Source organism: Triticum aestivum, chromosome 1A (genome assembly GCF_018294505.1).
Source record: "Triticum aestivum cultivar Chinese Spring chromosome 1A, IWGSC CS RefSeq v2.1, whole genome shotgun sequence".
Classification (NCBI taxonomy): Eukaryota; Viridiplantae; Streptophyta; class Magnoliopsida; order Poales; family Poaceae; genus Triticum; species Triticum aestivum.
In genome coordinates, this window is record NC_057794.1 from 376,803,534 (window position 1) to 376,875,622 (window position 72,089).

At 46.4% G+C, this 72,089-nt stretch overlaps 2 protein-coding genes across 3 annotated transcripts; one reads left to right on the forward strand and one right to left on the reverse strand.

Annotated features, from left to right (window-relative positions):
• Nucleotides 1–50,223: 50,223 nt before the first annotated feature.
• Nucleotides 50,224–52,381, forward strand: LOC543143 (expansin-B4). The gene is made up of 4 exons (XM_044474854.1): nt 50,224–50,528; nt 50,640–50,749; nt 51,005–51,189; nt 51,690–52,381. The coding sequence occupies exons 1-4, from the start codon at nt 50,321–50,323 to the stop codon at nt 52,021–52,023; spliced, it is 837 nt and encodes a 278-aa protein (XP_044330789.1). The 5' UTR covers nt 50,224–50,320; the 3' UTR covers nt 52,024–52,381.
• Nucleotides 52,382–53,954: 1,573 nt separating this feature from the next.
• Nucleotides 53,955–60,119, reverse strand: LOC123051871 (transcription factor UNE10). 2 transcript variants are annotated; one of them, XM_044474872.1, is made up of 5 exons: nt 59,134–60,119; nt 58,822–58,938; nt 54,930–54,995; nt 54,452–54,835; nt 53,955–54,347 (listed from the first exon to the last, which is right to left on the reverse strand). In XM_044474872.1, exons 1-5 carry the CDS (start codon nt 59,830–59,832, stop codon nt 54,249–54,251), a joined length of 1,365 nt encoding a protein of 454 aa, XP_044330807.1. In that variant the 5' UTR covers nt 59,833–60,119; the 3' UTR covers nt 53,955–54,248. The 2 variants fall into 2 exon arrangements, with proteins under 2 accessions (XP_044330807.1, XP_044330801.1); XM_044474866.1 differs by having other exon boundaries at nt 53,955–54,350.
• Between the last annotated feature and the right edge of the window lie 11,970 nt (nt 60,120–72,089).

Here is a 72,089-nt window from a genome sequence, read left to right on the forward strand (position 1 = left end):
CTAATCAAATTATTCAATGAACTCCCACTCAGATAGACATCCCTCTAGTCATCTAAGTGAAACATGATCCGAGTCAACTAGGCCGTGTCCGATCATCACGTGAGACGGACTAGTCAACATCGGTGAACATCTTCATGTTGATCGTATCTTCTATACGACTCATGCTCGACCTTTCGGTCTTCTGTGTTTCGAGGCCATGTCTGTAGATGCTAGGCTCGTCAAGTCAACCTAAGTGTATTGCGTGTGTAAATCTGGCTTACACCCGTTGTATTCGAACGTTAGAATCTATCACACCCGATCATCACGTGGTGCTTCGAAACAACGAACCTTCGCAATGGTGCACAGTTAGGGGGAACACTTTCTTGAAATTATTACGAGGGATCATCTTATTTAAGCTACCGTTGTTCTAAGCAAATAAGATGTAAAACATGATAAACATCACACGCAATCAAATAGTGACATGATATGGCCAATATCATTTGCTCCTTTTGATCTCCATCTTCGGGGCTCCATGATCATCGTTGTCACCGGCATGACACCATGATCTCCATCATCGTGTCTTCTTGAAGTTGTCTCGTCATCTATTACTTCTACTACTACGGCTAATGCTTTAGCAATAAAGTAAAGTAATTACATGACGTTTATGTTGACGCGCAGGTCATAAATAAATTAAGACAACTCCTATGGCTCCTGCCGGTTGTCATACTCATCGACATGCAAGTCGTGATTCCTATTACAAGAACATGATCAATCTCATACATCACATATATCATTCATCACATCCTTTTGGCCATATCACATCACACGGCACATGCTGCAAAAACAAGTTAGACGTCCTCTAATTGTTGTTGCAAGTTTTTACGTGGCTGCTATAGGTTTCTAGCAAGAACGTTTCTTACCTATGCCAAAACCACAACATGATATGCCAATTTCTATTTACCCTTCATAAGGACCCTTTTCATCGAATCCGATCTGACTAAAGTGGGAGAGACAGACACCCGCCAGCCACCTTATGCAACTAGTGTTGGAAATATGCCCTAGAGGCAATAATAAAAGGATTATTATTGTATTTCCTTGTTCATGATAATTGTCTTTTATTCATGCTATAATTGTGTTATCCGGAAATCGTAATACATGTGTGAATACATAGACACCAACATGTCCCTAGTAATCCTCTAGTTGACTAGCTCGTTGATCAATAGATAGTCATGGTTTCCTGACTATGGACATTGGATGTCATTGATAACGAGATCACATCATTAGGAGAATGATGTGATGGACAAGACACAATCCTAAACTTAGCACAAGATCGTATAGTTCGTTTGCAAGAGTTTTTCCAATGTCAAGTATCTTTTCCTTAGACCATGAGATCGTGTAACTCCCGGATACCGTAGGAGTGTTTGGGTGTACCAAACGTCACAACGTAACTGGGTGACTATAAAGGTATACTACGGGTATCTCCGAAAGTGTCTGTTGGGTTGACACGGATCAAGATTGGGATTTGTCACTCCGTATGACGGAGAGGTATCTCTGGGCCCACTCGGTAATGCATCATCATAATGAGCTCAAAGTGACCAAGTGTCTGGTCATGGGATCATGCATTATGGTACGAGGAAAGTGACTTGCCGGTAACGAGATTGAATGAGGTATTGGGATACCGACGATCGAATCTCGGGCAAGTAACGTACCGATTGACAAAGGGAATTGTATACGGGTTGCTTGAATCCTCGACATCGTGGTTCATCCGATGAGATCATCGAGGAGCATGTGGGAGCCAACATGGGTATCCAGATCCCGCTGTTAGTTATTGACCGGAGAGCCATCTCGGTCATGTCTACATGTCTCCCGAACCCATAGGGTCTACACACTTAAGGTTCGGTGACGCTAGGGTTGTAGAGATATAATATGCAGTAACCCGAAAGTTGTTCGGAGTCCCGGATGAGATCCCGGACGTCATGAGGAGTTCTGGAATGGTCCGGAGGTGAAGAATTATATATAGGAAGTGCAGTTTCGGCCATCGGGAGAGTTTCGGGGGTCACCGGTATTGTACCGGGACCACCGGAAGGGTCCCGGGGGTCCACCGGGTGGGGTCACCCATCCCGGAGGGCCCCATGGGTCAAAGTGGGGAGGGGAACCAGCCCATAGTGGGATGGTGCGCCCCCCTTGGCCCACCCCATGCGCCTAGGCTTGGGAACCCTAGGGTGGGGGGGCCCACCTAGCTTGGGGGGCACTCCACCCCTTGGCCCCCCCCAGGAGATCCCATCTCCTAGGGCCGTCGCACCCCCTAGGGGGGCTATATAAAGGGGGGAGGGGGCAGCTGCACCCTTGAGTCTTGGCGCCTCCCTCTCCCCTGCTACACCTCTCCCTCTCGTAGTAGAACGGCGAAGCCCTGCTGTGGTGACCCCTGCATCCACCACCACGCCGTCGTGCTGCTGGATCTTCATCAACCTCTCCTCCCCCCTTGCTGGATCAAGAAGGAGGAGACGTCACACTGACCGTACGTGTGTTGAACACGAAGGTGCCGTCCGTTCGGTGCTAGGATCTCCGGTGATTAAATCACGTCGAGTACGACTTCCTCATCCCCGTTCTTTGAACGCTTCCGCGCGTGATCTACAAAGGTATGTAGATGCAATCCGATCACTCATTGCTAGATGAACTCATAGATGGATCTTGGTGAAACCGTAGGAAAATTTTTGTTTTCTGCCACGTTCCCCAACAGTGGCATCATGAGCTAGGTCTATGCGTAGTTCTTTTTGCACGAGTAGAACACAATTTGTTGTGGGCGTAGATGTTGTCAACTTTCTTGCCGCTACTAATCTTATTTTGCTTCAGCAGTATTGTGGGATGAAGCGGCCCGGACCAACCTTACACGTACGCTTACGTGAGACGGTTCCACCGACTGACATGCACTAGTTGCATAAGGTGGCTGGCGGGTGTCTGTCTCTCCCACTTTAGTTGGAGCGGATTCGATGAAAAGGGTCCTTATGAAGGGTAAATAGAAGTTGACAAATCACATTGTGGCTTTCACGTAGGTAAGAAAATGTTCTTGCTAGAACCCTATTGTAGCCACGTAAAACTTGCAGCAACAATTAGAGGACGTCTAACTTGTTTTTGCAGCAAGTGTTTTGTGATGTGATATGGCCAAAGTTGTGATGAATGATGAATGATATATATGTGATGTATGAGATGTTCATGCTATTGTAATAGGAATCACGACTTGCATGTCGATGAGTATGACAATCGGCAGGAGCCATAGGAGTTGTCTTTATTTTTTGTATGACCTGCGTGTCATTGATAAACGCCATGTAAATTACTTTACTTTATTGCTAAACGTGTTAGCCATAGTAGTAGAAGTAAGAGATCATGGTGTCATGCCGGTGACAAGATGATCATGGAGCCCCAAGATGGAGATCAAAGGAGCTATGTGATATTGGCCATATCATGTCACTATTATTATTTGATTGCATGTGATGTTTATCATGTTTTTGCATCTTGTTTACTTAGAACAACGGTAGTAAATAAGATGATCCCTCATAATAATTTCAAGAAAGTGTTCCCCCTAACTGTGCACCGTTGCGACAGTTCGTTGTTTCGAAGCACCACGTGATGATCGGGTGTGATAGATTCCAACGTTCACATACAACGGGTGTAAGACAGATTTACACATGCAAACACTTAGGTTGACTTGACGAGCCTAGCATGTACAGACATGGCCTCGGAACACAAAAGACCGAAAGGTCGAGCATGAGTCGTATAGAAGATACGATCAACATGAAGATGTTCACCGATGTTGACTAGTCCGTCTCACATGATGATCGGACACGGCCTAGTTAACTCGGATCATGTTATACTTAGATGACTGGAGGGATGTCTATGTAAGTGGGAGTTCATTGAATAGTTTGACTTAGATGAACTTAATTATCATGAACTTAGTCTAAAATCTTTACAACATGTATTGTAAATCAAATGGCCAACGTTGTCCTCAACTTCAACGCGTTCCTAGAGAAAACCAAGCTGAAAGACGATGGCAGCAACTATACGGACTTGGTCCGGAACCTAAGGATCATCCTCATAGCTGCCAAGAAAGATTATGTCCTACAAGCACCGCTAGGTGAAGCACCTGTTCTCCCTATAGAACAAGACGTTATGAACGCTTGGCAGACACGTACCAATGATTACTCCCTCGTTTAGTGTGGCATGCTTTACAGCTTAGAACCGGGGCTCCAAAAGCGTTTTGAGAGACACGGAGCATATGAGATGTTCGAAGAGCTGAAAATGGTTTTTCAAGATCATGCCCGGGTCGAGAGATATGAAGTCTCCAACAAGTTCTTCAGCTGTAAGATGGAGGAAAATAGTTCTGTAAGTGAGCACATACTCACTATGTCAGGGTTACATAACCGCTTGACTCAGCTGGGAGTTAATCTCCCGGATGATGCGGTCATTGACAGAATCCTTCAGTCGCTTCCACCGAGCTACAAGAGTTTTGTGATGAACTTCAATATGCAGAGGATGGAAAAGACCATTCCCGAAGTATTTGCAATGTTGAAATCAGCGGAGGTAGAAGTCAAAAAGGAACATCAAGTGTTGATGGTGAATAAAACCACTAAGTTCAAGAAAGGCAAGGGTAAGAAAAACTTCAAGAAGGACGGCAAGGGAGTTGCCGCGCCCGGCAAGCAAGCTGCCGGGAAGAAGCCAAAGAATGGACCCAAGCCCAAGACTGAGTGCTTTTATTGCAAGGAAAGTGGTCACTGGAAGCGGAACTGCCCCAAATACTTAGCGGACAAGAAGGCCGGCAAAACGAAAGGTATATGTGATATACATGTAATTGATGTGTACCTTACCAGTACTCGTAGTAGGTCCTGGGTATTTGATACTGGTGCAGTTGCTCACATTTGTAACTCAAAGCAGGAGCTGCAGAATAAGCGGAGACTGGCGAAGGACAAGGTGACGATGCGCGTCGGGAATGGTTCCAAGGTCGATGTGATCGCCGTCGGCACGCTACCTCTACATTTACCTACGGGATTAGTTTTCAACCTCAATAATTGTTATTTAGTGCCAAGTTTGAGCATGAACATTGTATCAGGATCTCGTTTAATACGAGATGGCTACTCATTTAAATCCGAGAATAATGGTTGTTCTATTTATATCAGAGATATGTTTTATGGTCATGCTCCGATGGTGAATGGTTTATTCTTAATGAATCTCGAGCGTAATTCTACACATATTCATAGTGTGAGTACCAAAAGATGTAAGGTTGATAATGATAGTCCCACATACTTGTGGCACTGCCACCTTGGTCACATAGGTGTCAAACGCATGAAGAAGCTCCATGCAGATTGACTTTTAAAGTCTCTTGATTATGAATCATTTGACACATGCGAACCATGCCTCATGGGTAAAATGACCAAGACTCCGTTCTCAGGAACAATGGAGCGAGCAACCAACTTATTGGAAATCATACATACTGATGTGTGCGGTCCAATGAGTGTTGAGGCTCGCGTTGGTTATCGTTATGTTCTCACCCTCACTGATGACTTGAGTAGATATGGGTATGTCTACTTAATGAAACACAAGTCTGAGACCTTTGAAAGGTTCAAGGAATTTCAGAGTGAGGTTGAGAATCAACATGACAGGAAAATCAAGTTCCTGCGATCAGATCGTGGAGGAGAATACTTGAGTTACGAATTTGGCACACACTTAAGAAAATGTGGAATAGTTTCACAACTCACGCCGCCTGGAACACCTCAGTGTAATGGTGTGTCCGAACATCGTAATCGCACTCTATTAGATATGGTGCGATCTATGATGTCTCTTACCGATTTACCGCTATCTTTTTGGGGCTATGCTTTAGAGACTGCCGCATTCACTTTAAATAGGGCTCCGTCAAAATCTGTTGAGACGACACCGTATGAGTTATGGTTTGGGAAGAAACCTAAGGTGTCGTTTCTAAAAGTTTGGGGATGCGATGCTTATGTCAAGAAACTTCAACCTGAAAAGCTCGAACCCAAGTCAGAAAAATGTGTCTTCATAGGATACCCTAAAGAAACTATTGGGTATACCTTCTACCTCAGATCCGAAGGCAAGATCTTTGTTGCCAAGAATGGATCCTTTCTAGAGAAGGAGTTTCTCTCGAAAGAAGTAAGTGGGAGGAAAGTAGAACTTGATGAAGTATTACCTCTTGAACCGGAAAATGACGCAACTCAAGAAAATGTTCCTGAGGTGCCTGCACCGACTAGACAGGAAGTTAATGATGGTGATCATGAAACTTCACATCAAGTTGCTATTGAACTTCGTAGGTCCACAAGGACACGTTCCGCACCAGAGTGGTACGGCAACCCTGTCTTGAAAATCATGTTGTTAGACAACGGTGAACCTTCGAACTATGAAGAAGCTATGGCGGGCCCGGATTCCGGCAAATGGCTGGAAGCCATGAAATTCGAGATAGGATCCATGTATGAAAACGAAGTATGGTCTTTGACTGACTTGCCCGTTGAGCGGCGAGCCATAGAAAATAAATGGATCTTTAAGAAGAAGACAGACGCGGATGGTAATGTGACCATCTATAAAGCTCGGCTTGTCGCTAAGGGTTATCGACAAGTTCAAGGGGTTGACTACGATGAGACTTTCTCACCGGTAGCGAAGCTGAAGTCCGTCCGAATCATGTTAGCAATTGTCGTATTCTATGATTATGAGATATGGCAAATGGACGTCAAAACGGCATTTCTTAATGGTTTCCTTAAGGAAGAATTGTATATGATGCAGCCGGAAGGTTTTGTCGATCCTAAGAATGCTGACAAGGTGTGCAAGCTCCAACGCTCGATTTATGGGCTGATGCAAGCATCTCGGAGTTGGAACATTCGCTTTGATAAGATGATCAAAGCGTTTGGGTTTATGCAGGCTTATGGAGAAGGCTGCGTTTACAAAAAAGTGAGTGGGAGCTCTGTAGCATTTCTTATATTATATGTAGATGACATACTTTTGATGGGAAATGATATAGAGCTTTTGGACAGCATTAAGGCCTACTTGAATAAGAGTTTTTCAATGGAGGACCTTGGAGAAGCTGCTTATATATTAGGCATCAAGATCTATAGAGATAGATCAAGACGCCTCATAGGTCTTTCACAAAGCACATACCTAGATAAGATATTGAAGAAGTTCAATATGGATCAGTCTAAGAAGAGGTTCTTGCCTGTGTTGCAAAGTGTGAAATTGAGCTCAGCTCAATGTTCAACCACGGCAGAAGATATAAAAGAGATGAGTGTCATCCTCTTTCACAAAGAAGAAGAAATGAGAAAAGGGGGTGATGAAAGAGAGGGAACAAATATAAAAGAACCAGAAACAGTGAAACAATTTTAAAAAGAAGAAGCTGACGGGCCTTCCAGAAATCAGATGTAAGGTTTGATATCGTAGTGGAACTTGGTTCGATAACCCGTCCGCATCTTAATGGGCCAGCTCTGCTCGTTCCTTCTCGCAATAACGACGCGTGTCATTTCAGGGCTGTTCAAAAGAAAAAAAAATCAGGTCTGTGCAGGCTTAGCTGAGTCCCTAGCCCACAACTTTTCATATCAAGAGATCAACGATCCTTCGGTAGACAAAAATTGTTCGTTACACGTCCATGTATCTCACGAGCGCCTACTATACATCACGAAGAAAAAAAGGAGCCTGGTGTCTAAAATTTCCAACTAGAGCAGTTGCATTTTGCCATAAAACCATGTGACATGACATGGACCCAGGCTTATCCGAGCAGCAGCCGTGGCAAGGCATTGCATCATTTTTGGTGGAAGCTAGGCACGCAGGAGGAAAGAAGTCAAGACGCACTGGGCCCGCAGGCACCATGATCTCACATGCGCGGCGCGGCTGACACACCACTCCAAGCAACAACCACGTTCGCGTTGGCGTCGCAGCGAGAAACACATCCACATGCCGCGCCGGCGCCGCGCATGTGACCGTGCACGCGACGCGAGCGAGGCTCCGGCGATCGGCTTGGCGATCCTGCTTTTGTGCAGCTGTTCTCGCCAAATACTCATTTCGGATAAAAAGGGAGGTCGGGCTGTGGGCCTGCGATGCACACTCCCTTCTCGAGATGCTGAAGCACAAAGATACGTACGCACTAACCAAAATCCTCTCCCGAGAGGCGGGGAAATGGTGAAGTTTCGGAGGGAACGGTGCTCACACCACAGGCGTGGTTCAAAGTTAAGATCCCACTAACCACTCATCACGTGCCACGCATGCACGGCACACCTGCAGAGCATCCACGGTAGTATATACATGATCCCATTCACACAGAATACATGTAAAGAGTCCGTACTAGGGTACCAACCACGATACGCTTCACCCCTGCAAGAGCAGGAGGATTATATAGTAATGCCACTACAATTTACTTAGCGGATAACGAAGTCGGCTAACCGATGCTGCTAGATGCCAATGAACAGCTTAGAAGAAATGCCGGGCCTGCTACAATCCTACTGGACCGGCCAAGGAGACGCTGGCACGTACGCACAGCAGCCTGAAGGCCACTGTAGAGAGGAGATCACCGGCATCGGCGGGGCACGGCGCACCGGCCACCGACGGGCGAATTTATTCCTCGTCGGATGCCGCGACCACCGGGATAAATGCTGCACGGCATGGGCGCGTGCGTGGCAGTGGCAGAGGTCGGGTCGCGTCGCGTCGCATGGCGGCACCATGTGTGCGCTGATCTACTCCGGCCGGCCGGTCACTTTTCAGTTTCACGTATATACATACATACATGCAGGCGGTCCCGAGTCGGTAATTTAAAGGGGTAGCGGGCGTGGGCGTGGGGTCAGGTCAGGGGCAGGGCAACGGCGTGCGCCGAGACAGTTTTTCTCGTTAGAGAGTGTGGGAACAGAATAAAGGGCCCGAGCCCAGGAAAAGGGCCGTTGATGGTGGGCCGCCCGGCGACGCACCCCGTCCGTCCCGTCTCGTCCGAACTCACGACCTGGGTTTGCCTCTCGAGACTCACTTACATGTGGGCCGTCGCGACTCTACAGAGTCTAGTCTAGCTCGTAGACATTGCCGGTCAAAGAAGTGTTTTTGGCTGATCTATCTACTCTTTCTGGTTGCTTGCTGCAAGCAGAAGCAGCTTGAATCACGGCCGTTTGCGGCGTGTCCCCGGGGCCCAAGGAGGAAGTTCCTTTGCTACAGCAGGAGCGGAGCCCCCAATAGACGGCACGGATCACTCGCTGATCACTGCCCTTGGGAACTTGGCCGTTCATTAACTAATCCTTGGACTGGTTTATATCCGGCCGGGACGACTATGATAGATTATGGTGTCGCCCATTCGCCAGGCCGCATAATTGGGGATGTTTCTTTGGGGTAAAGCTCAAGGAAAGGATAGGATAAGAAGATTGTAAGAGCATCTCCAACAGCCGCGCTAAACTAGCGCCGCGCCGCAAATTAGGCCGTTTTAGCGCGCGCGCAATGCGGCGGGTCGCTCCAGCGCGCGCGCTATAACGGGTTGGGCGCGCGGCCGAAAATACCTAGCCGCGCGGTGTATTTCGGGCGACCGCTGCAGCGCGCGACACACTCCAGCGCTCGCGCCCGCACTTCCTCTCCCACTTCCACCCCCCATCCGGCCGCGCCGCCGCCGCCGCCCGCGCCCCCCGGCGACCGTTCAGCCTTCCCCAGCCTATGTAACACCCCGGATATGACTTTCCCAATTTGTACTCCAACTCTTGCCGTTTCCGGCGTTAAGTTATTTTATTTTTCTCGGGTTCGGGTCTTTGTCTTCGTGTGTTGTTATCATTGTCATTGCATCTCATATCATGTCATCATGTGCATTGCATTTGCATACGTGTTCATCTTATGCATTTGAGCATTTTCCCCGTTGTCCGTTTTGCATTCCGGCGCTTCGTTCTCCTCCAGTGGTCATTTCTAGCTTTCTTTCGTGTGTGGGGTTTAAACATTTCCGGATTTGACCGAGACTTGCCAAGCGGCCTTGGTTTACTACCGGTAGACCGCCTGTCAAGTTTCGTATCATTTGGACTTCGTTTGATACTCCAACGGTTAACCGAGGGACCGAAAAGGCCTCTTGTGTGTTGCAGCCCAACACCCCTTCAAGTTGGCCCAAAACCCACCTAAACCTTCTTCATTATCTAGAGCGTTCGATCACGATCGCGTGGCCGAAAGCCGCACCTCATTTGAACTCTCCTAGCTCCCTCTATGCCTATAAATAGGTCCTCCTCGAAAATCTCGGATCCCCCTCTCCCGAAACCCTAGATCTCGTCCTCCGCGCGCCGGACATTGTCGGACCGCGCCGGACATCGTCATCGCCGCCAACCGCCGCCTGCCACGTCACCGCCGCCAACCCGCCGCCGCCCGAGGCCCTCGAAGCCCACGTCGGGCCCCCGCAAGCCCTAGGCCGCCGCCGCCCGCGCCCTTCGTCCCGCCGCCGCCTTCAACCGCTCCGGCCGCCGCACTCCCCGCGCCGCCGCCTTCCACCGGAGCCGGCCGCACCCGGCGCCACCGGAGCTCGCCGGCGCCCGCTGCCCGCGCCCACCGCGAGGCCGCCGCCGCACCTCCGCCGTCCCCGACCTCGTCTACGGCTGGATTCGGCCGCGGGAGAGCCGGATCCGCCGCCGCCGGCCCCAGCCGCCGCCGTCCTCGTCTTCCCCGGCGAGCAGCGCCGCCGCCTCGGTTCGCGTGCCGTGAACAGTAAACTCTAGATCAGGAGGTGTTTTTTTTCTACCAAGTCCCCAAAATTCCAGATCCAAGTGCTACTGTTTATGGTCTCATAATTTTGCATTCGTAGCTCCGATTCATGTATATAGGATATCAAAATGTTCATCTCAAAGAGTACATCATTTCATTTCATTGCATCATTTTTATTTGGGTTCATCTTGATGCTCCAAATGCTGTTAGAAAAGGGCTACTTGAGTTAATCGTCAGATCTGCTGCTCCATTTAGCTTTTTGTCATTTTTGCCATGATTATTATGTGCATGATATGCCCTGATGCTCTACATATGTTTTGTTAAGGGGTTTGTCATCTTTCTAGATGTGTAACCCATGTATTTTTATGATGTGTGTGGTGACTAGTGCAAGCTTGCAAAGTGGTGCACTTGGTAATTCTGTTTTCAGGGACTTAGCAATTCCACTAAGTCCTTGAGCTGTTTATCCCATGTTGTCATATGTTCATGTTATTTTCGAGAGATTCGTGCCTCTTTTGAGGATGATCAGTAAGGATGTTTTATTAATCTTGTAGTGCTCTATCCATCCATGTCTTTGTTTGCAATTATGGAGCACCCTAACTTGAGTCAATCAAACTGTACTTTTGCTACTTTGTGAATCTGGGCAGATTGTCAACTTGTTTGCAATTTTGCCGATGTTATTGTAGTTGATCCGTGCATGCTATGCCATTATTCTTGCCATGTCTAGCTTGCATTTTGTGTGTTCTTGATAGATGTATGCTTATATTGTCATGACTTGCACCGTAGTGAGTGCATCGAGCTCGTTTACATGCCTACTTGAAATCTGTTTTCAGCATGTGCCAGTTTTCACTAAGTCTAAAAACTGATTATGCTTTTGCTATGTTCACGTGCTTGTTAGTATATTTTCTGATCCCTTTTGGCTCAAGTTCACTAAGGGACTTTTGTTAAGCTATTTGAGTAGCTCCATGTCATGTTTTACTTTGCCATGTTCAGGTCCTGCAGCATGCAGTTTTGTTGCTCCGAAGAGGGCTATCTGATCTGAAATTTCAGACAAGTGTTAATTTCACTAAGTCTGAGATCTGTTTACCATATGCAGTTTTTCCATGCTTGTTTGAACCTGTTAATGGATGAATTGGCCGTAGCTCAGTGCTAGACTTTTGTTAAGCATCTTGAATGCATCCCTGCCATGTTTTTTGTTGTCATGTTTGGGTGCTGTAGCATGTTCATCTCATTGCATTTAGATGGCTATTTGTTGTAAATCGCAGACCGGTGTCATATTTGAATCGCTTGCCATTTCTAAACCGTAACTCCGATTCCGGCGTTCTTTATATCGTTTTCAAGCGATTTCATCTCATCTTTCCAGTGGCACACTTGGATTTCCAAGTTGAGGCCAGATTCATGCATTCCCTGTCACATCTTGCATAAGCATCCCGCATTGCATCCCGCATAGCATACCATGTTTGCATCTTATTGTTTGAGCTTGCACGTGGTTGATTGTGCCCTTGTTGCTTGTTTGTCTTGTTTGGGTAGAGCCGGGAGACGAGTTAGCTAACGAGGAGCCCGTTGAGTTTGCTTTCGAGGTTCCAGTCAACTCTGACAGCTTTGCAGGTAAGATGATCATACCCTCGAAATCACTACTATCTTTGCTATGCTAGATTGCTCGCTCTTTTGCTATGCCATTGCTACGATGCCTACCATTTTGCTCTCAAGCCTCCTAATTGCCATGTCAAACCTCTAACCCATCATGTCCTAGCAAACCGTTGATTGGCTATGTTACCGCTTTGCTCAGCCCCTCTTATAGCGTTGCTAGTTGCAGGTGAAGATTGGAGGTCGTTCCTTGTTGAAACATTTATTTACTTGTTGGGATATTATCATATTATCTTGTTATCTTAATGCATCTATATACTTGGTAAAGGGTGGAAGGCTCGGCCTCTCGCCTAGTGTTTTGTTCCACTCTTGCCGCCCTAGTTTCCGTCATATCGGTGTTATGTTCCCGGATTTTACGTTCCTTACACGGTTGGGTTATAATGGGAACCCCTTGATAGTTCGCCTTGATTAAATCTTTTCCAGCAATGCCCAATATTGGTTTTACCATTCGCCACCTAGCCTTTTCTTTCCCTTGGGTTCTGCAGACTCAAGGGTCATCTTATTTTAGCCCCCCTGGGCCAGTGCTCCTCTGAGTGTTGGTCCAACTGAGCGATGTCCGGGGCTACCAGGGGCAACTCTGGGATGGCCTACCCGACGTCTTACTCATCTGAGTGTGCCCTGAGAACGAGATATGTGCAGCTCCTATCGGGATTTGTCGGCACATTCGGGTGGTGTTGCTGATCTTGTTTTAACCTGCCGAAATGTCTTGAAGAACCGAGGTACCGAGTCTGATCGGAACGTCTCGGGAGGAGGTCTATTCCTTCGTTGACCGTGAGAGCTTGTCATGGGCTAAGTTGGGACTCCCCTGCAGGGATTTGAACTTTCGAAAGTCGTGCCCGCGGTTATGGGCAGATGGGAATTTGTTAATGTCCGGTTGTAGATAACTTGAACCTTAACTTAATTAAAATGAATCAACTGAGTGTGTTACCGTGATGGCCTCTTCTCGGCGGAGTCCGGGAAGTGGACACGGTGTTGGAGTAATGTTTGCGCAGGTTGTCCTCTAGTTTCTCGCTCGCGCTTTGCCTCCTCTTCTCGCTCTCTTTTGCGAATAAGTTAGCCACCATATATGCTAGTCGCTTGCTGCAGCTCCACTTCTATTTACCTTACCCTACCTATAAGCTTAAATAGTCTTGATTGCGAGGGTGCGAGATTGCTGAGTCCCTGTGGCTCACAGATTACTATTACACCAGATGCAGGGCCTGATGATTCCGCTCCAGGAGACGCGCTCGAACTCAAGTGGGAGTTTGACGAGGACTCTCAACGTTATTATGTTTCCTTTCCTGATGATCAGTAGTGGTGCCCAGTTAGGGGTGATTGGGACCGTGTCGCATGTTGGGTTATCTTCTATTTTGGCGCCGTAGTCGGGCCATGAGTGTTTGGATGATATAATGTTATTTATGTATCTTGATTGACGTGGCGAGTGTAAGCCAACTATATTATCCCTTTTATTATCTATATTACATGGGATGTTTGTGATGATTACCTGACTTGCGACATATGCCTTCCATGCGATTATGCCTCTAAGTCGTGCCTCGACACGTGGGAGATATAGTCGCATCGAGGGTGTTACAGCCTATCCCCGCGCGCCCGTGCTTCCGCTCCATCCCCTCCTAGTCCCGTCGGCGCTCGCGCGCCTCTGTCGTCCGAGGAACAGCGCCTGAGCGCTCGCTGCCGCACCACGCCCGCAAGGTGTTTGACAAAACGCCTACAAGGTATGTATTGCTCAAACTTCATGAATTTGATGCATATTTTGAATTGTAGTTTTTATAGTATAGTATTGAACATTGTAGATGAGTTCCTCGTATGATTCTTCCGAAGAAGAATTTGATATAGAAGAGGAGGAGGATCTTGCAATGATCCTAGCTATGCATATAAAAAAACCGAAGCACGGTGGTTCGGTTGTGGGTCGGCAGAAAATTTGGAGGGATAGGATCGATGCCCACAACAGATTGATCAGGCATTATTTTGCGGAGAATCCCATATATCCCGAGTCGTATTTTCCTCGCCGGTTTAGGATGAGCACCGAATTGTTCAGGCGCATTGCAGAGAAACTAGCGAGTCATGACTGTTTTTTTCAGCAAAGGAGGAATGCCGCCGGAGAGCTCGGGCATAGCACCTTTCAGAAGGTGACAGCCGCTTTGCGTATGTTGGCATACGGTATACCGGCTGATCTTGTTGATGATCACTTGGCTATGGGTGAGAGCCAAGCCATCATGTGTGTCAAGCGCTTTGCAGTGGAAATTGTGCAAGTGTTTGGCGAGGAGTATTTGAGATCTCCCAATGCTGAAGACGTCGTAAGGCTATTGGCGATGAACAAAGCTCGCGGTTTTCCTGGCATGCTTGGCTCAATAGATTGCATGCATTGGAGTTGGAAGAATTGTCCAAAGGCATGGCATGGGCAATTCCACGGCTAAAAAAAGGGTTCCACTATAATCCTTGAAGCGGTGGCCGATCAGGAGACTTGGATTTGGCATGCATTCTTTGAAATGCCTGGATCTTTGAATGACATCAATGTTGTCGACCGGTCACCACTGATGAATAGATTGCAAACGGTGAGTTGCCACCGGTGCAGTTTGTACAAATGGCTGTACATACAACTATGGTTATTATCTAGCGGATGGCATTTATCCAAAGTGGCAAACCTTCGTGAAGCCGTTGAAAAAACCGGAAGGTAAGAAAAATCTTGACTTCCACAATGCTCATGCGGTGGCTAGAAAAGATGTGGAGAGAGCATTTGGGATTTTGCAAGCTCAATTTGCTATTGTGAGAGGACCGGCTAGATTTTGGGATCAAGAAATGCTTTAGTACATCATGCACGCTTGTGTGATCATGCACAACATGATCATCGAGAATGAGCGTGGCCAAGATTTAGACTACTCACAGTATGAGCTCTTGGGATATCCCGTGCGAGTGCGACGGAGGGCTGAAAGGGTAGCCCGTTTTATTGCCTTCTATCATGCCATTCGGCGTCCCGCAACGCACAATGAACTTCAGAATGATTTGATTGAAGAGTGATGGGCATGGCATGAACGACAAAGAGCATGATGATATCTGCATTCGACATTGTATTGTTCATAAACTATTTGTTGTGTTTATTGTATTTGTTGTACTGAACGATAAACTATTTGTTTGAGTTGTAATGATAACGAAATTGAACTATTTATTGTTGATTTATTTTGTTTGTTTGATCATTTTTGCTCATAATACATGTATATGTGGTTTGTGCGGCGTGCGCGCGCGCTGTATTTTTGCGCTCTGCTGGAACGGCGCGCTAAACCAGCCGAAGCACGTGCGGCAAACAGGTTTTTTGCGTGCGGCACTTAGCGCGGCTGTTGGAGATGCTCTAAGCTCTGTTCCTTGTCCCGGCCCAGCCATAGCCAACGAACTCGGTTGCGTCCGTTGCCGTTAATCATCTCGGTCGCAGTCGCGGCATTGCGCGTCCGTTACCATTATTCTCGCTCCATGCTCCGGGTTCCGGGGAGAAAACAAAACGAAACGAAACGAAACCACGCAGCATTATCCTCTCCTCTGCACTGAAACTCAAGTCCGGCTGCCGGCAAAACCTTCATTTGCACTCATTCTTGGTTACCACTTGCCATCGTACTACTACATGCCAAGGCCAGGCCATGGATGGAGTCATCGGTCATGTCTCCTTGCTCCCGAGAACTCGCCGCGGCAGCGTTGTCATCTTGCTCTCGCGAAACCGGGGACAAAAGGCTGGACAGTGTGCTGGTGTTACTCCAGCTTTTGTTCCGTATCTGGCCATTATTAAAAGCTTCCGTTAACCGCCCTGCGGTGCTCGAGCTAGCCCCCTTCATCAATGCGGCTCGCAGCGGCAACCACCTCCCGGAAAGCTGGTGTTCTCAGGCGACCCCTCGCGTGCTCGTGCTCGACTCGAGATCACCAGCGGATGCAGATAAACCGCAGAAAAAGAGTGAAGAAGCGAATAAGAAGAAAAAACAGTGGTCGGCGCAGGGCACCGGAGGGAGCGGTGGTTGCTCGCTCGCCGGGAGTGCAGATGTAAAGTGGCCACTTGCAGTTGCAGGCACACAACACATGCATGCATATCTACCACGTACCTGCCTGCCTGCGTGCTGCTTTGCTTTGCTGAAAGGGACGTCTGAGGCGGAGAGAGCGCGCAGACGAGACGACCGGCCGATCGGCACCCACAGCCAGAGGAGACTTGCAGGGACGTCGCACCGGCGGGCGAATCGATTCCGTCACATGCATGCAGCAGGCTACGTTGCGTCGATCGACCATGTTAGACGCCGCTTTCGTATACGGATGAGCCTGACTACTGAGGCCTATCAGCCCCAGCTCAGCCGGTGCGTGCGCGGCCTCGACCCGTCGCTAGCTCCGTCTGTTCACCTCTCAGTCGATCACCATGTGGGATGCGGCGTGTGCTGGTGCGCACCGATTTCTTCCCTCGGCGTTGTAATCATGTCCACGTAGAAACTTTCGTGCTGCATACGTATAGACTGGCTCCAAGTGTGAAACGCAGTGTTACTGGTGGGTGGGTGATCAGAGGTCGCTGTTGGTCGATAATCCAGAATGGGGATGCTCCATGCTACCACCAGAAGTCCAGAACAGCTGTGCTGTGCTGGTAGTCGTGTGCGTCCAAGATTGCTGTTGGCCATGCGTACTTGCGGTAATGATGCCACGACGAGGCAGCTAATTAAGTGGAGTGCCATGCATGGTGAGTACCCTTCCTGGTAACTTTTGTTTTCTCTGAAACGGAGGCAGGGGTAGCTGAACCTGAGCTGACAGTGTACTGAACATCGCTGCCGGGTGCAGAGGTAGAATTACTAGTTTACCACGCTACTCGATGCCCCTGGCCGGGTGCACCGCATGGCATGCAGGCGCGGCAACACGGCATCATGCGATTCGCGCGACGGCCGGCCGCGACGCATGATGGCTGTTAATTACCCCGCCCGGCAGGAGTGCTCTACTCTATCTCTACTCCTCAACCAAACCGACCCAAATACTCCTGACAAAGTCCCTGTATCAATCCATCCATGGATCAGGTGCTCCCATCCAACTTACTTCACCAGGAAACCTACTCCCACCGTCCTACGTGAGCGAGAGCACCGCATGCTCGACACTTTGGACTCAACCGCCGGAGCTGAGTGGAGTCGAACCACCACGTACTCCTACGGTACGCAGAAGAGCGGCGCCAACTGGCTGGTGAGCGCCCCGCATTAACTCGGCTCGTGCTCCGCGCCTCCTCGAAACCGCGACCAAGTTAGGTGCGCATCGCCCTAGCAACCGATCACTGCACGCGCCACATTGATCGCCCACAGCCTAGCCGGTTCAAGCCAGCGAGCGAGCAAGAAAGTCGCCGGAAAGCGACCCGGGGATCCCGATCACGAGCTGGCGATCGAGTCAGGAGATTGCCTAGCTGCGATCGATCGATGGATGCATGCAAGCGGTTGGTTTCCGCGTGTCGTCGAAGCATCCCGGGCGAGGCGACGCATGCCGGCGTGCCGGGCCAGATGCGGCGCGGTGAAGCTAGCTAGCCATAGCGATCGCCCGTACGATTTATGTGCTTGCCCAACTTAATTGAATTTCGCGGCGTCGATCTGTCGACCAGAGATACTGCGGGCATGTGGGAAGATATGGAAATTAAAGGGTAAATAGGGTCGGAAAGCAGCGTTATCATGGCCTTCTTTATGCCCATCCGTCACGTCGTTTTTGGGCATAATCAGTGCCCGTGGCAGGTCATTGCGCGCGCTAAGGATCGACCCGAATGGGAATGGCATTGTACGTACAGCTAGCTATGCCGTCGCGAAAAGGATCCAAGAGCGAAGCTGGCAGTGTCTCGATGGATTCGGAGGTCTGAACACGGGTCCAGGTTAGGAACCGGATGCAGTTGAGGCTAGCTTTGCTTTTTTGGCCGGACCGAACGCAGTTCAAGCATCCCGGTGCAGCGGAAAAACGAAACATTTTTTGAGGGTAACAGCAAGTAAACCTCCAGTTAAACCCCCACTCACGAAAGGAACCTCAGTGAATTTGTTCTTATAGAAAGGAAGTGCTCGGTTCAAAATATGTGGCACTGTGCTTGACCGGTTTAAAATTTATGCTTCCACGAGTGGAAGCAAGTAAAATTCTATCTGTTGCCCTGTAGAGTACTTCTCTGAATATAGACTACTTATTCTGTTTATGCCTTCGATTTGGCCCTTGTGCATGTATTGCTCCCGGGAAAAAAATTAGTTGTTGAAATACTTTATTTACGGATATGTTTGGCATTTGTTTTTGCAAACACTATTTTGGAATATAGCATGCTATTAGCGCGGTATAACTTGTGTTGCATTTGGAGAAGGGTCTCATCATATTTTGTAGCGCACTACTTTTTCATTGGTTCAAATAGAGGCCTGAAAAAGATCCAAAGTTTTTCCTTGATGGGCACCCCGCCTGAAGGGTTTGGTCGGGGCATGGATCCTGCGGGAAAGTATCGGAACAGACATTCCATTAAAACACTTTAAAAAAATTAAAACATTCATATAATGTAAAAAATTTGTAAAAAAACCTTCTTCTATTGAGAAAATGTTCGTAAATTTAAGAATTCTTAATGAATAGGCAAAAAAAGTATTCATCAATTCCGCAAAAATGTACACCAGTTTTATAATTATTCATGATTTTTAAAAATGGTTACAAATTTGAAAAAATATTGAATGGTTATTTTGGTAAATTAAATTAATGTAAGCGAATATGGGAAAAATCTTAACGGCCTTTGAAAAATGTTCAGAGTTTTCAAAAAACATTTTCTAATTTTAAAAATAATCAAGAATATAATTATGTTCCAAAATTTCAAAAAAAACATAAATTTAAAAATATCCATGAAGTAAAATAATGAATATAAAATAGACAAAAAACCTAAAATTAGAGAAAAGAAAAGAAAAAAATGAACGAAACATTCCAGAAAATATTAGGAACGTCCTACATGGCCAACCCAATACCTCCTGCGGGGTTCGGCGTTTGGTTGGACCACCTTGAATTATCATTATAAGCTTTTGGGAAAAAAATAGAGTTAATTTCAAAACCGAAGAATGGTACGGCAAAACGCACGTTATCGTCTAGTCTCCGGTCTATGCGCAATGAGAGATGCACTTCACATTGTAGGTTCGCATGAGAGCACAAAATTTAAATCCATGCATTATGTGTTTACTAGGCACTTCAGATCAAGTACGTTGTGCTTGCTCATGTGCTTTATCGCCTCCATCATCTCTCTACTCCATTCGTATGTGTTTATTAGGCCTCACAGTATCAGAAGCATGCCTGTTTTTTATAAGGGCTCGCTTTGAAAAGGTGCATACATGCAACCACTTCATTGATTGCATCGAGAGTTCTTGTTGCTGGTGCCATGGTTGCTTATTGATACGCTGCATGCACATGAGAGGGTGTATTGAAAGTGAAATGGAATAATTAATGTGAGCAAGTTACTATGTGACTTAGTCTAAGAGAAGCGATCTTAAGACCTAATAAACCGGGACAGAGGGAGTAGTTACTAAGCTCCCTTGAATTCTTTGCCTCTGGTGGCTCGGGGATGAGGGGGCATTGTGGGGCCCATTTGTCAATGTCTGCCACTTGCTTAAGTATGTATATCAATATGTTATTGTGTCTCTCGACTATAAAGCATATGTATGTTATACTCCTTGTGTTTTCTTTCTTTTGCATATAATTTTTGTATTACGTCAAACTCATTATAAGTTTGACAAAGTTTTCAGAAAAATATATATTAACACTCATGATACAAAATCAATATCATTAGATCTATCATGGAACATGGTTTCATCTATAATTATTTGATATTGTCGGTGTTGATATTTTCAAATATAAACTTGATCAAACTTTACAAAGTTTGACTTCAAAAAAAAACTTAATACATGGAGTAAAATATAACGGAGAGGGTATGTAAGAACAATATTATAAAACTCGTTTTCATGCTAGCAGCCTACAACATCACATGGTTTAAAGTTTGGCTGTGGGAAGCATTTGTTCCTGTGATGAATAAAATAATTTAGAAAAATTCAATTTTTTCATGTCCATGTAAGTGTCCAAAAGATCTACCATGGAACATATTTTCATACTATAATTATTTGGTATTGTAGATGATGATATTTTTAAATATAAATTTGATCAAACTTTACGAAGTTCTAAACCTAATTCGCGGAGTAAAAAGAAACGAAGGGAATGTATAAGATACCTACTCTCATTTTTCTGCTAGCAGCCAACAACACATGCCTTAAAGGAAGGACAACCTAGTATATAGCTGAATTGACAATGGACATAGCGTTTTGGCCTTGGGGAGCATTTCTTCCTATGATGAATAATAATTTTCTTTTCACGCCCATGTTAACTCCCAAAAACATGAATGTCAATTTCACGAAAAACGAAACAATAGTCTTCCGTCAATGAAAAAACGAAGTTAAGTAGTCGAGAAATGCCAAAAAAATTGTTGTCCAACTTGTTTTTCTTTTTTACACATATCCAAAATGTTTGGGCATTCCACCTAAACATAGAGCTGAATTGAATATCCGAATATATACTCCCTCCGATACAAAATTTTGAAGGCTCCCACTTTTAAATTGCCTGCAAGAGGCCAATTACAGATAGCTCAGCCAACTTGATTCGTCGATGCATTTCATTCTGCGGTAATATGCATGAATCGCCCAAAATTTGACCTATGATCAACACAACTATGTAAGATAATTACCTCACAATTACGCACAACGAGTCAGCCGGCCGTAAAAAATCCGGTACAAGAATAAATACTCCCTCTCTAACTTAATATAATACGTTTTTACCCTTAGGCTTCGCCGGATTTTACTACGCTCGCGCACCTATTTTTGCTAGGAAACCATTTTCGGATGTGTCTTGGAGTTTAAGAAAGAATGCAAAGATATGGTGATAAAATTGTTGGGTTTCGTAGTAATTTTAAAAAATTTCCTACGCGCACACAGGATCATGTGATGCATAGCAACGAGAGGAGAGTGTTGTCTACGTACCCAACGCAGACCGACTGCGGAAGCGATGACACGACGTAGAGGAAGTAGTCGTACGTCTTCACGATCCAACCGATCAAGCACCGAAACTACGGCACCTCCGAGTTCGAGCACACGTTCAGCTCGATGACGATCCCCGGACTCCGATCCAGCAAAGTGTCGGGGAAGAGTTTCGTCAGCACGACGGCGTGGTGACGATCTTGATGAACTACAGCAGCAGGGCTTCACCTAAACTCCGCTACAGTATTATCGAGGAATATGGTGGCAGGGGGCACCGCACACGGCTAAGGAATCGATCACGTGGATCAACTTGTGTCAACTTGTGTGTTTAGAGGTGCCCCTGCCTCCGTATATAAAGGAGGAGAGGAGGGGAGGCTGGCCGGCCAAGGGGGGGAGGCGCAGGAGAGTCCTACTCCCACTGGGAGTAGGATTCCCCCTCCAATCCTAGTCCAACTAGGATTCCTCGGAGGGGAAAAGAGGAGGAGGGGGCCGGCCACCTCTCCTAGTCCTAATAGGACTAGGGGAAGGGGGGGGGGCGCAGCCCATCTAGGGCAGCCCCTTCTCTTTTCCACTAAGGCCCACTATGGCCCAAATAGCTCCCGGGGGGTTCCGGTAACCCTCCCGGTATTCCGGTAAAATCCCGATTTCACCCGGAACACTTCCGATATCCAAATATAGGCTTCCAATATATCAATCTTTACGTCTCGACCATTTCGAGACTCCTCGTCATGTCCGTGATCACATACGGGACTCCGAACAACCTTCGGTACATCAAAATGCATAAACTCATAATATAACTGTCATCGTAACCTTAAGCGTGCGGACCCTACGGGTTCGAGAACAATGTAGACATGACCGAGACACGTCTCTGGTCAATAACCAATAGCGGGACCTGGATGCCCATATTGGCTCCTACATATTCTACGAAGATCTTTATCGGTCAGACCGCATAACAACATACGTTGTTCCCTTTGTCATCGGTATGTTACTTGCCCGAGATTCGATCGTCGGTATCCAATACCTAGTTCAATCTCGTTACTGGCAAGTCTCTTTACTCGTTCCGTAATACATCATCTCACAACTAACATATTAGTTGTAATGCTTGCAAGGCTTATGTGATGTGTATTACCGAGAGGGCCCAGAGATACCTCTCCGACAATCAGAGTGACAAATCCTAATCTCGAAATACGCCAACCCAACATCGACCATTGGAGACACCTGTAGTACTCCTTTATAATCACCCAGTTACGTTGTGACGTTTGGTAGTACCCAAAGTGTTCCTCCGGTAAACGGGAGTTGCATAATCTCATAGTCATAGGAACATGTATAAGTCATGAAGAAAGCAATAGCAACATACTAAACGATCGGGTGCTAAGCTAATGGAATGGGTCATGTCAATCAGATCATTCTACTAATGATGTGACCTCGTTAATCAAATAACAACTCATTGTTCATGGTTAGGAAACATAACCATCTTTGATTAACGAGCTAGTCAAGTAGAGGCATACTAGTGACACTCTGTTTGTCTATGTATTCACACATGTATTATGTTTCCGGTAAATACAATTCTAGCATGAATAATAAACATTTATCATGATTATAAGGAAATAAATAATAACTTTATTATTGCCTCTAGGGCATATTTCCTTCAGTCTCCCACTTGCACTAGAGTCAATAATCTAGATTACACTGTAATGAATCTAACACCCATGGAGCTTTGGTGCTGATCATGTTTTGCTCGTGGAAGAGGCTTAGTCAACGGGTCTGCAACATTCAGATCCGTATGTATCTTGCAAATCTCTATGTCTCCCACCTGGACTAGATCCCGGATGGAGTTGAAGCGTCTCTTGATGTGTTTGGTCCTTTTGTGAAATCTGGATTCCTTTGCCAAGGCAATTGCACCAGTATTGTCACAAAAGATTTTCATTGGACCCGATGCACTAGGTATGACACCTAGATCGGATATGAACTCCTTCATCCAGACTCCTTCATTTGCTGCTTCCGAAGCAGCTATGTATTCCGCTTCACATGTAGATCCCGCTATGACGCTTTGTTTAGAACTGCACCAACTGACAGCTCCACCGTTTAATGTAAACACGTATCCGGTTTGCGATTTAGAATCGTCCGGATCAGTGTCAAAGCTTGCATCAACGTAACCTTTTACGATGAGCTCTTTGTCACTTCCATATACGAGAAACATATCCTTAGTCCTTTTCAGGTATTTCAGGATGTTCTTGACCGCTGTCCAGTGATCCATTCCTGGATTACTTTGGTACCTCCCTGCTAAACTTATAGCAAGGCACACATCAGGTCTGGTACACAGCATTGCATACATGATAGAGCCTATGGCTGATGCATAGGGAACATCTTTCATATTCTCTCTATCTTCTGCAGTGGTCGGGCATTGAGTCTTACTCAATTTCACACCTTGTAACACAGGCAAGAACCCTTCTTGCTTGATCCATTTTGAACTTCTTCAAAATTTTGTCAAGGTATGTGCTTTGTGAAAGTCCAATTAAGCGTCTTGATCTATCTCTATAGATCTTAATGCCTAATATGTAAGCAGCTTCACCGAGGTCTTTCATTGAAAAACTTTTATTCAAGTATCCCTTTATGCTATCCAGAAATTCTATATCATTTCCAATCAGTAATATGTCATCCACATATAATATCAGAAATGCTACAGAGCTCCCACTCACTTTCTTGTAAATACAGGCTTCTCCGAAAGTCTGTAAAAAACCAAATGCTTTGATCACACTATCAAAACGTTTATTCCAACTCCGAGAGGCTTGCACCAGTCCATAAATGGATCGCTGGAGCTTGCACACTTTGTTAGCTCCCTTTGGATCGACAAAACCTTCTGGTTGCATCATATACAACTCTTCTTCCAGAAATCCATTCAGGAATGCAGTTTTGACATCCATTTGCCAAATTTCATAATCATAAAATGCGGCAATTGCTAACATGATTCGGACGGACTTAAGCATCGCTACGGGTGAGAAGGTCTCATCGTAGTCAATTCCTTGAACTTGCCGAAAACCTTTTGCGATAAGTCGAGCTTTGTAGACAGTAACATTACCATCAGCGTCAGTCTTCTTCTTAAAGATCCATTTATTCTCAATCGCTTGCCGATCATCGGGCAAGTCAACCAAAGTCCATACTTTGTTCTCATACATGGATCCCATCTCAGATTTCATGGCTTCTAGCCACTTTGCGGAATCTGGGCTCACCATCGCTTCTTCATAGTTCATAGGTTCATCATGATCTAGTAGCATGACCTCCAGAACAGGATTACCGTACCACTCTGGTGCGGATCTTACTCTGGTTGATCTACGAGGTTCAGTAGTATCTTGATCTGAAGTTTCATGATCATTATCATTGGCTTCCTCACTAACTGGTGTAGGTGTCACTGAAACAGTTTTCTGTGATGAACTACTTTCCAGTAAGGGAGCAGGTACAGTTACCTTGTCAAGTTCTACTTTCCTCCCACTCACTTCTTTCGAGAGAAACTCCTTCTCTAGAAATGATCCATTCTTAGCAACGAATGTTTTGCCTTCGGATCTGTGATAGAAGGTGTACCCAACAGTTTCCTTTGGGTATCCTATGAAGACACATTTCTCCGATTTGGGTTTGAGCTTATCAGGTTGAAGCTTTTTCACATAAGCATCGCAGCCCCAAACTTTAAGAAACGACAACTTTGGTTTCTTGCCAAACCACAGTTCATAAGGCGTCGTCTCAACGGATTTTGATGGTGCCCTATTTAACGTGAATGCGGCCGTCTCTAAAGCATATCCCCAAAATGATAGCGGTAAATCAGTAAGAGACATCATAGATCGCACCATATCTAGTAAAGTACGATTACGACGTTCGGACACACCATTACGCTGTGGTGTTCCGGGTGGCGTGAGTTGCGAAACTATTCCACAGTTTTTCAAATGTACACCAAACTCGTAACTCAAATATTCTCCTCCACGATCAGATCGTAGAAACTTTATTTTCTTGTTACGATGATTTTCAACTTCACTCTGAAATTCTTTGAACTTTTCAAATGTTTCAGACTTATGTTTCATTAAGTAAATATACCCATATCTGCTTAAATCATCTGTGAAGGTGAGAAAATAACGATATCCGCCACGAGCCTCAATATTCATCGGGCCACATACATCGGTATGTATGATTTCCAACAAATCTGTTGCTCTCTCCATAGTACCGGAGAACGGTGTTTTAGTCATCTTGCCCATGAGGCACGGTTCGCAAGTACCAAGTGATTCATAATCAAGTGGTTCCAAAATTCCATCGGTATGGAGTTTCTTCATGCGCTTTATACCGATATGACCTAAACGACAGTGCCACAAATAAGTTGCACTTTCATTATCAACTCTGCATCTTTTGGCTTCAACATTATGAATATGTGTATTACTACTATCGAGATTCAATAAAAATAGACCACTCTTCAAGGGTGCATGACCATAAAAGATATTACTCATATAAATAGAACAACCATTATTCTCTGATTTAAATGAATAACCGTCTCGCATTAAACAAGATCCAGATATAATGTTCATGCTCAACGCTGGCACCAAATAACAATTACTTAGGTCTAATATTAATCCCGAAGGTAGATGTAGAGGTAGCGTGCCGACTGCGATCACATCGACTTTGGAACCGTTTCCCACGCGCATCGTCACCTCGTCCTTTGCTAGTGCCCGCTTATTCTGTAGTCCCTGTTTCGAGTTGCAAATATTAGCAACAGAACCAGTATCAAATACCCAGGTGCTACTGCGAGCTCTAGTAAGGTACACATCAATAACATGTATATCACATATACCTTTGTTCACCTTGCCATCCTTCTTATCCGCCAAATACTTGGGGCAGTTCCGCTTCCAATGACCAGTCTGCTTGCAGTAGAAGCACTCAGTTTCAGGCTTAGGTCCAGACTTGGGTTTCTTCTCTTGAGCAGCAACTTGCTTGCCGTTCTTTTTGAAGTTCCCCTTTTTCTTCCCTTTGCCCTTTTTCTTGAAACTAGTGGTCTTGTTAACCATCAACACTTGATGCTCCTTCTTGATTTCTACCTCCGCAGCTTTCAGCATTGCGAAGAGCTCGGGAATAGTCTTGTTCATCCCTTGCATATTATAGTTCATTACGAAGCTCTTGTAGCTTGGTGGCAGTGATTGGAGAATTCTGTCGATGACGCAATCATCCGGAAGATTAACTCCCAATTGAATCAAGTGATTATTATACCCAGACATTTTGAGTATATGCTCACTGACAGAACTGTTCTCCTCCATCTTGCAGCTATAAAACTTATTGGAGACTTCATATCTCTCAATCCGGGCATTTGCTTGAAATATTAACTTCAACTCCTGGAACATCTCATATGCTCCATGACGTTCAAAACGTCGTTGAAGTCCCGATTCTAAGCCATAAAGCATGGCACACTGAACTATCGAGTAGTCATCAGCTTTGCTCTGCCAGACGTTCATAACATCTGGCGTAGCTCCAGCAGCAGGCCTGGCACCCAGCGGTGCTTCTAGGACGTAATTCTTCTGTGCAGCAATGAGGATAATCCTCAAGTTACGGACCCAGTCCGTGTAATTGCTACCATCATCTTTCAACTTTGCTTTCTCAAGGAACGCATTAAAAATCAACGGAACAACAGCACGAGCCATCTATCTACAATCAACATAAACAAGCAAGATACTATCAGGTATTAAGTTCATGATAATATTTAAGTTCAATTAATCATATTATTTAAGAACTCCCACTTAGATAGACATCCCTCTAATCCTCTAAGTGATTATGTGATCCAAATCAACTAAACCATAACCGATCATCACGTGAGATGGAGTAGTTTTCAATGGTGAACATCGTTATGTTGATCATATCTACTATATGATTCACGCTCGACCTTTCGGTCTCCGTGTTCCGAGGCCATATCTGCATATGCTAGGCTCGTCAAGTTTAACCTGAGTATTCTGCGTGTGCAAAAACTGGCTTGCACCCGTTGTAGATGGACGTAGAGCTTATCACACCCGATCATCACGTGGTGTCTGGGCACGACGAACTTTGGCAACGGTGCATACTCAGGGAGAACACTTCTTGATAATTTAATGAGAGATCATCTTATAATGCTACCGTCAATCAAAGCAAGATAAGATGCATAAAAAGATAAACATCACATGCAATCAATATAAGTGATATGATATGGCCATCATCATCTCGTGCTTGTGATCTCCATCTCCAAAGCACCGTCATGATCACCATCGTCACTGGCGCGACACCTTGATCTTCATCGTAGCATCGTTGTCGTCTCGCCAATCTTATGCTTCCACGACTATCACTACCGTTTAGTAATAAAGTAAAGCATTACATCGCGATTGCATTGCATACAATAAAGCGACAACCATATGGCTCCTGCCAGTTGCCGATAACTCGGTTACAAAACATGATCATCTCATACAATAAAATTCAGCATCATGCCTTGACCATATCACATCACAACATGCCCTGCAAAAACAAGTTAGACGTCCTCTACTTTGTTGTTGCATGTTTTACGTGGCTGCTACGGGCTTAAGTAAGAACCAATCTCACCTACGCATCAAAACCACAACGATAGTTTGTCAAATAGACTCCGTTTTAACCTTCGCAAGGACCGGGCGTAGCCATACTTGGTTCAACTAAAGTTGGAGAGACAGTCGCCCGCAAGCCATCTCTGTGCAAAGCACGTCGAGGGAACCGGTCTCGCATAAGCGTACGCGTAAGGTTGGTCTGGGTCGTCTCGTCCAACAATACCGCCGAACCAAAATATGACATGCTGGTAGGCAGTATGACTTGTATCGTCCACAACTCACTTGTGTTCTACTCGTGCATATAACATCAACATCAATAACCTGGCTCTGATGCCACTGTTGGGTTTCGTAGTAATTTCAAAAAATTTCCTACGCGCACACAGGATCATGTGATGCATAGCAACGAGAGGAGAGTGTTGTCTACGTACCCAACGCAGACCGACTGCGGAAGCGATGACACGACGTAGGGGAAGTAGTCGTACGTCTTCACGATCCAACCGATCAAGCACCGAAACTACGGCACCTCCGAGTTCGAGCACACGTTCAGCTCGATGACGATCCCCGGACTCCGATCCAGCAAAGTGTCGGGGAAGAGTTTCGTCAGCACGACGGCGTGGTGACGATCTTGATGAACTACAGCAGCAGGGCTTCACCTAAACTCCGCTACAGTATTATCGAGGAATATGGTGGCAGGGGGCACCGCACACGGCTAAGGAATCGATCACGTGGATCAACTTGTGTCAACTTGTGTGTTTAGAGGTGCCCCTGCCTCCGTATATAAAGGAGGAGAGGAGGGGAGGCTGGCCGGCCAAGGGGGGAGGCGCAGGAGAGTCCTACTCCCACTGGGAGTAGGATTCCCCCTCCAATCCTAGTCCAACTAGGATTCCTCGGAGGGGAAAAGAGGAGGAGGGGGCCGGCCACCTCTCCTAGTCCTAATAGGACTAGGGGAAGGGGGGGCGCGCAGCCCATCTAGGGCAGCCCCTTCTCTTTTCCACTAAGGCCCACTATGGCCCAAATAGCTCCCGGGGGGTTCCGGTAACCCTCCCGGTATTCCGGTAAAATCCCGATTTCACCCGGAACACTTCCGATATCCAAATATAGGCTTCCAATATATCAATCTTTACGTCTCGACCATTTCGAGACTCCTCGTCATGTCCGTGATCACATACGGGACTCCGAACAACCTTCGGTACATCAAAATGCATAAACTCATAATATAACTGTCATCGTAACCTTAAGCGTGCGGACCCTACGGGTTCGAGAACAATGTAGACATGACCGAGACACGTCTCTGGTCAATAACCAATAGCGGGACCTGGATGCCCATATTGGCTCCTACATATTCTACGAAGATCTTTATCGGTCAGACCGCATAACAACATACGTTGTTCCCTTTGTCATCGGTATGTTACTTGCCCGAGATTCGATCGTCGGTATCCAATACCTAGTTCAATCTCGTTACTGGCAAGTCTCTTTACTCGTTCCGTAATACATCATCTCACAACTAACATATTAGTTGTAATGCTTGCAAGGCTTATGTGATGTGTATTACCGAGAGGGCCCAGAGATACCTCTCCGACAATCGGAGTGACAAATCCTAATCTCGAAATACGCCAACCCAACATCGACCATTGGAGACACCTGTAGTACTCCTTTATAATCACCCAGTTACGTTGTGACGTTTGGTAGTACCCAAAGTGTTCCTCCGGTAAACGGGAGTTGCATAATCTCATAGTCATAGGAACATGTATAAGTCATGAAGAAAGCAATAGCAACATACTAAACGATCGGGTGCTAAGCTAATGGAATGGGTCATGTCAATCAGATCATTCTACTAATGATGTGACCTCGTTAATCAAATAACAACTCATTGTTCATGGTTAGGAAACATAACCATCTTTGATTAACGAGCTAGTCAAGTAGAGGCATACTAGTGACACTCTGTTTGTCTATGTATTCACACATGTATTATGTTTCCGGTAAATACAATTCTAGCATGAATAATAAACATTTATCATGATTATAAGGAAATAAATAATAACTTTATTATTGCCTCTAGGGCATATTTCCTTCAAAAATCACATCAATAAACATGACACATGGTTACCATAAAAGAACAAATATATCGGGAGGAGGAAGGAGGAACTATTAGGATGAAGGATGAAGGAGGAAGGAGGAACTATCGGGAGGAGGAAGGAGGAACAAATACATCGGGAGGATGAAGGCATCCAGAGGGGCATCAGAAAGGAGGAACTATCATCACCACCATCTTATGTAAGGAGACGCCGACATCAACCATCTTCACCATCATCTGCATCCGTCTTATTGTAATACTAAACTCTAATGGATTCCTATGTGTATTACTCGAACTTATCATGCATGTTTACCACCACTATTCGTATGATGTTTTATCATCTTCATGTGTGAGTAATGCCCTTTGTTCTTGGGGATATGGATGAGCCTTGATATGTATAGGATTTGAACTGCTTATAAGGATATGAGATTCTCTGTCGAACGTTTGGTTTAATAGCCTTCGTGAATATTGTGAAGGCGCCCCACTCAGCATTTTCGCCTTGTATGACCACGAAACATATTAACTACCGTTGTAAAGGTTAGGATGTTGAGATAATTTGAGGTGACAGTAAAGCCTCTCTACATCGCCTTTGCAATTGATAGGGGGGTAACGGAGAACCCTTGGTGAGCCGGGTCCACGGGGAATCCCTTAACTATCGTAGTTAGATCTGGAGCAGGGAAATACAGTAGTGGCGTGCATGGTACAAAGTCTACCTCGAGTAGAACGTATTATGTACCCAGATCCACCCAATCGCAAATATCAAGAGTGGCTCTAGTATCCAGCTTAGAACTGTGCAATCTACTCAAAATCATTACGCTCTTTTAATTCTCTTGCAATCGCAAATATGGTGTGTTCGACACACCAATGGGGATCCGAACTCCTTGAGAATGCTTTAATCTTCTATCCGTTTCAACACTTTATTTACCGCAATATGCTCTTTTAATTCTCTTGCATTATTTACTATTATTCGCAATCTACTCAAAATCATTACAAGCTTCCGCCTTCATTTTGCTTTGCGCCTACAACTAACTTGCATGCACATTTGAATAAGTATCTATACGGGACAAATTCCAATTCTTGTGCTCCCTATGGGATCAATACTCTTACTTCAAAAATGCTACAACTAAGCCTTGTGCACTTGTAGGTCATCAAGTTTTTTTGTGGCGTCGTTGTTGGGAAGTTGAGTGCTTTTGGGCTTTGTTTTGTGTTTTCCATCCTTATATTGTGGATAACTCCATTTAGACTCGAACTAGATGAAATATATTGGTGGAGAACTCCATTCAAACTCTAACATGGTTTTGCAGGTCATAAAACATTTTTTGAGTTTATACAGGTCATTGAGGAGAATTGGCAACATTACACCAAGAAGGCCAAGGAAACTGATAAGTAAATAGGCAGTTTTTCGATTAAGTTAATCCATGAATAAATTATGAACATGACATGGACAACATTGATGACACACTGATTACGATCTAACAGAGCATGTACTACGCATATAGTAGAAACATCTACGCATATCGCTAGTACTGCTACAACAGAAAGAAACACGAAAAGGATAAACGATGTATACCCTCCAATCGGCCACGCAGCGGTGGTGGCGGCAGCAGCAGCCGCGGCATCCTCGGCGGCCTTCTTGTCGGTCTCGGCCTTCTCAGCGGCGGCACAGTCGGCGTCGGTCGACATGGTGATGACGAAGGTGATGCGGACGTAGATGAACAGAAGCGAGCAGTCGCATAATCGCTATCCAAAAACCTAATCGCCCCTCTCCCGTACAGGATCCGGAGAGGCGGGGTTTCGGAGGCCTGCTCTCCTGCCAATCGTGTACGCGGTGAACGGGACGGAGTCGCCGGCGGCAGCAGCAGTAGAGGAACGACGTGGGCGTGGAGGCGGAGATGCGTTCTATTTCGTGGCGGCTAGGGTTGGCAGCGCCCCACGTATATATGTGCGGCTGCGCGTGGAGAGACATGGGCTGAACCCACGTCCAAGTCGGTAGCCCACGATCCGACGTCTCAGATCGTGGCCCCACCTGTCAAAGACTCTTCGTTCCTGACCGGCAAAAAGAAGCGCATAGGAGTGAGCTCGGCTCGGCTCAATCCCGCAACCCGCGGCGCGTCGTGACGAGGCGTGGCGTTGCGAGGCGAGCAGAGGAGGAGGAGTGCGCGAGGGCCTCATCTCTTCTCAAGCTCCAATAGCATGAGGAAGAGAATCCCTTATAAACCACTCCAACTCTCCTTCCACTTCCGGGATGGGACTAAACTTCCCACCACCTTGTCATGCCACCTACATGGGCCCTTAGAGATCAAATCTGAAATTGTCATATGGGCTCTAGGCCCATCTCATATTTCAACAATCCCCTACCAGATCTCAGGGGCCCACTTTGTCCTTTGTTCCAAACGCTGTTTTGATATACCAGCATCTCAGTGAAGACCGATTAAGGTTGAGCTCCACCTAGACCAAGTAGTTGCACTCCTTCACAACTGAACAATGGACTATGCCTTGAATTGTTAGTTTGGCGTCAAGAAGTTTCACCACAAGTCTCACTGATACGAGGCTGCCGAAGGCCGACCCCTCGGGTGGAGCATATTAGTCACACTCCTGGCCTGTTCATGAGCTTGCTAGAGATCACCCCAATCTCATAGAATGTGACTAGCAGTCGGGCTCATATAGATGTGTTCCTCCAAAGATCGCTCTGTAGGATAGCATCTTGCTTATGCATATAAGCCTTGGAACACATTAAGACAGTAGTCATCCTTCCATACAGTTTCTGAGAGTATTGCATCTCCAACGGAGTGGGTAATTAAAGTTACTCTCCTCAGTTCACCACTGGCTTGTTTTCCCAGGTCCTACTTCACGGGATCTCCGATCACATAGGTTGGGTTACTACCAGGGCAACTCATGTGGGTCTCATACCCATCTCCCTTGATGCGCTATCTATCACAACACGTGATAGCCCTTTAGTAAAGGGATCTGCCAGATTCTTAGCCTTTGAATATAATCCAATGCTATCACTCCGGAGTTCCTCAATTTTCTGACAGCTTTCAATCTCATTCTTATGTGTTTGTTGGACTTCATGTTGTCCTTTGAACTCTTCACCTTGACAATAACTGTTTGATTGTCACAGTTCATAAGGACGGCCGGAACCGGCTTCTCAACCACTGGCAAGTCCATCAACAGATCTCGAAGCCATTCTGCTTCGCTACCCGATGTGTCTAATGCTGTTAATTCTGCTTCCATTGTCGATCTTGTTAAGATCGTTTGCTTGCAAGACTTCCAGGAAACAGCACCACCTCCAAGAATAAACATATACCCAGTTGTGGCCTTCATCTCATCAGCATCAAAGATCCAATTCGCATCACTATACCCTTCAAGTACCAACGGGTATCCGGTATAATGAAGTCCATAGTTCATAGTACCTTTCAGATAGCGCATAACTCTCTCAAGAGCACGCCAATGTACATCACCCGGTTTGGAAACAAACCGGCTCAGTTTGCTAATAGCAAATGCAATGTCAGGCCTCGTTGCGCTCGCTAGATACTGGAGTGAACCAACAATCTGAGAGTATCTCAATTGATCTATAACTGTGCCTTTAGACTTTCGAATCAGCACACTAGGATCATATGGTGTTTGAGATGGTTTGCAGTCCGAATATCCAAAACGACTCAACACCTTCTCAACATAATGGGATTGCAGAAGTGTAATTCCACCTTCATCATCTCTCAATAGCCTGATGTTCAAGATAACATCAGCCACTCCAAGGTCCTTCATCCCAAAGTTCTGAGAAAGGAAAGACTTAACTTCCTCGATCAACTTGAGATTAGTCCCAAATATCAGTATGTCATCAACATACAAACACATTATAACTCCTTCGCCCCCACCATAGCGATAGTATACACATTTGTCGGCCTCATTAACAACAAAGCCAACAGATGTCAATGTTTCATTAAACTTGTCATGCCATTGCTTAGGCGCTTGTCTCAGGCCATACAAAGATTTCACCAACTTACACACCTTTCCTTCCTGACCATCCATCACAAAGCCATCAGGCTGTTGCATATAGATTTCCTCCTTTAGCTCTCCGTTCAGGAAAGCCATCTTAACATCCATCTGATGAATGAGAAGACCATGTGAGGCCGCCAACGAGAGTAATACTCGAATGGTGGTCAGTCTGGCCACAGGTGAATAGGTGTCGAAGAAATCTTCTTCTTCTTTCTGGGCGTAGCCCTTGGCCACAAGCCTAGCCTTGTACTTTTCTATCGTACCGTCGGGCCTAAGCTTCTTCTTGAACACCCACTTGCATCCCAATGGTTTGCAACCATAAGGACGTTCAGTAAGCTCCCAAGTCCCGTTAGCCATGATGGACTCCATCTCGCTACGGACCGCATCCTTCCAGTAGTCAGCTTCTGGAGATGCATACGCTTCTGAAATAGAAGTGGGATTATCCTCCATGAGGTATATGAAGAAATCATCACCAAAGGTCTTTACAGTCCTTTGTCTCTTGCCCCTACCAAGGGATTCCTCATTATCCTCCTCAGGATTTTCATCATGTGTTTGATTATAATATTCCATCGGAATGGCAGGTTCAGGAGTCTCCTCAGATTCCTGTCTAGAAGTGCTTTGTACATCTCTCATGGGAAAAATGTCCTCAAAGAATGTAGCATCTTTAGACTCCATAATTGTACCAATCTTCATGTCAGGTACCTCAGATTTCACTACTAGAAATCTATAGCCAACACTATTCATAGCGTAGCCCAAATTAACACAGTCCACAGTCTTTGGTTCAAGCTTACGCTTTTTGGGGATCGGCACATTAACTTTCGCCAAGCATCCCCAGGTACGTAAGTACGAGAGTGTTGTCCTTCTCTTGGTCCACTTCTCGTAAGGAGTGATCTCGTTATCCTTTGTCGGAACTTTATTTAGGACATGACATGATGTCATTATAGCCTCCCCCACCATGCATTGGATAAACCCGACGTATCTAACATGGCGTTAACCAAATCAGTTAGAGTACGGTTTTTCCGCTCAGCGATCCCGTTTGACTGGGGTGAGTAGGGAGGCGTCCTCTCATGAATAATGTCGTGTTCCGTACAAAAGGCATCAAACTCTTTCGAGAAGTACTCTCCACCACGATCTGACCGGACTCGTTTAATTTTCTTTTCAAGTTGATTCTCAACTTCTGCTTTATAGATTTTGAAGTAGTGTAGAGCCTCATCTTTAGTATTTAACAGATACACATAGCAATATCTAGTGGAATCATCTATCAAAGTCATGAAATATTTCTTTCCACCTTTAGTCAACACACCATTCATCTCACAAAGATCAGAATGTATGAGTTCCAGTGGCGCCAAGTGTCTCTCCTCTGCTGCCTTGTGAGGCTTGCGAGGTTGCTTAGATTGCACACATGAATGGCACTTAGAACCTTTGGCTAAAGTGAAACTCGGGATTAAATTCGATTTTGCTAGCCGCGTCATAACACCAAAACTAATGTGACAAAGATGTGAATGTCACACTTCAGATTCATTAACACTCAAATGAATATTGTTCACGACTTTATTACATAGATCTGCAAGAGAAAGGTGGAACATGCCTCCGCATTCATAACCCTTTCCAACAAATAGTCCATATTTTGTAACAACTAATTTATTAGACTCGAATACCAACTTAAACCCTTCTCTACATAGAAGGGAGCAACTAACGAGGTTCTTCTTGATGGTGGGGACATGCTGCACGTTCTTCAGCTGCACGATCCTTCCCGAAGTAAACTTCAGATCGACCGTGCCAACACCAAGAACAGAAGCACTCGCGCCATTCCCCATCAGTACGAACCCGTGACCTGTGGCCTGGTAAGAAGAAAACAATGAAATGTCAGCACACACATGAACACCTGCACCTGTGTCGACCCACCAATCAGTGGACGGTCAAACTGAAAATACAGCAAATAAATTACCGTACCCAGATGCACCACTCTCATTGTTGCTCACAATCATATTGACAGACTTGGAGTGTTGGGGAACGTAGCAGAAATTCGAAAATTTTCCTACGTGTCACCAAGATCTATCTATGGAGAGACCAGCAACGAGTAGAAGGAGAGTGCATCTACATACCCTTGTAGATCGCTAAGCGGAAGCGTTCAAGTGAACGGGGTTGATGGAGTCGTAATCGTCGTGATTCAGATCACCGATGATCAAGTGTCGAACGGACGGCACCTCCGCGTTCAACACACGTACAGCCCGGTGACGTCTCCCACACCTTGATCCAGCAAGGAGAGAGGGAGAGGTTGAGGAAGACTCCATCCAATAGCAGCACAACGGCGTGGTGGTGGTGGAGGAGCGTGGCAATCCCGCAGGGTTTCGCCAAGCACCATGGGAGAGGAGGAGGAGGAGGGAGAGGGGCAGGGCTGCACCAACGAGAGATCAAATCGCGTGTTATGGGCAGCCCCTAGGCCTCATATATATAGGGGAAGGGGAGGGCTGCACCCCCTTTAGGGTTTCCCACCCCAAGGGGCGGCGGCCAGCCTCCAGATGGCATCTGGTGTGGCGGCCAAGAGTGGTGTGGCATCTGCACCCCCTTTAGGGTTTCCCAGCCTCGGAGGTGCCTTCCCCCTTGAGGACTCTTCCTTCTAGGGTTCCCTAGGCGCATGGGCCTCTTGGGGCTGGTGCCCTTGGCCCATGTAGGCCAAGGCGCACCCCCTACAGCCCATGTGGCCCCCCGGGGCAGGTGGCCCCACCCGGTGGGCCCCCGGGACCCTTCCGGTGGTCCCGGTACAATACCGATGACCCCGAAACTTGTCCCGATGGCCGAAACAGGACTTCCTATATATATATCTTTACCTCCGGACCATTCCGGAACTCCTCGTGACGTCCGGGATCTCATCCGGGACTCCGAACAACATTCGGTAACCACATACAAGCTTCCTTTATAACCCTAGCGTCATCGAACCTTAAGTGTGTAGACCCTACGGGTTCGGGAGACATGCAGACATGACCGAGACGTTCTCCGGTCAATAACCAACAGCGGGATCTGGATACCCATGTTGGCTCCCACATGTTCCACGATGATCTCATCGGATGAACCACGATGTCAAGGACTTAATCAATCCCGTATTCAATTCCCTTTGTCTATCGGTATGTTACTTGCCCGAGACTCGATCGTCGGTATCCAATACCTTGTTCAATCTCGTTACCGGCAAGTCACTTTACTCGTTCCGTAACACATCATCCCGTGATCAACTCCTTGGTCACATTGCGCATATGACGATGTCCTACCGAGTGGGCCCAGAGATACCTCTCCGTTTACACGGAGTGACAAATCCCAGTCTCGATCCGCATAAAACAATAGATACTTTCGGAGATACCTGTAGTGCACCTTTATAGTCACCCAGTTACGTTGTGACGTTTGATACACCCAAAGCAATCCTACGGTATCCAGGAGTTACACGATCTCATGGTCAAAGGAAGAGATACTTGACATTGGCAAAGCTCTAGCAAACGAACTACACGATCTTTGTGCTATGCTTAGGATTGGGTCTTGTCCATCACATCATTCTCCCAATGATGTGATCCCGTTATCAACGACATCCAATGTCCATAGCCAGGAAACCATGACTATCTGTTGATCACAACGAGCTAGTCAACTAGAGGCTCACTAGGGACATATTGTGGTCTATGTATTCACACGTGTATTACGATTTCCGGATAATACAGTTATAGCATGAATAAAAGACAATTATCATGAACAAGGAAATATAATAATAATACTTTTATTATTGCCTCTAGGGCATATTTCCAACAGTCTCCCACTTGCACTAGAGTCAATAATCTAGTTCACATCGCCATGTGATTAACACTCACAGGTCACATCGCCATGTGACTAATACCCAAGAGTTTACTAGAGTCAGTAGTCTAGTTCACATCACTATGTGATTAACACTCAATGAGTTTTATGTTTGATCATGTTGCTTGTGAGAGAGGTTTTAGTCAACAGGTGTGAACCTTTCAGATCCGTGTGTGCTTTACAAATCTCTATGTCATCTCCTAGATGCAGCTACCACGCTCTATTTGGAGCTATTCCAAACAACTGTTCTACTTGGAGCTATTCTAAATTATTGCTCCATTATATGTATCCGGTCTCTCTACTCAGAGCTATCCGGATAGGTGTCAAGCTTGCATCATCGTAACTTTTACGACGAACTCTTTTACCACCTCCATAATCGAGAAAATTCCTTAGTCCACTAGTTACTAAGGATAACTTTGACCGCTGTCCTGTGAGCCATTCTTGGATCACTCTTGTACCCCTTGACTGACTCATGGCAAGGCACACTTCAGGTGCGGTACACAGCATAGCATACTGAAGAGCCTACGTCTTAAGCATAGGGGACGATATTCGTCCTTTCTCTCTATTCTGCCGTGGTCGAGCTTTAAGTCTTAACTTCGTACCTTACAACTCAGGCAAGAACACCTTCTTTGACTGGTCCATCTTGAACACCTTCAAGATCATGTCAAGGTATGTGCTCATTTGAAAGTATTATTAAGCATTTTGATCTATCCTTATAGATCTTGATGCTCAATGTTCAAGTAGCTTAATCCAGGCTTTCCATTGAAAAACACTTTCAAAATAACCTTATATGCTTTCCAGAAATTCTACATCATCTCTGATCATCAATATGTCAACAACATATACTCATCAGAAATTCTATAGTGCTCCCACTCACTTCTTTGGAAATACAAGTTTCTCATAAACTTTGTACAAACCCAAAATCTTTGATCATCATCAAAGCATACATTCCAACTCTGAGATGCTTACTCCAGTCCTTAGAAGGATTGCTGGAGCTAGCATACCTTTTAGCATCCTCAGGATTGACAAAACTTTTCTGATTGTATTGCATACAACCTTTCCTTACGAAAACTAGTAAGGAAACTTGTCTTGACATCCATCTGCCAGATTTCATAAATGCAACTAATGCTAACATGATTCCGACGGACTTAAGCATCGCTACAGATGAGAAAATCTTATCGTAGTCAACTCCTTGAACTTGTGAAAAACTCTTCGCCACAAGTCGAGCTTCATGGATGGTGACATTTCCATCCACGTCCGTCTTCTTCTTAAAAGATCCATTTATCTCAATGGATTGCCGATCATCGGGCAAGTCCATCAAAGTCCATGCTTTGTTCTGATATATGGATACTATCTCGGATTTCATGGCTTCTAACCATTTGTCAGAATTCGGGCCCACCTTCGCTTCTCCATAGCTCGTAGGTTCATTGTTGTCTAGCAACATGACCTTCAAGACAGGATCACCTTACCACTCCGAAGTAGTACGTGTCCTTGTTGTCCTACGAGGTTTGGGAGTGACTTGATCCGAAGTTTCATGATCAATATCATAAGCTTCCACTTCAATTGGTGTAGGTGCCACAGGAACAACTCCCTGTGCCCTGTCACACACTAGTTGAAGAGACGGTTCAATAACCTCATCAAGTCTCCACCATCCTCCCACTCAATTCTTTCGAGAGAAACTTTTCCTCGAGAAAGGACCCGATTCAAGAAACAATCCATATTGCTTTCGGATCTGAATTAGGAGGTATACCCAACTGTTTTGGGTGTCCTATGAAGATGCATTTTATCCGCTTTGGGTTCGAGCTTAATCCTGAAACTTTTTCACATAAGCGTCGCAGCCCCAAACTTTTAAGAAACGACAACTTAGGTTTCTCTAAACCATAATTCATACGGTGTCATCTCAACGGAATTACGTGGTGCCCTATTTAAAGTGAATGTGGTTGTCTCTAATGCTTAACCCATGAACGATGGTGGTAATTCGATAAGAGACATCATGGTACGCACCATATCCAATAGGGTGCAACTATGATGTTCGGACACACCATCACATTATGGTGTTCCAGGCGGTATTAATTGCGAAACAATTTCCATAATGTCTTAATTGTGTGCCAAAACTCGTAACTCAGATATTCATCTCTATGATCATATCATAGACATTTTATCCTCTTGTCACAATGATCTGCTACTTCACTCTGAAATTACTTGAACCATTCAATAATTCAGACTTGTGTTTCATCAAGTAAATATACTCAACATTTACTCGAATCATCTGTGAAGTAAGAACATAATGATATTCACTGCATGCCTCAGCACTCATTCGACTGCACACATCAAAATGTGTTACTTCCAACAAGTTGCTATCTTGTTCCATCTTACTGAAAATGAGGCTTTTCAGTCATCTTGCCCATGTGGTATGATTTGCATATCTCAAGTGATTCAAAATCAAGTGAGTCCGAACGATCCATTTGCATGGAGTTTCTTCATGCATATACACCAATAGACATGGTTCGCATGTCTCAAACTTTTCAAAACGAGTGAGTCCAAAGATCCATCAACATGGAGCTTCTTCATGCGTTTTATACCATTATGACTTACATGGCAGTGCCACAAGTAAGTGGTACTATCATTACTATCTTATATCTTTTGGCATGAAAATGTGTATCACTACGACCGAGATTCAATAAACCATTCCTTCAGGTGCAAGACCATTGAAGGTATTATTCAAAAATAGAGTAACCATTATTCTCCTTAAATGAATAACCGTATTGCGATAGACATAATCCAATCATGTCTATGCTCAACGCAAACACCAATCTCGGTGGTAGAGGGAGCGTGCGATGCTTGATCATATCAACATTGGAAACACTTCCAACACATATCGTCAGCTCACCTTTAGCTAGTCTCCGTTTATGCCGTAGCTTTTATTTCGAGTTACTAATACTTAGCAACCGAACCGGTATCCAATACCCTGGTGCTACTAGGAGTACTAGTAAAGTACACATTAACATAATATATATCCAATATACTTCTATCGACCTTGCCAGCCTTCTCATCTACCAAGCATCTAGGGTAATGCTGCTCTAGTGGTTGTTCCCCTTATTACAGAAGCACTTAGTCTCGGGTTTGGGTTCAACCTCGGGTTTCTTCACTGGAGCAGCAGCTGATTTGCCGTTTCATGAAGTATCCCTTCTTGCCCTTGCCCTTCTTGAAACTAGTGGTTTCATCAACCATCAACAATTGATGCTCCTTCTTGATTTCTACCTTCGCGGTGTCAAACATCACGAATACCTCAAGGATCATCATATCTATCCCTGATGTGTTATAGTTCATCACGAAGCTCTAGCAGCTTGGTGGCAATGACTTTTGGAGAAACATCACTATCTCATTTGGAAGATCAACTCCCACTCGATTCAAGTGATTCTTGCACTCAGATAATCTGAGCACAAGCTCAACGATTGAGCTTTTCTCCCTTAGTTTGCAGGTTAAGAAAATCGTCGGAGGTCTCAAACCTCTTGACGTGGGCACGAGCCTGAAATCCTAATTTCAGCCCTCGAAACATCTCATATGTTCCGCGACGTTTCGAAAACGTCTTTGGTGCCTCTACTTAAACCATTTAACTGAACTATCACGTAGTTATCAAAACGTGTATGTTCGATGTTCGAAACATCCACAAACGACGTTTGGGGTTTAGCACACTAAGCAGTGCATTAAGGACGTAAGCGTTCTAGTGTCCGCATAATCGCTACTGTCAACTTTCAACTATATTTCCTCTAGGAACATAACTAAACAGTAGAACTATAGCGTGAACTACGACATAATTTGCAAAAGGTCTTTTGACTATGTTCAGGATAATTAAGTTCATCTTATGAACTCCCACTCAGATAGACATCCCTCTGGTCATCTAAGTGATCACATGATCCGAGTCAACTAGGCCGTGTCCGATCATCACGTGAGACGGACTAGTTAACGTCGGTGAACATCTTCATGTTGATCGTATCTACTATACGACTCATGCTCGACCTTTCGGTCTCCATGTTCCGAGGCCATGTCTGCACATGCTAGGCTCGTCAAGTTAACCCTAAGTGTTTTCGCTGTGTAAAACTGTCTTACACCCATTGTATGTGAACGTAAGAATCCATCACACCCGATCATCACGTGGTGCTTAGAAGCGACGAACTGTAGCAACGGTGCACAGTTAGGGGAGAACACTTCTTGAAATTTTGTAAGGGATCATCTTATTTACTACCGTCGTCCTAAGTAAACAAGATGCATAAACATGATAAACATCACATGCAATCAAATAGAGTAGTGACATGATATGGCCAATATCATATAGCTCCTTTGATCTTCATCTTCGGGGCTCCATGATCATCTTGTCACCGGCTTGACACCATGATCTCCATCATCATGATCTCCATCATCGTGCCTTCATGAAGTTGTCACGCCAATGACTACTTCTACTTCTATGACTTACGCGTTTAGCAATAAAGTAAAGTAGTTTACATGGCGTTCTTCAATGACACGCAGGTCATACAAAAAATAAAGACAACTCCTATGGCTCCTGCCGGTTGCCATACTCATCGACATGCAAGTCGTGAATCCTATTACAAGAACATGATCAATCTCATACATCACATATATCATTCATCACATCCTTTTGGCCATATCACATCACATAGCATACCCTGCAAAAACAAGTTAGACGTCCTCTAATTGTTGTTGCATATTTTACGTGGCTGCTATGGGTTTCTAGCAAGAACGTTTCTTACCTACGCAAGACCACAACGTGATATGCCAATTGCTATTTACCCTTCATAAGGACCCTTTTCATCGAATCCGTTCCGACTAAACTGGGAGAGACTGGCACCTGCTAGCCACCTTATGCACCAAGTGCATGTCAATCGGTGGAACCTGTCTCACGTAAGAGTACGTGTAAGGTCGGTCCGGGCCGCTTCATCCCACAATACCGTCGAAACAAGATTGGACTAGTAACGGTAAGCATATTGTACAACATCAACGCCCACAACTACTTTGTGTTCTACTCGTGCAAAGAATCTACGCAATAAACCTAGCTCATGATGCCACTGTTGGGGAACGTAGCAGAAATTCGAAAATTTTCCTACGTGTCACCAAGATCTATCTATGGAGAGACCAGCAACGAGTAGAAGGAGAGTGCATCTACATACCCTTGTAGATCGCTAAGCGGAAGCGTTCAAGTGAACGGGGTTGATGGAGTCGTACTCGTCGTGATTCAGATCACCGATGATCAAGTGCCGAACGGACGGCACCTCCGCGTTCAACACACGTACAGCCCGGTGATGTCTCCCACGCCTTGATCCAGCAAGAAGAGAGGGAGAGGTTGAGGAAGACTCCATCCAACAGCAGCACAACAGCGTGGTGGTGGTGGAGGAGCGTGGCAATCCCGCAGGGCTTCGCCAAGCACCATGGGAGAGGAGGAGGAGGGAGAGGGGCAGGGCTGCACCAACGAGAGATCAAATCGCGTGTTATGGGCAGCCCCTAGGCCTCATATATATAGGGGAAGGGGAGGGCTGCGCCCCCTTTAGGGTTTCCCACCCCAAGGGGCGGCGGCCAGCCTCCAGATGGCATCTGGTGCGGCGGCCAAGAGGGGGGGGGAGGAGTCCATCCTCCCCAAGGCACCTCGGAGGTGCCTTCCCCCTTGAGGACTCTTCCTTCTAGGGTTCCCTAGGCGCATGGGCCTCTTGGGGCTGGTGCCCTTGACCCATGTAGGCCAAGGCGCACCCCCTACAGCCCATGTGGCCCCCCGGGGCAGGTGGCCCCACCCGGTGGGCCCCCGGGACCCTTCCGGTGGTCCCGGTACAATACCGATGACCCCGAAACTTGTCCCGATGGCCGAAACAGGACTTCCTATATATAAATCTTTACCTCCGGACCATTCCGGAACTCCTCGTGACGTCCGGGATCTCATCCGGGACTCCGAACAACATTCGGTAACCACATACAAGCTTCCTTTATAACCCTAGCGTCATCGAACCTTAAGTGTGTAGACCCTACGGGTTCGGGAGACATGCAGACATGACCGAGACGTTCTCCGGTCAATAACCAACAGCGGGATCTGGATACCCATGTTGGCTCCCACATGTTCCACGATGATCTCATCGGATGAACCACGATGTCAAGGACTTAATCAATCCCGTATTCAATTCCCTTTGTCTATCGGTATGTTACTTGCCCGAGACTCGATCGTCGGTATCCAATACCTTGTTCAATCTCGTTACCGGCAAGTCACTTTACTCGTTCCGTAACACATCATCCCGTGATCAACTCCTTGGTCACATTGCGCATATGACGATGTCCTACCGAGTGGGCCCAGAGATACCTCTCCGTTTACACGGAGTGACAAATCCCAGTCTCGATCCGCATAAAACAATAGATACTTTCGGAGATACCTGTAGTGCACCTTTATAGTCACCCAGTTACGTTGTGACGTTTGATACACCCAAAGCAATCCTACGGTATCCAGGAGTTACACGATCTCATGGTCAAAGGAAGAGATACTTGACATTGGCAAAGCTCTAGCAAACGAACTACACGATCTTTGTGCTATGCTTAGGATTGGGTCTTGTCCATCACATCATTCTCCCAATGATGTGATCCCGTTATCAACGACATCCAATGTCCATAGCCAGGAAACCATGACTATATGTTGATCACAACGAGCTAGTCAACTAGAGGCTCACTAGGGACATATTGTGGTCTATGTATTCACACGTGTATTACGATTTCCGGATAATACAGTTATAGCATGAATAAAAGACAATTATCATGAACAAGGAAATATAATAATAATACTTTTATTATTGCCTCTAGGGCATATTTCCAACATGGAGTCCTGCCCTTGCTTCTTATACTTGTTTGGGCACTTGTTGGCCCAATGTTCAAGCGGACCGCAAGTAAAGCAGCCCTCATCCTTCTTATTCTTCTTGAAGGTCTTCTTACCCTTCTTCTTAAAGTCGGCACTCTGTTGGACACCGTTCTTTCCCTTGGGCTTGTGGGAATTGGAGTTCTTTCGATGCACCATGTTGGCCACAGAAGTTCCTTCGACCTCTTTTCCGTGTGAGTCCTTTGCCCTTGAATTCTGCTCAACACTCAGATGGCCAATGACATACTCCACAGAGAATTCATGCCTCTGATGTTTTAGAGTGGTGGCAAAGTTCCTCCAGGAATTGGGAAGCATAGTGATTATGCAGCCTGCGACAAACTTGCCCGGTAACTCGCACTTAAGAAGCTCAAGCTCCTTAACAATGCATATTATCTCATGAGCCTGCTCCAATACAGGACGGTTTTCAACCATCTTGTAATCATGGAACTGCTCTATAATATACATCTCGCTCCCTGCATCGGCAGCCCCGAACTTAGATTCAAGCGCCTCCCACAAGTCCTTGGCAGACCGCACATGCAAATATGCGTCAACCAGCTTATCTCCAATCACGCTCAGAACTGCCCCGAGGAACACGACAGTGGCCTCCTTGAACGCCTTCTCCTGATCAGGAGTGATCGTTCCTGTGGGAGTCACACCGGCGGCCCAGAACACGTTCATGGCAGTGAGCCATAAGGTGGTTGCTTAAAGTACGTCCCCGTAAACGGCGACGGTTTCAGTGCAGCAGCAAAACCAGAATTCGAAAAACTCCTACACAAATTAGGTTTTTGGATTGATAAGTTAAATAGGCAGTTTTTCGATTAAGTTAATCCATCAATAAATCATGAACATGACATGGACAACATTGATGACACACTGATTACGATCTAACAGAGCATGTACTACGCATATAGTAGAAACATCTACGCATATCGCTAGTACTGCTACAACAGAAAGAAACACGAGAAGGATAAACGATGTATACCCTCCAATCAGCCACGCAGCGGTGGTGGCGGCGGTAGCTCCTCGGCGGCGTCGGCCTTCTCAGTGGCGGCACGGTCGGCTCAATCCCGCAACCCGCATCGCTGTTGGAAATATGCCCTAGAGGCAATAATAAATTGATTATTATTATATTTCCTTGTTCGTGATAATCTTTTATTATCCATGCTAGAATTGTATTGATAGGAAACTCAGATACATGTGTGGATACATAGACAACACCATGTCCCTAGTAAGCCTCTAGTTGACTAGCTCGTTGATCAATAGATGGTTACAGTTTCCTGACCATGGACATTGGATGTCATTGATAACGGGATCACATCATTAGGAGAATGATGTGATGGACAAGACCCAATCCTAAGCCTAGCACAAGATCATGTAGTTCGTATGCTAAAGCTTTTCTAATGTCAAGTATCATTTCCTTAGACCATGAGATTGTGCAACTCCCGGATATCGTAGGAGTGCTTTGGGTGTGCCAAACGTCACAAGGTAACTAGGTGGCTATAAAGGTACACTACAGGTATCTCCGAAGGTGTCTGTTGGGTTGGCACGAATCGAGACTGAGATTTGTCACTCCGTGTAAACGGAGAGGTATCCCTGGGCCCACTCGGTAGGACATCATCATAATGTGCACAATGTGATCAAGGAGTTGATCACGGGATGATGTGTTACGAAACGAGTAAAGAGACTTGCCGGTAACGAGATTGAACAAGGTATCGGGATACCGACGATCGAATCTCGGGCAAGTATCGTACCGCTAGACAAAGGGAATTGTATACGGGATTGATTAAGTCCTTGACATCGTGGTTCATCCGATGAGATCATCGTGGAACATGTGGGAGCCAACATGGTTATCCAGATCCCGCTGTTGGTTATTGACCGGAGAGTCATCTCGGTCATGTCTGCATGTCTCCCGAACCCGTAGGGTCTACACACTTAAGGTTCGGTGACGCTAGGGTTATAGAGATATTAGTATGCGGTAACCCGAAAGTTGTTCGGAGTCCCGGATGAGATCCCGGACGTCACGAGGGGTTCCGGAATGGTCCGGAGGTAAAGAATTATATATAGGAAGTGCTATTTCGGCCATCGGGACAAGTTTCGGGGTCACCGGTATCTGGAGCACGAAAGGAAGATCACCACACCGATGCGCGCCCACGCGAATCGCAACCACCGGTATACCATGAGCACATCAACGGCGTCCCGTACCGACTGGAGCATTGCGCCCGCCAGGAGCACGCCCACCGCCATGCCTCGATGACAACGCCGTGCCACTGTTGGGTGCAGGACAAAGCCCCCTCCCCCGTCGTCCTTGAGAACCTTAAGGGCTTGCCCTCCGACTCTCTCTGGCGGCGGCGAGGAGGAGATGGGTGGAGAGAAGGGTGGCGGAGGCAGGATGGTCGCTGCCCAAGTCGCTCGTGATGAGCGACGGGGGGCCTCTTGATTATTTGGAACGTCTTGTTAATGATGGCATATGAATGAAGTTATTTTTTTGTTAAACCAGAGGTTGATTTGCCAAGATTCATGCTAGAGCATAACTGGCTTTCCATTTGTATTTATACATGAAGTCGTTTATTTAACATTTGGGATCAACATTAGATGGGGTTTCCACCGATGAGACCCCTCTAGTTTATCTAGGAAAATTGTTTGAGTACTAGATTCCCAAATAAGTTTTCACATGCTAGCACGGTTTAGTCGAAGAAATTATTTATAGTTTCAATCAGGAAGGCTTCGCTTTGAATATTCACATCAAGAATACCTTTTTTTAGGGGAACATCAAGAATACGCAGGCCTCATTGAGTCTATAGCTTACTGACTTTGGTCCAAGCAATAAGGCCAAGACCACTATCTTCCTGGCCAAATTGCACATGGGTGTCCATCGACGACTCCGATTGCAACCGACTTTCATTGGTAGCCACGAGCGCAAAACCCATGACCCACCACCGTCATCGTTTGTTTGACAAGAGGAAGCCCAGCCTAGGCCCGCAGGCCTAGATGCCCAGGACATCCAACAACTAGATCAGAAAACCCCGATCCGGCGGTGCAGCGCCCTGAGCTTTGCTACGAGGGAGGCCAAGTGAGACCAAGGCTACCGCTTGGAGTGGACGCAACAAGACACCCTCAATACAGCAAGACGTCGGGAATCGACCGTCGTCGAGGGGATGCCGCCATACCCACTGGACCAAGCAATGTGTCGCCGCTACACTATGATGGAGGAGAGGAGTTGAAATGGCCACGTCGCTTGTGGAGCCATCGCCGTAGAGGTCACGTGAATCGATGGTAAGAGCCACAACGCATGAGGCAAGCGTCGCCACCGTCGTTCGACGTCCGTGCTTAGCTCTTTATGATGTTTGGAATACACTTTGTAGTTCATTTTCGCGGTCCAAGAACATTGTATGGCGATATTATCCATTAGCGAGGATATAATTGGTGCTTAAGAGGATTACACCCTATGCCTAACTAAGATGATTTTCCCCTATCTGGAAAGCTATTATGAAGGTTAAGGAACACTATATGATTGGTAGGAAAGTTATTCTGAATTCTGGCAATCTTGCCAGGATGTGGCTGGATCCTTGTGGCGAGGAACAACCACTTTGTGTTCAGTTCCCGGTGCTGTTCAGTGTGTGTAACAATCAAGAGATAATTGTAGCCAGGTTCAGGGAGAATGTGGAGGCGAGCTTCTTTAGGAGAAGGCTCAATCCTCCTCTTCTGGACCAGTGGAGAGAGGTGCAAGATAGGGTGAGGGCTTGGCCCATTTCTAATGACCCTGATCAGGTTGTTTGGTCCCTGGGAAATAAGAAGAAATTTACTACTAAATCTGTTTATAGTTACCTGGAGAGATCCCTTGCCGGATGTAATTTCAAATGGATATGGAGGGCAAAAATTCCCCTTAAGATTCAAATCTTCCTTTGGCAGCTATTCCAGGACTCTGTTCTGACTAGAGATGTCATGAGCAGACGTGGGTGGCTGGGAAGGCCTGTGTGTGCTTTCTGTAATGAAAGAGAAACATCACAACACCTCTTTTTTACCTGTCCGGTTGCTAGAGTAATGTGGAGGATAGTGGGTTGCGTTTTGTGTACAGATAGTTGTCCGGACAATCTGTGGCAATACTTTATTTGGTGTCATTTCTATCTTCCTGATGGGGAGAGGTTCTATACCTTTGGCTTGGCTGCGTTATGCTGGGCAATGTGGAATTGTCGCAATAAAAAAATCTTTGAGTTCAAAGAGTTGAAGTCTCCTTTTAATGTGGTGTACTCTGCTTGTGGGTATATCTCTTATTGGGCAGGATTGCTGTCGGGCGAAGATCGGGAGGCGATGGAGCGTGGCTCTAAGATGCTGAGGATCAACACTTCGAGCTTGATGAGAATCTGCGTTGCACCGAGCGATGCGATGCGTACCGGGTGAAGATGGAGTAGCGGTGCAGATGGCTTTTAACGGGGGGCGCTGAAGTTTCTTCCTCCTCGCGATCTTTCTGAGGACAATGACTTTTAGCTGTCGCATGCTTTATTTTGCTAGCTTAGTACTAGTAGTATGGCTGTCTGTGAGACTTGTGCTCCTGCGTGAGCTTTTGGGTGTGGCCTATCTGAACTGGCTTGTGGTGATTTGAACGGTTTAGATGTTGGTAGCTGCTTTGGTGTCGCTGGGTTTTCGCCCCATGATGAACTGTCTGTTGACGGGTGTTCGTCGTGGATTTTCCAGTGATGCTTTGAGCCCGCTTCCCCTTTCTAGGTTTCCTGGGTGGTCATGTTGAACTGATGTTATTTCCGTTATGAGAGTAATGGAAAGGGTAATGCCCGGCTCAAAAAAAAGCTGATTTTTTTGAGCTAAATTTATAAGCTGAAATGAAATGACCTTACCAATGGTGCGTTTTACTCCTGAAACCCTGGATGAATTCTGAGCCCAGATCATATGGGCCGACGCGCCACGACGGCAGAAGCCGACATTTCTGTTCCGCTATACTCTGCATCCCGAGTCCTGTTGCGTTCTGCTAGTATGCGTTTTTCTTCACTGACCCGAGGCTGAGAGGGGCCTGACCTAAGCAGCCATGGCAGCTAGCCATCCATCCTATCTACCCGCCCCAACTATCATCTGCCACCTTTAATTCGCTCCGCCGTAACGCGATGCGGCTGCACTGCATGCCCCGAGCCAGGCCATGTGCCCACCCAACATGGCACGTTCCCTGCTCTGCTCTCCCTGCTCACACACAAACCCGAACCCATCTCGTTGCTTAGGCTGGTCATAGTGGGAGTAATATAGATAGTAACATAGATGCCACATAAGCAAAAATGATGATGTGGCAAGTAGTTAATGAGGAGAGAGGCAAATAGAGTAACATAATATGTTACCATCACATAGCGGTTTCCAATGCATAATGAGTCTACAAAGTAATAAATGAAGGCAACTATGTTACCACATCTATGACACTATCCACTATGAAGGTAGTAACATAGACTAGTAACATATGTATATTACTAGTCTAACTTACTCCCCACTATGACCAGCCTTAGCGCGTACCCGATCCGGTTTATAAATAGCCCCACCGCACCACGGCCACCTCCCCACTCCCACACAGGAACCGAGCAGGCCATCCCTCACTCCCCACCGCCACTCGTCAGATCCACGCACCACAGCGCGCGGCATGGGCTCCCTCCCCCTCGCCGTGCTCGCGGCGCTTCTCTGCTGCTTCCTGGCCGTCGGCGGCGGCGCCGTGGAGCTCAACACCACCGACCCCTCCCCCTTCGACGTCGACCTCAACGCCACCGACGCCACCAAGTACTGGGGCCCCTGGACCCCGGCCAGGGCGACTTGGTACGGCCAGCCCAACGGCGCCGGCCCCGACGACAACGGTGAGGATGATGCTCCACACCCCCTCCCTCCCTCTCTCTGGATGAATGCTTCTTCTCTCTTCTTGCGCGAGCAATGCGGCTCATTCCTCGGCGCTTCTTTGGTCTTGCTAGGTGGTGCCTGCGGCTTCAAGCACACCAACCAGTACCCGTTCGCGTCCATGACCTCCTGCGGCAACCAGCCATTGTTCAAGGACGGCAAGGGATGCGGTTCATGCTACAAGGTAAATTTAATACTACGTAGAAGAGAAACAGTTTACAGTTACTGTCAAACTAGGCCGATCCCCAGCGTCTGACAGCGGGCCCCGCATGCGCATAGTAATGTATCTGTGGGGTGCCTGTGTGTGTTGAGTCGCTTTCCGTGAACGAAAACGTCTTTTACTGTGCGGCGGAGAGCCGTTGCAGCTCAGGAAGCGCGTCGATTGGCGCTCGGCCTCTCCGGTGCCTGAAGCCGAAGCTGACGTTTCGTTCCGTTTCAGATCAGATGCAGGAAGGACATGTCGTGCTCCGGCAGGACGGAGACGGTGATCATCACCGACATGAACTACTACCCGGTGGCGCCCTTCCACTTCGACCTCAGCGGCACTGCGTTCGGCCGGCTCGCCAAGCCCGGCCTCAACGACAGGCTCCGCCACTCCGGCATCATCGACATCGAGTTCACACGGTAAGAATTAGCAGCAAGCCAGCAACACCTGCAGCGCCGTAGCAGTACCAGTGCAACATTGAGAATAAATATGTACCGCCATTTTGCAAAATTCTTGGTTGAATTTGCTGTCCACCGTCCGGGCAGTTAAAAGTTGGAAAAAAAGTCGGGTGCATTGGATCCACCCAAACCCAACCGCCCGCATTACTCCTGGCCGACCGGACACGGGCACGCGCCACACACACACACACTCACTCTCCTCTGCCCCGCACATGCATGTGCAACAGCTAGTAGTAGTAAGCACACAGGGCTCAGCTTTATTACTCGGGCCCAACCCACCCGCCTTTTGCAGCACGGCATATGCGTGCCCTGCCACCATACGCCACCGGCCAGCCCATTCCCGTCTCGTATCACAGAGCAGCGGCTGGGCCCCCGGCCGAAAGATACAATATTCCGCCGCAAGAACTCCTTTGATACAACAATTTATACTGAGTAGAGTACGATCTTGTGATGAATTGCAGGGTGCCGTGCGAGTTCCCGGGGCTCAAGATCGGGTTCCACGTGGAGGAGTACTCGAACCCCGTCTACTTCGCGGTGCTGGTGGAGTACGAGGACGGCGACGGCGACGTGGTGCAGGTGGACCTCATGGAGTCGCGGGGGCCGGGCGGCGGCAAGTGGACGAGGATGAGGGAGTCGTGGGGCTCCGTCTGGCGCCTCGACTCCAACCACCGCCTCCAGGCGCCCTTCTCCATCCGCATCCGCAACGAGTCCGGCAAGACGCTCGTCGCCAACAAGGTCATCCCGGCCAACTGGAGGCCCAACACCTTCTACCGCTCCTTCGTCCAGTACAGCTGAACCCACCATGATTCCGTTGCTCGGAGCACTAGTAATGCTACTACGCGGCTAGCTGCTACGGTCAAGTGAGTCAGTCGGTCATTGGGAGTGTACGGTCGTTTGCGTTGAGTCGTTGTAAACTGTATCGGGTTGGGGTGGTGTCGGTGCGTCTTTCTAGGTGAGAAAAGTTTGGCTGGGTGTGGGTCTGGGTCACTAGGGGTGTGATGAGTCGTGTATTGGCAAATGGGAAAAGGCTGTGTGGGAAATGGAGGAGGCAGGCGTACAAGATACGCTCTCCCGCCCACTCTCGCCTTTTATAATTTATATATCATTCAAGGCGGTGATATTAATCGAAAGTATATTGTTACTACTACTACTATATGAACCATGTTTATACTTGTGCCTCCTTTTCCTTTTATTATGCACTTCAAGTTTCTTTTGGTCTATTATGGTTACAGCTAAAAATGCTGAAAAGCATAAAAATAGTTCAGTGTGGGAATTTAATTTCATCGCATCCTACACAATCTCATAGTTCCGGGACAGTGTACCATGATCCAGCAAAAGGAAAGGGAAAAAGTTGGCGCCGTGCATTTGAAAGCACAGATCGGTTCCCGCGCGCGGTAGATTTGCAAACCTTTTACCGCTTCTTTTACTGCAGATTCCTTGGCTAAGCAGCAGCAGCACATGATTGGTTGCCGGTAAAGCACGCGGCCGAATTATCCAATCTCCCTGCGGGCTGCGGCCCTCGATAAAGATACCACTCCCCACCGTAGATTTTCTTTGTGCCACCAGCACCGTCCTGCCAGTTCGACGCGTACGACTACCGTACCGACTTTAGCCGGAGAGAAATTCCCCCGCCGGCTCCGGTCAAGCAGAACAGTGCGCGGCACGCAGCGATACAAGAGCGTCCGGCCAAAACGAAGCGTCCCGTCTTCCGCCGCCGGCGTCCGGGCCTTCGAAATCCCATTAGCTGTACCGCGTCGCTTCCTTGCAGCTTGCATGCTGGCGATCCCTGCCCGTACGAGTTATCGTGGCTCCCTCGCTCGGTCCAGATCCCCACCCCAGCACCGCATGTTCTTATTCTTATCCTGCACGGGCCCGCCTCAGCTCACCGTCGTCGGAGCTCAGAATCGGCACCGCAAAGCTGGTAGAGCCAGGAGTAATAACTCCTGTTCCTGTTCCTCGGTGCCGCGTCGACCGATCCGATCCGATCCGGCTGGGTGTGTGATCATCAGGGACGTCAAATCGAAACATAGGCTGGCGCTCTGGGGTTGGCATCCGCCGGGCCGGCGAGCCACAGCTGGGGGTGGGGGTTGGCCGGCCGACACCGGTCTTCTTTTGGGCGCGCATTTCCCTCTCTTTCTATCCGCGGATCGAGCTGGTTTCCCCGCGGTCCGCGGCATGTGCGCCGCGGCCCATGGGGTCAAAAGGCGATGTGTACCCTGTACCTCGCCAATGCCGGGCCGGTACGGCGTCGTCTTTACCAGTTCCAGTTGTGACCCGCCTCCGCCTAAGCATGTGTGTCGGTGAATTCCATTATCATCTCCCACCCGACCCGACCGGCATGCACCGGAGCATATCATGATTATCACTGTTGAAGCTAAGCAGAGCGCTCCCACTAACAGTACTACCGACTGTTAGCATAGTGTGGACGAGCGGTCCAGCAACTCCACCGAGATGCCAAGAGAGCAAGCCATCGCGTCACACCGCGCGGGGAAATATCTCTGCGGCGCACGCAAATCTGCAGACGTGCCTGCATGGAGGTCGATAGCGTTGGGGAGTAAAAAAGATCCGATCGGCGGCGAGTGGTTGGCGACGGTGGCGGGTTAGGCTGCGCAATGATTGACTGAGCTGACCTGAGCTGAGCTGCCTCCAACTCCGACGGTACATTCATTTGCCGGCGGGCTGGGAGGGACGGCCCACCGGTCAGCGAGACGGTGACACAAACAGCATGTCGAAAGCCGGATGAGGTTAACCTCTCCGGTCCAATTTCCAAATCATGTGCAATTGGGTGATACTGTAGTACAAACACATCTTCTTCAGGTAACCGGTTGGCGGTGACTTATACGTACAAGCTAAGCAAAATGTTGTCAAAACGATATACGTACAAGCTAGAATGATTTTAGTACGACAAATCATGTGCAATTGAGCGTAACATACACGATGCTGCAGGGTGCCGTGGCGCGTCGACAGACTTTCATGTCCAAAGGGAAATGCTGTGCAGGTGCTTGTACGACGTAGTACGATCACTCTTTGGAGCTGCCTGGCTTGGTCTGCTGCTGGCTTAGCTTCTGGCACATGGCCATCATCCTGCTGTACGCCTCCATGCCGTTCGGTTGAGCTTGCTGCTGCAGCAGCAGCAGCAGAGATTCGTGCCACCGCGTAAGAATCAATCAGAGGTTCGGAGGGAACAGTGCGCCAAGATTTGGATTTTGGACTACGTGCGTACCTGCGCGTTCTGCTGCGCCGCTTGGCAGGCGAGGAAGGCGGAGTAGGCGTCCGGCACGGCGGCGGCGGCGGGCTGCTTCTGCCGGTCGGCGCCGGCGCCGGCGTTCCAGGGCTGCATGGTGACGAACGGGGTGGACGTGTGCATCATGGGCTGGGTGAGGCCCGGGTAGGCGGGCTGCGCGAGTGGCCCGGCCATGTTGATCATTCCCAGGCCCATCTGCGCCATCTGGGCCATCTGGGCCATGTTGGCCATGACGGACATCTGGGCCAGCTGAGGCATGGCCATGGGCATCATCATGCTGCTCATCCGGTTCATCATCTGCACCGTCGCCTGCAGCTCCTTCAGGTGGTCGATCACCTCGTCCAGCATCGATGCCTTGTCCGTCTGCGTCAATGGAAAATGACAGATCGACTTTTATTTATCTGAAGATATATGTTCGATTGTCTTGTTCGGTGATTCCCGTCGAGAAATACAGTACCTTGCTTGAGTTGGGGACGAGCTTTTGCAATGTCTGCATCTTCTGGTTGATCCTGTCCCTTCTTTTCTGCAACAAGGAGTCACGCTTGAGTTAATCAGCAAACTACATAACAAGGCATTTTAATCTTCTTGTTTAAGGACAAACATGGCACTTCCTCTTTTTTTTTTTGAGGAAGCAAACATACCACTTCCATCTGATAAAGACAACTGAAAAAAGAGAAATCTAAGAAAGACTTGTCCGAATTGAATTCAGGTTTCGTCCTATTAGTTTGAGCAATTGTGCTATTAAGATTTTCACTAAAGCTATGACTTCTAGAGCTCCTGTTTTATTTGACAAACTTATTTCCCCAAACCAAATTGCTTTTATTAAAAGGAGGTTTATATTAGAAAGTGTTGTTATGGCCCATGAGGTGATACATGAGATTCATAGAACTAGGACCAGTGGTTTAGTTTTGGAACTTGATTGTAAGAAAACTTATGACAAAGTGAGTTGGGAATTCCTTGTGGAGATGCTCTCTTCTATAGGCTCTTATATTAGAAAGTGTTGTTATGGCCCATGAGGTGATACATGAGATTCATAGAACTAGGACGAGTGGAACTTGATTATAAGAAAGCTTATGACAGAGTGAGTTGGGAATTCCTTGTGGAGATGCTTTCTTCTAGAGGCTCTGGAGATAAATGGATTAAATGGATTTATAGTACTTTATTTCAGAGTTCTTTTTGTGTGAGAATTAATGATACATATGGACCCATTTTATTGGAGGCGGAGAGCTTAAACAAGGAGATCCTTTGTTCCCCTCGCTGTTCAATTCGGTGGCTGATGTGTGTCCAAAATGCTACCTAAAGTTGTTCATCATAACTTTATCTATGGGATCCTTCCTTGTATGATTCCCAGATGTGTTGTCAGTGTGCAATATGCAGATGATACCCTCCTCTTCTTGGATGCCTGGAACATACTTGGAATTTGAAATGGATTTTATCATGTTTGGGGAATATTTCTGGATTGAAAATAAATTTCCGTAAAAGTGATCTCCATACTGTTCATGTTAAGGAAGACCTGGCTTTGTTTTGCCTAGATATTTTATTGTCATATTGGTTCTTTCCCTTTTAAATATTTGGGTGTTCTCTTGCACTTCAAAATATTGATAAGGGAAGATATACAACCAATCATTGACAAAATTATCAAAAACATTTCTGGTTGGCTTGACAAGAACTGTCTTACAGGGGCAAACTAATCTTACTTGCCACTTGCATAGCTAGCTTGCCCACTTATTTGATGTCTATTTTGAAATTTCCCAAATGTGTTATAGAGGCCATTACTTCCGAGATGTATCTTTTGTTTGGGGGTGACATGGGGGATGAACACAAGTATCGCCTAGGTAGCTGGGGACTCATATCTAGGAGAAAGGAATTTGGTGGGATGGGGTCCCTAATCTTAGGGATTTTAACTTGTCCATGCTCGTGTGTGGGAGCAAAAGATTCTTTGACAGTAAATCCAATGATTGGAAAACTCTCTTAAATTTCAAGTATGGGACAAAGAAACCCAATATTCTTTGTGCTAAACTTGGTCTGGGATCTCAGTTATGGAAAAGTGTTTGTTGAGCTTTTTCCTGCTAAAACCTTTTATAAATGGAAATTGGGCAGTGGAAACAGTATTGGCTTTTGGCATGACATCTGGATTGTTGTTTGTTCACTTAAAACCTTATACAAGGATCTTCTTGAAATTTTCCAACAACAAGATGCTATTGTTGCCCAGGTTTGGGATGGGCTGATTCTAAAACTTACCTTTAGAAGGTGTGTAGATGAACATCATCTCAGTAGATGGATTGAGGTGGTGTCTCTAGTGAAAACTAAAGTTTTGTCATGTGATAATGATACTCCCATCTGGATACTTGAGCCATCTGGCATACACACTGTTAAGACCATTTATAAGCTGATTAACTTTTGTGGGATTTCTTCCGAACAAGTATTGTGATGAGGACAAGTATTGGTGTGTGAGGCCAGTTAAGATTTCATCAAGCGTAATTGTCGGGAACCGATGGTTGTGGCCGGGACGTTACGCTCAGGATCCATAAGTAAAAACAATTACTCCTTCTTTGTAGACATTGTTGTCTCAACATAGATGTGCCACTCCCTGGCGGCACCAGGGCGTCCAACCCTAGCCACGAAAGAAGGGCCGAGTGTGTGCCCGCCCTGCCGCCGCTACTGCCGGCGTTGGTTGCAGTGGTGACGCACCCCTACTCCATAAGTGGCAAGGACTCTCACGCCCTGTTCCTGCCGGTGGTTCTAGAAGCTGTGGTGGTGGCCTCCGTCAGCTACGCGGGCGGTGACGAAGCTACTGCTAGTGATAGGTGTCCTCCGATGGTGGTGGGAGGTGCGTCCTGGCAAGATCCGGGTGGTGACCCTCACTCTTCCGGTTGGGTCGACCTGATGGCATGGACGACGGGTGCACCAAGGTTCCGGTAGCGCTGCGGCTACTGGCCTAGTGACCGTATAGGACAGCCTAAGCGAAGGCGGGAGCTGACTGGAGGTGCTCTACGGTGACTGGTGGGCGGCGGTTCGTAGCACCCGGTACGCGCAGTTGGTAGTCGAGCTTCACCGGAAGAAATCCTATCTTTGGCTTTTGTTGGATCTAGCAATGGCGACACACGCGGGCATCATACTCTTTCTTGGAAGCATCGCCCCTGTGTGGTGTTCCTCCCCTCTCCTCGTGGCCATGGCTCCAGAGGGAAACCTCATATCCGTAGAATCGGGAGATGGAGGCGCCTTTGTGCCATCGTCCTCCTTGGGGGCATCATCTCGGAGTCGGCTACAACTGGAGACCGGTGGATGGCGTCATCTTTGACGTGTGGGTTGTTGTGGTGGCCGTTCCAAGGATGCATATTTCTATTTGGCAACGATGATGACATCGAGAGGAGCTTGAGGTTGCAGCTCGGGCTTCGATAGTCGGATCTTCCTACCGTGTGCGAGGAGCTCTTCTGTGGTTGTCTAGTTGCTTTAAGCCGGAGCTGCGGTGGAGCGAGTACAGGTGGCGACGATGATAGGCACTCAGTGGTCGTTTGCGGAGGACACGATCGGCACAAGTCCTGTATATTTCCCTTGCAAAGCTTGTCGTCAAAGTAGGAGTTGTCGGTTGTTCATGCATGTGTTCATCCGTTGACATGTGTAGTCGTGATTTCTGTGCAGCTGCTAGCGGATTGGCTTCGATGACGAAGTTCTATGGTAAAGTCGGAGTCGCTCGTTCGGAGCTAATCAGCGGTGACGATGACGCATACGACTCCTCGGCAGATGTGTTTTCTTCTTCATAGCTCTCTGTTCCATGTCGATGGCCAGGTTGGCCGGTGGTGGCCATGTTATGTGGGTTGGATTGTATCCGTCTTAGCTCGCTTTTCTGCCAATTATCTGAGCAATTCTCGGTCTCTTCTTAGTCAATGAAAATGGCAAGTCTTTTGACTAGTTTAAAAAAATGTGGGAAAACGACACCAAGCTTACGCAAGATATGTGCAGGTCCTCCCCAAAATTTGCTATGCAATTAGCTCATGACAAGTCCAAAATCCTCGATCACTATCTCGACTCAACTTGAGCTCGGTTGACTAGTCTGGCTTGCACTCGGTTTCTCTTTGGGCGGAAGTATGCAAGCGCGGCCCGCGTAACCCACACATTCTGCACTCACACTAGCTAGCTACCACTTGTATGTGCGAACGTGTTCTATATACCCCTTATAGAAATACACTGAATGCTCAAGTTGGTTGAAGCTAGACCTAATTAAAATGCATGTCATTGACTAAAAGTACGAATAACCAAATACTAATAAAACTATATAACATATACTAGTATGAAGTCTAAGCAACAAATCACTGTCATGCATCAGTGCAGAAGAGATAGTTGCTTACACGCTCAGATTCGTTATGGATGGCAGCAGCCCGGCTCCTCTTGGTAGAAATGGACGACCTCATTGGAGCTTCGCCCTTGATCACGACGTTCTCTGCTTCGTCACACAGCCCATCTCTCTTTTGTATCTCAATAGACGCATGCACCGATTAGATAGACTCAAGAAAAAACATAAGCATAGGGAGTCTGCAAGCCCATACGGATCAAGACAAGCTGGATCGACGTACGTGCATGCGAGATGCTTACGATCGAGACATGCATATGCAGGGTATGTGGGGTGACGTGTGAGGCTGTTAGCCCAGAGCTTTGCTTGCCTGCGACCGACGGCTGAAGCAGCGGGAGTCGCTGGCGCCTCCCCCGAAGCTCGTGTTCTCCGTCTCCGGGGAGCCGTGGTCCAGCGACGTGGAGTTGTTGGTCGTCGTGAACCCGCACAAGTCGTCAGCGCCGGTGCCGCAGGGCTCCAGAGTGAGCAGCGAGCTCTCGCCGCGGCCGGGCGCGACGCTCCCTTGGCTGGCGCACACCCGCCCGTCCTCGCCGACCACTCGTGCCCGCTTCCTCCGCACGTCCCCCTCCGCCGGCTCGTCAACCCTCGCGCACGGCACGAGCCCGTCGGCCGGCGCGCCCACACCGAGCCAAGGCGCGGCGGCTGCAGGCAACGGCTGCCCGAGGTGCGACGTCGACTGAGACGACAAACGAGCGGCCGCCTCGCCCACCACTGCCTCGAGCGTCTCCCGGTGATCTCCCGCGCCGCCGATGGCGTGCATCTGCGCCGGCGGCGGCGCGGCCGGGTACTTGGGCACCGACCGGTTGAGCAGCCCCTGCCAGAAGATGTTGCCCTTCTCCCACGTCAGCTCCGCCACCTCGTCGTACTGGTCCGGCATGGGCATGGCAACCGGCCCCGTCAGACCGCTGTCTCCGGGCGCCATGCGCTGCGTCGACCCGGCGGACACCGGGTTGAGCCCCGCGCTAACCGTCTCGTCCAGATCCCAGCTCGGCACGCACTGGTTATTCATCACGCTCCACCACCTCCAATGCCAAGCTATATATATACCCCGAAAGAAGGACCGGTGGCTTGCTGTGTCGTCCCGGGATTGGGCCGGCAGAGCAGGACGGAGGTGAGCTAGCTATGTGTGTGTAGCAGTAGGTGTAAGCACAGTATATATGGTGGTCGTTGGAGAGCACGGCAAGGCAAGGGCGGGGAGGTCGCGGAGGCGGAGATAGTTATGGAGCGGTGCGTGGAGGAGGCAGCACGGGTGCACGGCGCGCGCGGAGGCGTGTGTGGCGGAGCCATGCAGTGCGCGTCGGGGGCGGAGGCGAGGCGATAGATGGAAGGATAGGTGGAGAGGGGGGCAGGGAGAGGGACGGGACGGGGAGAGGGAGGGCCCTGGGCTTGTGAGGAGGAGCCGGGCACGTAGCCGCCTCGCCTTCCACATGACCACGTACGAGTCCAGAGGAAGCGCTTGCATTGCATGCGTTTTCAATCCAGCTAGTAGCTCGGACGTTTCTTTCGCGCCTGCCTTTCCGGGGCTGTCGGGCCGGAGGCATGCAGCCGTCGGGTTCCCATCGGGTGGTGGTGGCGCGGAGGCAGCGGGCATCGGGTGCTCCTCTGATTTGTGGCTCCTGGACCTGGTACAGTTCCGAATCCTGTGGGGCAGGCAGGCACCGACGGCCGGCGAACTCTTGAAAACTGCATGCACGTGTCGACCGTACACAAGACGTGCATGCACCGGACCACTCTCCGATTTACGGCCGTTTCACGTTGCGGCCCACGACGATAATTCTGTATATTCAGCCTTTTTCGATAACTGGCATGGGCCCACCTTAGCCCGGTTGCCTCGCTGGTGTTCCTGGCTTACAAAACTTTAAAACCCTAAAAGAAAAGGTTAAAACATAATGCAGACGCAGACACTTACGAACAGGTACATAAAGTCATGGTAGGAACGTACGCACGAGCACCCTATCCTTATGAGCATTTTTGAGTGCCTGAGTAGACTGGTCTTGAAATTGATGAAGTCATCACGATCACCTCACTATCAACGGGGGTGCCGCCTTTCATTGGAAGACTATTTATCTTTACGAGGCACCAAAGCGTCAAACTTGGGTTTGCTACTTGGTGAGTTGGGGGTACCATTGCCCTCCTAAGAGCATCTTCAATAGCAGCCTTATTATAGGGCAGCAATAGCAGCCTTAGTATCTTTGATGCTATGACTAGAAGTGTGGACATGCTTGTTCATTAGTTGATTTGCTGAAAGTTAAAATTTTACCACCTAATAAAGGTGAAATGTCTGAATCTCCGAAAGAAATCCAAGTTTCTATTAATTATAATGCTAGAATGACTAATATGTTAAGAGCTAGACGAGAACGGGAAGAAAGAGAGGCTGAGTTGCACTATCTTGCTAGTAATAATGAGGACGTTAAAACTATAGGTGTGTCACCCACAGAATCATTGTTTAGAAATATTAAAAAATTTAAAATGATTATAAAGGGACTCGAGAAGAGTCAACTTTAGGTAGGAGTCCCAACTGTTCGAAGGGTGAAAACTTTGATGCTAAAATTAATAAAAGTGGGCTTGGAGCGGTCAAGACTTTAGGTAGCATTACATTCACTATTTTGAATTTTAAGGACTTTAATTATGATAATTGCTCTATTACTGAATGTATTGCCTTGTTGCAATCCATGTTAAATTCGCCCAATGCTTGTGATCATAATATAGTTTTTACTAAATGTATCGTAGAAGCACTTACCAAGGCTAATGAAGAGAAGCTTGAACTTCAGGTTTCCATCCCTAGAAAATAGATGATAGATGGAAACCTACTATTAAAACTAAGATCAATAATTACAAATGCAATGCTTTATGTGATTTAGGTGCAAGTGTGTCTACTATGTCTAAAGCACTGTATGATATCTTGGTTTTGATGCTCTGTCTGAATGCTCATTCAATTTGCACCTTGCAGATTCAACTATTAAAAAGCCTATGTGGAGAATAAATGATGTGCTTATTATTGCAAATAGAAATTGTGTCCCCATAGACTTTATTGTTTTGGCTATTGAATGTAATCCTTCATGTCCTATCATACTTGGAAGACCCTTTTTAAGAATTGTAGGTGTAATTGTTGATATGAAGGACGACAATATAAGATTCCAATTTCCATTGAAGAAAGGTATGAAACACTTTCCAAGAAAAAGTGTTTAGAATCCTTATGAATATACTATGAGAATCACATATGATCTATCTTTGAATGATGATAAAACTTGATAGTTGGTAAGTATGCCTAGCTAAAAAGGCATTAAAAAAAGCGTTTGTTGGGAGGCAACTCAATAGTTATATTTACTGTTTCTTGTGTGCCAACATGATTATTACTCCCTCCATTCCCTTATACAAGGCCACAAACTCATATTACAGGTACCAAGATAAAATTTAATGACTCATTTGCAAGTCAACTTTTCTTGTCGTTAACCGGGATCATTATTACACGACAAGAATGCAACGAATGAATGGGAAGAAAGTGGCCGAGTGTCATTATGACTACATGCATGTAAGTATTAAAAAGTTACTAGTACGAGGAAACATCATTATTTTTTGCCTCAATTACTGTTGGTGGCCTTGTATTGATGCAAAATGTATTGTTGATAGTGGCCTTGTATAAGGAAATGGAGGGAGTAATTTATTATTACTGTATTAATCATGTGTGTATATTTTCTTTTTCTTTTTGTGCCAAGCGGAGCCTTTGGGTGTTGCACTTGCATGTTTGTTAGGTTATGTGCAGAAACATAAACTTTTGCGTCCAGCGTTTGAATTTGCATTCTTTACTGGAACGTGATAAGTTTCTGAAATTTTCACACATTACTTCGTTACAAATTTTCTGTTACGTTCTTGCCAGCCGGCTGGTCCGACCAACCAGGCCGGCTGGTGAGACCACCCGACTAGCAAGAGGCATGTGCGACAGCATGGCACAACGCAAACCCAGCCTGGTCGCACCAAACGGGCCGACATGGTTCAAACACAATGGCGCACATGACCATGCCGCAGCGCCTGCATGGCTCGACCAGACCAGCCCAATACACCAACAGGTGGGCCCGACTAGGCCCTGGCGCATGGGCGGGGGGTCCAATGGACACAAAAAATGATGGTGTCTCCGGGCGCCCTCAAAGAGGCCCAATGTAATGACAATGGCCCTAGATGCGCCACGCGGTCCACCCGCAATAGAGCCCTAGATAGACCCTTGCGGCACGCCAGATGAAAACGGACGGTCACGAGGGCACTCTTCCATTGAGCAGCATGCCAAGCCTCACCCACACACCCGAGTACGTCACATGACAGTGGCCTCGATCACGACGAACGGTCTACCCGCCATGGTGAAGGAAATATGCCCTAGAAGCAATAATAAAGTTGTTATTTATATTTCCTTATATCATGAGAAATATTTATTATTCGTGTTATAATTGTATTAACCAGAAATTTGATACATGTGTGAATACATAGACAAAATACCGTGTCCCTAGTTCATCATGCCGAGACACCACGTGATGATCGGGTGTGATAAGCTCTACGTTCACATACAACGGGTGCAATCCAGTTTTGCAGTGCAGAATACTCGGGTTAAACTTGACGAGCCTAGCATATGCAGATATGGCCTTGGAACACTGAGACCGAAAGGTCGAACGTGAATCATATAGTAGATATGATCAACATAGTGATGTTCACCATTGAAAACTACTCCATCTCACGTGATGATCGGACATGGTTTAGTTGATATGGATCACGTGATCATTTAGATGACTTGAGGGATGTCTATCTAAGTGGGAGTTCTTAATTAATATGATTAATTGAACTTAATTTGTCATGAACTTAGTCCTGATAGTTTTTGCATATCTATGTTGTAGATCAATGGCCCGTGCTACCGTTCCCTTGAATTTTAATGTGTTCATAGAGAAAGCTAAGTTGAAAGATGATGGTAGTAACTACATGGACTGGGTCCGTAACTTGAGGATCCTCATTCCTACACAGAAGAATTATGTCCTTGATGCACCGCTAGGTGAAAGGCCTGCTACAGGAGTAGATGCTGATGTTATGAACGTCTGGTAAGCTCAATCTGATGACTACTCGATAGTTCAGTGTGCCATGCTTTACGGCGTAGAATCGGGACTTCAAAGACGTTTTGAACATCATGGACCATATGAGATGTTCCAGGAGTTGAAGTTAATATTTCAAGCAAATGCCCGAGTTGAGAGATATGAAGTCTCCAACAAGTTCTATAGCTGCAAGATGGAGGAGAACAGTTCTGTCAGTGAACACATACTCAAAATGTCTGGGTATCATAACCACTTGACTCGGCTGCGAGTTAATCTTCCAGATGATAGGTTATTGACAGAGTTCTTTAACCACTGCCACCAAGCTACAAAGGCTTTGTGATGAACTATAATATGCAAGGGATGAATAAGACAATTCCCGAGCTCTTTGCTATGCTCAAAGCCGCGGAGGTAGAAATCAAGAAGGAGCATCAAGTGTTGATGGCTAACAAGGCCACTAGTTTCAAGAAAAAGGGCAAAGGAAAGAAGGGGAACTCCAAGAAGAGTGGCAAGCAAGTTGCCACTCTCGGGAAGAAGCCCAAGTGTGGACCTAAGCCTGAAACTGAGTGCTTCTACTTAGTGGCGGTGCTAGGAAATCAAGGCTGGGTATTCATCCAATTTTTTTGCTCTAAATGAGGCATATGAACCAAACAACACAACGGTAGCAATATATGAACAAAACAACACTAGCATGACGGCAATAACAATATTTCAATGTATCAGACAAGCACTGTGGCATGAAATCCATCACATAAACATCCTTCCTCTTCAAACTCCAATGTCCATTTAGTTCAATTTCAGTTTACAAACAAATCTTCAGATTTTTGAAAAAAACAGAGGACAAAAAGCCAAAAAATACCTTGGTGGAGCACTGGAGCTGTGTTGCAGTGCTGGTCTGCTGGAGGACACGCCAAGACGGTCAGCAGTGGAGCCGTCGAGAGAGCACTGGAGGCCGGCCGGATCTTGGACTCGGAGGCGGAGGATGTAAGTGCATGTAGTGCCCCTTAGTGATTTTGGTGTATTGAAGACTTATAGGTTAAGGGACTAATGCGTTTGTGAGTGTACACAGGTCTATAAGTCTATGAGGAGTTTGATATTTACAGAGAAAGTCGACCCCTAAAAATGAAGTTCTTCGACTGAAGACTTTGGATCTCTGAATACTTTCTGAAGACTTTGAAAGTGAAGAAATTAGTGTGACCGTGAAGACTTGGTATTCATTCGAGGAACATGAAGCGTGAAGACTTTTGTTTTCGTAGTTTCATTTTCTCTTTCTTGAGTCATAGGAAACACCGTACTGTTAAAGGAGGTCGAGGAAATACTAAGGAAAAATTTCCATGTGATGCTCAACTCAAAATCCTACACCTACCAATCCCTTCGAGTGAAGCCATTGGAAATCTCATACAGTTCAGTCAATTTCTTCAGTGACAGAGACGGAGTTCTTCTGGTCTCTGAGGAATTTGTCCTGACTGAGGAGTTAGGGATTCGCCAGTGCGGATTGCCTAGACAGTGAGGAACATGATAGCCCTGAGGATTTTTCTACTCAAAATTCCGACCGTTGCTGTGCTATGCGCCAGCTGTCCCAAAATATATATCCACCTAACGGTCATATCATTGAAGGGCATTTATGTCTTATCATGTCGGGCTGCTCCCTAGGCTATAAATAGCCGCCCCCTACAACCACTAGTTGGTTGGCTGCTCCGAGAGAAACTGACACTTGTCATTTGAGAGCAACCCATCCTCCGAGGACTTTGAGCGAAAGTCATCAAGCGAGGAAAAACCCAAAACCCAAACACCTACAAACCCCAAGTGATTGAGCATCACTGAAGAGATTGATCCTGTGTGGATCGGATGCTTGTTACCTTTGAAGACTGTGCTTCTTCCATATGGTTAGGCGTCATGGTCTAGAGCATCCAAGAGGAATTGTGGATCACCGAGTGACCAAGTTTGTGAAGGTTTGGAAGTCACCTGAAGACTTACCACGAGTGATTGGACGAGGTCTGTGTGACCTTAGTTCAAGGAGAATATGGTGAGGACTAGGTGTCCTGAGCTGCGTGTTCAGGACTGGGTGTCCTCGAGTTTAAATACTCAGCCGCTCCAACCAGACATACAACTGAGACAGCAGTTGGAACTGGTCTACCAAATCATTGTCTTCACCAAGCTTACTGGTTCTATTCCCTCAACTCTTTCATTTCCTCATAACTGTGTTGTGTGTTTGTTCATATCTGTGTTTGAAGACTTTGACTAAAGACTTTCTCAATTTTCTCAGTTCAATTTCTTCAGTCTGGTTATCTTCATCCTGTGTTATCCTGTGCTTATGCTTCCTGTACTCTGTGCCTGTCTTCATTTCATCATGATGACTATGCTTGTATTCTGTTATGTTTACTTTTGAGTACTTATTCCGCTGCTAGTAGTTCTTCGCTAAGGAATTTCCTCACCAGCAAATTCCTCAGTGAAGAATTTCATAAAAATCGCCTATTCACCCCCCCTCTAGTCGATATAACACAGTTTCAATTGGTATCAGAGCAAGGTACTCCCTTGTTCTGTGTGATTTTGGTTTTAACCGCCTGGAGTTTTAGTTATGTCGACCGCAGGTATGACAAAAGTGACATGCCCCATCTTTGACGGTCACGAGTATCCCAAGTGGAAGGCCATGATGAAGAAACGCCTCATGGCGATGAACAACAAGCTGTGGGCTGTCACTGAGATTGGTCTGACCGATCTGTGCAAGATGGCGGAAGCTGATGACATTCGCAAGTACACTCTTCTCAACCTCACGACGAAGGATGTCATCTGCTCCAGTCTATCACAAAATCAGTTCAGGAATATCATGCATCTCGATCATGCGAAGCTCATCTGGGACCGTCTCTCTGAGGTCTATGAAGGTCATCGAACCTGTCATGATCCTTGGTTCGAGGACTTCAAGGAATCTCTCAAAGCGATGACATTCGAACCAGAATCATCATCTTCTGCATCATGCCTTATGACAAAAGATGCTGAGGTAACTGAATGCTACCTATCCGAGTCTAGTGATGATGAATCTGGTGATGAATTTGGACCCAGCTATGTCAAACTTGCTTCCCTTGTCACTAAACAACAAAGAGCTTTGGAAAAAGTTCACTATATGCTAAACAAGAGCGATGATATGTTGGATGAAGAAATGGACCAGTCAAAAGTTTTGGCTGAAAGTCTTCAGAGACTTCATACTAAGTATGACACCCTTCGAGATCAACATAACACTCTCTTATCTGATCATGAGAAGCTTTCTTATGAATTTCTTCAAAGAAAGCAATACCTTGAGAAGCTAAGAGTGAGTTATGAAGATCTTCAGAAGGAGCGCGATTCATTACTTGCTCAACAAATCAGCGCATCTCAGGAAGAATTTGTTCCTCCATGTTTGAAATGCATTGAACGTGAATCTGCTAATTCTTCACTTGAATGTTCAAATGCTGCTAATGTTTCAAATTCTCCACATGCCTCTGCTATCACTAATTCCTCATATGAGGACATTGCTAGTATCACCGACGATGCAGGGCTGAAGGAATTGTACACGACAGGCATGTACAAAAGCCTCAAAGGGCATCAGGCTCTTTGTGATGTGCTTAAAAAGCATATCCTCAACAGGAACCCTAGGAAAGAGGGTATTGCCTTTGACGGGAAACTCAATGCTGATGGTACATATTGGAAGCCTGAGCAGTACCCCAAAACTACATGGGTTGCTGCAAAGGGACCTCCAGTTGATCCATCTAACTTATTTGGATTTACATGTGAATCTCCTCGTTCTGATGATGAGTCATTTGACTCCAACTATAAATTGTTCAAAAATCAGAATGGTGAAGTATTTGCTAGATATGTTGGCACTAACTGTAGGAACGGTCCCCCTATGAAGAAAATCTGGGTTCCCAAAAGATGCCTTGAAAATCTTCAGGTGAATTTCATCATGACGCCACCTGTGAAGAATAGTAACCCCAGATCAAATGCTTCATATGGACCAAATTCTTCATATGGATCCAAGTCCTCATACGCACAAAATTCCTCACATGGATCATATTCCTCAGAAGGATCAAAGTCCTCATATGAACATCATCGTGCTAACTCGTCTGTTTCGCAGGGAAGATCTAAGGATTATGGATATGTGCATTATTCTTCAAATTATTATGTCCATAAGTCCTCGAAGAATTTCTCTGCTTACTCTTATGCTTATTCTAACCCCTCTTACGTGAAACGAAATGGACTGGCTTCTATGCCATCCTTCTCGTATGGAGCCCGCAGAATGATGAACTCTTTTCCACCCCTTCAGATGTGGGTGGTGAAGAAAAAGAACTAATCTCTTTTGCAGGGTCAGGTCTCCAGACGTACGTAATCGTCTAAAAAATTTGCTGGAGACCTGAGCATGCCTGATAGGACACAGGCTAATCATGAAGAAATGAACTTTCATTTCTCACGTCCTCATATTACTTTATCTGTTCTTTTACTTGATGAAATTGATCTGATGAATTGATGTCATATTCTTCACTGATGAGGTATATGAGTTTGTAAGTTGCACTAATTCATCTGCAGGATGATCAACCCAAAGCCACTGAGTGGGTCCTCGATAGTGGATATACAAACCACATGACTGGTGACAAGAATCTATTGATGGATGCTCCATTATCTCCGTCGCATCTGAAGCATATCATCTTTGCTGACAAAGGCAAAAGTCAGGTATTGGGTCTAGGTAAGGTTGCGATCACAAAGGATTGACACATGGACAAAGTCATGCTTGTTGAGTCCTTAGGATACAACCTTATGTCTGTCTCAATGCTTTGTGATCTTGATATGGTTGTTGTCTTTGGCAAGTACCGTTGTGTTGTGGTTATGGAAGCTGACAATTCCAAAGTCTTCGAAGGCTTTAGGAGAGGAGACCCGTATATTGTTGATTTCTCTACAGGATCACAACCAGCCGTGTGCTTACTTGCAAAAGCTTCAGAAGGCTGGCTCTGGCATCGACGACTTGGTCATGCAGGCATGAGGAATTTGCACACGCTTGCGAAGAAGAAGCATGTCATTGGCATTGAGAATGTCAAATTCCTCAAGGATCACTTATGCGGAGCCTGTGAAGCTGGAAAGATGACCAAGGCCAAGCATCCAACGAAGACTATCATGACCACTACTCGCCCATTTGAATTGCTTCACATGGATCTCTTTGGTCCTAATCATTATTCTGCTATTTCAAATGAAGCATCTCAATATGGCTTTGTTATTGTTGATGACTACTCTCGTTATACATGGGTACACCTTGTTACTTACAAACATGAAGTGCAGGAGGTCTTCAAACGATTTTCCTCGAGGGCTTCAACCAACTTTGGTGTGAAGATCAAGCACATCAGAAGTGACAATGGCACTGAGTTCAAGAATTCTAGTCTCGATGACTATCTTGATGAACTTGGTATTACTCATGAGTTATCTACTCCTTACACTCCTCGGCAGAACGGCGTCGTGGAGCGCAAGAACATGACTCTTGCTGAGATGGCTCGCACTATGCTTGATGAATACAAAACGCCTCGTCGGTTCTGGACTGAGGCAATTGATATTGCGTGCCACATCATCAACAGAGTATATCTTCACAAATTCTTCAAGAAGACTGCCTATGAACTCCTCACTGATAAGGAACCCAATGTAAGTTATTTCAAAGTCTTCGGTGCTAAATGTTGGATTAGAGATCCTCACCACAACTCAAAATTTGCACCGAAAGCACATGAAGGTTTTATGATTGGTTACGGAAAGGACTTGCACACCTACAGAGTCTTCAACAACGTTCTTCACAAGGTTGTTGAAACTGTAGATGTGCGGTTCAATGAAACTAATGGCTCGCAAAGAGAGCACCTACCTACTGTGATAGATGAACCAACACCCGAGGAAACTATCAAGTTCAAGGCTACTAAGTATGTCATTCCTACTGAAGAATCTGCTGAAGAATTCATTCCAGAACATGAAGAACGTCGAGCTAATGCACCTGAAGAAAATGCTGAAGAAAATGGTGCTGAAGAGAATGCTGATCAAATTCTTCAACGGCAACCAGCTCATCCTCGCATTGCAAAAGAAGTGCAAGTTGAAAAGATCATCAATGACATCAAAGCGCCAGGTCCTCTCACACGCTCAAAAGCTTCACATTTGTCTAACTTTTGTGGGCACTATGCTTTTGTCTCTATTACAGAGCCCACTAAGGTAGATGAAGCATTTTTGGAGCCTAAGTGGATTCAGGCCATGCAAGAAGAATTACATCAGTTCGAGCTCAACAATGTCTGGGAACTGGTCAAACGTCTAGATCCTCGCAAGCACAATATCATCGACACAAAGTGGATCTACCGCAACAAGCAAGATGAAAATGGCCTTGTGGTGAGGAATAAGGCACGGCTTGTAGCTCAAGGCTACACACAGGTTGAAGGAATTGATTTCGATGAAACTTTTGCACCTGTTGCTAGACTTAAGGCTATTCGCATATTACTTGCTTATGCTAACCATCATGATATCACTTTATATCAAATGGATGTGAAAAGTGCATTCCTCAATGGTAAGCTTGAGGAAGAAGTATATGTTGCTCAACCCCCAGGTTTTGAAGATCCAAAGAATCCTGACAAAGTCTTCAGACTCAACAAGGCCCTCTATGGCCTCAAGCAGGCCTCACGGGCATGGTATGATACTTTGAAGGAATTCCTCATGACGAAAGGCTTCAAACTCAGTTCACTCGACCCTACTCTTTTCACTAAATCTTATGATGGTGAATTGTTTGTGTGCAAAATATATGTTGATGATATTATCTTTGGCTGTACTGACCAACATTGTAGTGATGAATTTGCCTATATGATGAGTGAAGAATATCAAATGTCTATGATGGGAGAGCTGAAATTCTTCTTAGGACTTCAAATTCGTCAACAACGCAATGACATATTCATATCTCAGGAGAAATACCTCAAGGATGTACTGAGGAAATTCGGCATGCAAGATTGCAAAGGCGTCAAAATTCCTATGCCCACAAATGGCCATCTGTGCATTGATGAAAATGGTATTGACTTCGATCATAAGGTATACCGCTCCATGATTGGCTCTTTATTGTACTTATGTGCATCTAGGCCAGATATAATGCTTAGTGTTTGCATGTGTGCCCGATTTCAAGCTACACCGAAGGAATCACACCATAAGGCTGTGAAGCATATTCTTCGATATCTAGATCACACACCAACACTTGGATTATGGTACCCCAAGGGCTCGGCTTTTGATCTCATTGGATATTCTGACTCTGACTATGCTAGTGATCGTGTGGACCGCAAGTCAACATCTGGTACATGTCATTTCCTCGGACGATCTTTGGTCTGTTGGTCCTCGAAGAAACAGAACTGCGTATCACTATCTACTGCTGAAGCTGAGTATATTGCCGCTGGTTCTTGCCGTGCCCAATTGCTATGGATGAAGCAAACTCTCAAGGACTACGACGTCAACATGAAGAATGTGCCTCTCTACTGTGACAATGAGAGTGCCATCAAGATTGCTCACAACCCAGTTCAGCACTCGAAGACAAAGCACATTCAGATTCGTCATCATTTTCTTCATGATCATATGTTGAAGGGCGGCATTTCTATTGAGCATGTGAAGACTGAAGAACAGCTAGCCGATATCTTCACAAAGCCCTTGGATGAGAAGAGATTTAGCAAGTTGCGGTGTGAGCTAAATATCCTAGAATCTTCGAATGTTCTTTGAAAAGGACACTCATCCTAACACTTATGCAAAATTGATGACTTAGATGTGCAACACATGAAGAAACGTTTTTCTTCAATTCAATGAAGAACAACACTCTTAGTGTGAAGAAATTAACGAAGAATTTGATTCTCAGAACCCTACGATAATTGTACGCGGTGTCTGAAATCATAATTCTTATACGGTGAGTCACGCCACCACCAAAAGTTGAAATTCCTCAATTATTCATATTCTTCAACTTTGCATTGTCTTCACTGCTTCCGTCGTTTTTCTTCATTGACTATATATAAGTTTATGTCCTCTATAGCATTCACTTATTGCTAATTCATCAAGTTGGTTTTTCTGCTAAGTGAATGTGATCGGACCCTTCCCCCTCTATGCTATACTCAACCCAATCTGTTCACAAATTCTTCATGTGCGTTCTATTTGAAAGTCGTTCAAAATCTTCACTATGTCCTTGTCAGTTGAA

Excerpts from the sequence above, each read along its gene's own strand:
- LOC123051871 (XM_044474866.1), bottom strand. The coding sequence starts at position 59,832 with ATGAATAACCAGTGCGTGCCGAGCTGGGATCTGGACGAGACGGTTAGC. Across the intron at positions 58,939-59,133 it reads GCTTCAGCCGTCGGTCGCAG|AGAGATGGGCTGTGTGACGA; the intron begins GCAAGCAAAGCT and ends GAGATACAAAAG. Across the intron at positions 54,351-54,451 it reads CGGCGCAGCAGAACGCGCAG|CAGCAAGCTCAACCGAACGG; the intron begins GTACGCACGTAG and ends CTGCTGCTGCAG.
- LOC543143 (XM_044474854.1), top strand. The coding sequence starts at position 50,321 with ATGGGCTCCCTCCCCCTCGCCGTGCTCGCGGCGCTTCTCTGCTGCTTC. Across the intron at positions 50,750-51,004 it reads GATGCGGTTCATGCTACAAG|ATCAGATGCAGGAAGGACAT; the intron begins GTAAATTTAATA and ends GTTCCGTTTCAG. Across the intron at positions 51,190-51,689 it reads ATCGACATCGAGTTCACACG|GGTGCCGTGCGAGTTCCCGG; the intron begins GTAAGAATTAGC and ends GATGAATTGCAG.